At 44.3% G+C, this 71578-nt stretch overlaps 1 protein-coding gene, 1 long non-coding RNA gene and 11 other non-coding genes across 13 annotated transcripts; 6 read left to right on the plus strand and 7 right to left on the minus strand.

Moving 5' to 3' along the window:
• The first annotated feature begins 3701 nt into the window (after positions 1-3701).
• trnap-agg (transfer RNA proline (anticodon AGG)) lies at positions 3702-3773 on the plus strand. Its single transcript has one exon. It is a non-coding gene; the product is annotated as a tRNA-Pro (tRNA).
• Positions 3774-5154: 1381 nt separating this feature from the next.
• Positions 5155-5227, minus strand: trnaa-agc (transfer RNA alanine (anticodon AGC)). The gene has a single exon. It is a non-coding gene; the product is annotated as a tRNA-Ala (tRNA).
• A 1758-nt stretch (positions 5228-6985) lies between these two features.
• Positions 6986-7077, minus strand: trnar-ucu (transfer RNA arginine (anticodon UCU)). The gene is given in 2 exon segments: positions 6986-7021; positions 7041-7077. It is a non-coding gene; the product is annotated as a tRNA-Arg (tRNA).
• Positions 7078-10091: 3014 nt separating this feature from the next.
• Positions 10092-10163, plus strand: trnap-cgg (transfer RNA proline (anticodon CGG)). The gene has a single exon. It is a non-coding gene; the product is annotated as a tRNA-Pro (tRNA).
• A 5297-nt stretch (positions 10164-15460) lies between these two features.
• trnar-ccu (transfer RNA arginine (anticodon CCU)) lies at positions 15461-15533 on the minus strand. Its single transcript has one exon. It is a non-coding gene; the product is annotated as a tRNA-Arg (tRNA).
• An 8530-nt stretch (positions 15534-24063) lies between these two features.
• On the plus strand, positions 24064-24135 carry trnap-agg (transfer RNA proline (anticodon AGG)). Its single transcript has one exon. It is a non-coding gene; the product is annotated as a tRNA-Pro (tRNA).
• A 2149-nt stretch (positions 24136-26284) lies between these two features.
• On the minus strand, positions 26285-26357 carry trnaa-agc (transfer RNA alanine (anticodon AGC)). The gene has a single exon. It is a non-coding gene; the product is annotated as a tRNA-Ala (tRNA).
• Positions 26358-27129: 772 nt separating this feature from the next.
• LOC114430721 (uncharacterized) lies at positions 27130-28011 on the plus strand. Its single transcript, XM_028398686.1, has 2 exons — positions 27130-27462; positions 27556-28011. The coding sequence occupies exons 1-2, from the start codon at positions 27130-27132 to the stop codon at positions 28009-28011; spliced, it is 789 nt and encodes a 262-aa protein (XP_028254487.1).
• A 6264-nt stretch (positions 28012-34275) lies between these two features.
• Positions 34276-34655, minus strand: LOC114430744 (uncharacterized). The gene is made up of 3 exons (XR_003670018.1): positions 34596-34655; positions 34414-34517; positions 34276-34320 (listed from the first exon to the last, which is right to left on the minus strand). It is a non-coding gene; the product is annotated as an uncharacterized LOC114430744 (long non-coding RNA).
• A 9679-nt stretch (positions 34656-44334) lies between these two features.
• Positions 44335-44406, plus strand: trnaq-uug (transfer RNA glutamine (anticodon UUG)). Its single transcript has one exon. It is a non-coding gene; the product is annotated as a tRNA-Gln (tRNA).
• A 6741-nt stretch (positions 44407-51147) lies between these two features.
• Positions 51148-51219, minus strand: trnap-agg (transfer RNA proline (anticodon AGG)). Its single transcript has one exon. It is a non-coding gene; the product is annotated as a tRNA-Pro (tRNA).
• Positions 51220-52588: 1369 nt separating this feature from the next.
• trnat-ugu (transfer RNA threonine (anticodon UGU)) lies at positions 52589-52660 on the minus strand. The gene has a single exon. It is a non-coding gene; the product is annotated as a tRNA-Thr (tRNA).
• A 3315-nt stretch (positions 52661-55975) lies between these two features.
• trnaq-uug (transfer RNA glutamine (anticodon UUG)) lies at positions 55976-56047 on the plus strand. The gene has a single exon. It is a non-coding gene; the product is annotated as a tRNA-Gln (tRNA).
• The last annotated feature ends 15531 nt before the right edge of the window (positions 56048-71578 follow it).

Genomic DNA, 71578 nt, shown 5'->3' on the forward strand with positions numbered 1-71578 from the left:
ATCATATCAGAAATCTCTGTCTGCTTCTGGTACATGCAGCTGATCACCAGCAGGGGGCTCACTGCTTTGCTGTCACTCAGGGGGCCTGTTCTGTCTGCCACTGGGATATGATGAGGTGAACTTCAGAGTTTGAATAGATTTCATTTGTCATGTGTTTATGATCATTTTATGAATCAGTTCAAATAAAGGAGACTCACTGAAGTCACAGTTTAGTGTTTTAATACTTATACACACTTATTTTGAAGCTGCTATCAACTTGATGAGTCTTCCTGTTGAAGCACGAGGCAGGACGTGTGTCAGAACATCCATGAACTGAGTAGATTAAGAGGAAAAGCTGATGTGTCACAGCTGCTGGTTGTGTTCTTTCAGTGTCTCCATCTTGATGAAATGAGGCTGTTTTACTTCCTCCAAGTAGAGTGGACCTGGCTCACAGAGTGCTGCTGCTGTTTCTGTCTCTCTGTAAGCACCATGTTAAACAGCAGGCTCTGAATAGTGACGTCATGATGTCACAGTCACATCAGTCTAATCTCCCAATCTGAGAGAGAGCTGTCATCAACAGCAGGAAGTGCAGGAAGCTCATGGTGTGCAGGCCTCTGATGTGTGGAGGCTGTCGGCTTGTAGCAGCCAACAAGAAGGGAGTTTGTAAAAGTTCTCTGTAACTTTAGATGTGAGGATTCAGAAAGAACTTAGATCAGATATGTGCAGCACTTGTGCAACAGATACTCCAACAGTGACAGCTCTTCTGAAGAAAGCCTGAGGAGCTGAGACCTGGATGAGACACTGATACAGCTTTGCTCTGCTGACAGGAAGGATGAAGGCTGACCACACACACACACACACACACACATAGACATGTGCACACATATAGACGCAACACACACACCAACACACACAATCATACACACTCTTAAGCTGGATCCATACTCCGCGAGACAAAGAGCGGAGAACGCGCTCCACGGGTGGTAAGAGATACAAAAAAAAGGTCTTTTCCGCACTGAGGTACCATACTCCGCGAGACGCGTGTGTGCAGAACTCCTCATACGGCCCGCCCACTAAACTATAAGGAAAGACTTTACTGAGTTTTTTAACACACCACAAGGACGTGTGCCATGGCAAGAGGGCATTATACAGAGAGGGGGCCTGCAACAGCGTGAGATGTCCGGCGATGAGTTGTGAAAATGCGACATTAAAAGTAACAATAGCAAAGATTCAGTGTTTGTGCCTTTATGACCACATTTGCACATCTACTGTGTTCCAATGTGCCTGCGATACTTCAAACTGTCCGGTGACGAGCTGTGAAGATGCGACATTAAAAGTAACAATAGCAAAGATATACAGACATTGTTAACGAGCCTATTATGCCCGGGTATGTAGGAGTATATAGAATGGTAATAACAGTCACCATCTGGTATGTGTGAATGGCTGTCTGGAGTTATTGGTGACAAATCACCCTGACTTGCCTTTCTTTCTTTCTTTTATTGCTCATCATGCAAAACCGGTATGGTCTTATCTAAATCTGTTGAATCAGCGCTGTTTATACACCTACCTATATACCTGGAGAGGCTCTTGCGCTTCTCCACTTTCATCACGCCCACAATAAATTCCGACCAATCACAGCATGGTTGCTGCACAGCCTTGAAAGACAAAGTTCGGCCCGGACCCTGTGCACAGGAGTGCGGATCAGCGGGCGGTCAGAGACAAAAAATGACGTCATTTTGTGGGCGTAACGTCTGCAGGGGGGGAAAATGTCTTTGTCTCACGGAGTATGGATCCAGCTTTACAGACATGCACACACATTTATTGTCACACCGGCTCAGAAAGTGTGACACATTGGGGAGGACAAACACAACTTTAACCGTTTGACCATTTTATTGAAGAAAGAACAGTAGTTGTATACCAACAATTGACAAACAAGGAAATGTGCAAACAAAATACACCGCCATGCCTGCAGCAGGCTGGAGAGAGAGCAGCCCTCCTAGTAGGCCAGATGGGGAGAGAGAGAGTGAAGCAAACAGACTGGGAACTCTTAAACCGTCTCCAGCTCGTCAGCACAGGAGAGCTGCATAAGCTCAGGATCAGCTCCACCCAGCAACCTCCTGCACACACAGGGGAGAGACAGCAGCAACAACACAACACTCCCTGAGAGGCCAACACAGGGCCACAATATAGACACTGACACACACTAACACACAGACACACACACACAATACACTGCTTCAGACACACACACTGCCTGCTTCAACTGTGGAAAGGCTTCCTGTGCATCAGTGCAACAGGCTGTTGGGCCTTTGCAGGATCCTGCAGGGTCGACCCCAAAGTTCAGACCCACAGTTCATAGCAGGACTGAGCTGGATGCAGTCACAGCTCCTCACTGTGTGCAGCAGCTGGACTGAGCTGAACACTGGACTCAGACAGATTCAACATCCACACGTCAGTCACTGGAAGCCTTCAGAATGCTTCTCTCCTCACTCAGCTTCCAGTCCAGATCCAATACCTTACTGCAGGTGAGTGACGGACCTGTCAGCTGTGTGTTAGAAATGCATGAATAAACAGCAGCTTCATGTTGATGCAGGACGTATGAGGGCGGAACACTGATGAGATGAAAAGATTCAGAGGAAAAGGCAGAAAGAGCAGAGCTGATAAGTCACATGACTGATGCACTGACACTCTCTCTAGTCAGCTCCTCCACCAATCAGGCGCTGCCTCGCTGCTCATGCAGCCAATCAGCTTGTAGCAGTACATTTAAAGCTTTCCTCTCTCTGCTGTCAGCTTCCAGATCACCTTTGAGAGCAGAACCCCCCAGAGGGCTGGACCTGACTGCTGTCCTGATAAAGACCTGAGGAAGACTGTTTGGAGGACACACAGAGTGGACATGGGTCACAGAGCGCTGCTGCTGTTTGTGTCTCTCTGGAGCTCCGGTAGGACTCTGCTGCCATGACGATGTCTTTATAAGAGCTGGGAGAAGAGTGTGTGTGTTTATATTTGTTTTCTTCACTGACAATCTTATTACGGATAATGCTACTAAGGATCACAGTGGAATTAGTCTGATTGTTTTTAAAGTTGTTATTATAGCAGTTTATGTTCACTGTGTATGTCCACACTGGATGTTCCTTTTTAGGATTAACATTTATGGAGCCCCAAAAGGGACATTTGCAATTTATTTATTTATTTATTTATATTTCATGCTGTATTTGGGGGCAACAGTGGCGCAGTGGGATAGCAGGGTTAGCATAGCATAGCATAGCAGGGTTGTCCAATAACCGGAAGGTTGGTGGTTCAATCCCAACTCCTCCCTAGTTGTGTTGTGTGTTCTTGGGCAAGACACTTCACCCTAGCCTGTGGCGCGCCTTGCTAGTCATTGTATGACACTGCCAAGTGCAGCAACGAATTTCCCTCTGGGATTAATACAGTATCTAAAAAAAAAAAAAAAAAAAAAAAATAAAATATTTATTTCATCCCTAATATGCAAATCTCCTCTTAAGATACAAATCATAAAGTACACAGTCCTTCTCTGGATAACTACAAACTTCACTACATCCAGTAGTAAAATTGATGTGGCCACACTTGTGTGAAACCAGCCTGTCCAGTTAGGATCAACACTGACTGTGGATCAGTTTCAGCTGCTGTTGTGCAAATGGAGCAGACAACAGGTGGAAATGAGAGGCAGTGATCAAGACAGCCCTATAAAGGAGGTCACACATGGCTCGTTGGTCTAGGGGTATGATTCTCGCTTAGGGTGCGAGAGGTCCCGGGTTCAAATCCCGGACGAGCCCTGATGTTTAACTTTGTTCCATTGTAGACCAACTCCTTGTTGTTGACACTTTTCAGTTCCTCTCTAACTACCACACAGCTTTACAAAGCTAACAAAGTTCTATTCAGACTCATCCCAATCCAGAGCAGTTGTTCCACAGTAACACCTGCAGGAGGACGTCATCACCCAGTATGTGACCTGCACTGTGAGCTGTAAGGTCTTATACAGACAGGTTGTGTCTGTCCTCATCAAGTCCAATCAGTATCATCAAAGACAGCTGGACTCAGATGAAGGTGTAGAACCATCTGAAGGATGATCAGAAGAAATGGACGCACCTGAGTTCAATATATGAGAGTCACAGCAAAGGCTCTGATACTTAGGACCATGTCATATTTCACTTTGTCTTTTTAATACATCTGCAAACATGTCAACAACTCTGTGTGTTTCTGTCAGTATGGGGAGCTGTGTGGACATTAATGAGGAAAAATGAACTTCAATGATTTTAGCAAATGGCTGCAATATAACAAAGTGAAACATTTAAGGGGGTCTGAATACTTCCTGCACCCACTGTACACATAACAAATGAATGTGACTGAAACAACAGCTCTGTGTGTAATATAAATATACAAACTAATGTGATTTGATCAGAACATTTTAAAAGACAGTGATGATCTGTTCTTATTGTCTAAACAGGAACAGTTGAAGCTCAGCTTGCAGCCCCTGTATCTCAGGCTTCTCAGCTTCTCTTCAGATGTTTGGACGTTTCTGCTGGAACCTCTCATTTAATGACTCACATTTAGAACTTCTGACTTTATGTGGAGGAGGGATTGATTTTGGAATGAGGAGGCTGCAGCCTGCGATTCCACCACTAGATGTCAGCATTGCACAGCATTGGTGGTTCAGTTCAGATTGAGAGAATGCAAAGAGTGCGTGAAGCTGTCATCAAAGCAAAAGCTGGCTGCTTGGAAGAATGTCAAACATCAAACATATTCTGCTTGGTTTAACACTGTTTGTTCACTACGTCATTCCACATGTGTTCCTTCATAGCTCTGATGTCTTCAGGATGAATCTACAATGTAGAAAGTCATAAAAACAAAGACAAACCACTGAGTGACTTTTGACTGGTACATTTAAAATGTCATCATATGTCCTAACCAGCAGGGGGAGCACTGATCATAAACTCTCTGTCTCACATGTTATTGTCATGTGTTTTTATGGAAGATGATGCTGACTGTTGTTTTCTTGCTTCTCTCTGTAAACAGCTTGTAAACAGCAGCTTCCCTGAGGGAAACTCAGCTAATAAATGATGCTGTAACCTCTGGGACTTGATCTGCTGGGTGGGAGTCCACTACATTATCCATCCATCCTCATCCATCCAGCTACACCCTCCCTAAAATGCAGGCTGGAGGATGCGGGCATCGATCCCGCTACCTCTCGCATGCTAAGCGAGCGCTCTACCATTTGAGCTAATCCCCCTTGTATAAAGGGTTAATCGCAAGTCAATCAGGATTCACTACTCTACAAGTGTACTAGTGAAGTATTGCAAGCATCAGACTTTTAATCTGAGGGTCCAGGGTTCAAGTCCCTGTTTGGGCAGAACACTTTGTACTCCCTCTTGCTTGTACTCCCCTTCCCTCTCTGTTAATGTGCTTGGACAGAGCTCTGTGAACAGCCAGCCTCTTTGTGTCTTGCCCTCCTTGTGCAAGGTGTCAATGGTCGTCTTTTGGGCAACTGTCAAGTCAGCAGTCTTCCTGTGGTTGTGCAGCCTACAGAACTAGACTGAGACCATTTAAAGGCCTTTGCAGGTGTTTTGAGTTCATTATTTGGTTAGAGTGGCTCCAGGTGTCTTCAATATTGAACCTTTTCACATATTCTCATTTCCTGACCTACTGAATGTGGGTTTTCCATTAATGACTACAGCTGGACCAATGCACAGACTGTGGACTTCTCCATAGACTGATCTGTGTAGATAGGACACCAGTATTACTGTCTTAAGTTGGAATGTTTATGACACCATCAAGTGATGATCCTGTGTCAGGACCACAATGGATTAAACATAAGCACACACTTAAACATAAGCATCTTGACAAACATTGAAGGCCAGTTTTTGGAGTAGTTGTTTGGTTTCTCCATTGTACAGAACAGAGCATGCCTCACTGCACTGGACTGCATATATCCAGGGGTGGACTGCAAATATCCAAGGGTGGCAGTAACTGATTACAAATACTCAAGTTACTGTAATTAAGTAGTTTTTCTGGGTACTTGTACTTTATTTTTAAGCCAGTACTTTTACTTGTACTTAAGTACAAATGTAACAAAATAATGTACTTTTACTATTTACTTACTGTCAGCCATTTTGTCTCCGTTAAAACAGTGGGTGTTGTGGCTAACAAAATCTAAACCTGTAGATAATTAGCTGCCCCTTTGTAATAATATTGACACTTTTTCTGCTAATTGTATTATGTAATTGTTGATCACAATGAGAGGTTAACAGGAGTACAGGATTACTAATGAATTTTGAGTTCATTCGGATTTACAGCTGTATCATTCTGCACCAGATGAAGCACATGATCTGAATCAGGTTGTGTCAGAGAAAGGCTGAAACCCTGCAGCACCTGTTTCTGACTGCTCTGAGCACGCTGCCTTCTTCTCCAGTCTGCTCTCCAGTGATGTTGCTCCTTCTTCTTTCCCTCTGATTGAGCTCTGTGCTGCAGCCATTGTGACAGCCATCGCACCTCAGAGTGATCCAGCAGTGCCTCATGTTCAGCAGCATACAGTGAGCAGCTTTAATCTCTGGATTGACAGACTTTATCTGCGCAATAACTTGCAGAACAGAAAGTCTTCCAAAATATCTCCTTTCCAGGGATAGCACACCAAAACTATCAACTGAGCAGCACTGGAGATGCTCTGCTCTGTCGATTCATCCAACTGAAAGGAAAATTTCTTACATGATCACAGTCTATCCAGCAGCTGTGCCTGAATGTCAGCTGAGAGATCTTCTGTTCTCCTCCTCACCATGTCATTTGAAAAAGGTACAACTTTCAGTTTATTAGCTGCCTCTGTGCCAAGCAAAAGCTCACACCAGTCAGATCTCTGTCCACCTGTACAGTCACAAAGCTGGGGGCAGTGACGCTGTTTTCCGGGATGTCTGAGTGCAGTCCTTTTTTTCTAGCTCTCAGGACAGGAGCTGTATCCACCCTGAAGGACGGCGCCACAGGAAGTTAAAAGGCACTTTGACTCTGGTGGGACTCAAACCCACAACCTTTGAATCACTTCTCCTGTGTTTAACTAGAAGTCCAATGCGCTATCCATTGTGCCACAGAGCCACAGAGCAGTCCATTTGTTTGTCCTAGAATGAAAGGCAGAAATCCGGAATAAGCAGCAGCATTCCAGAATAGTCAACAGAATTCCGGAATTATACGTAGAATTCAGGAGTAACAGTCAGTATTCTGGCAAGTCAGCAGTCCAGAAGGGAAGGCAACATCAGCAGTGGCTCAGTGGTAGAGCAGGGTTGTGTGTCCTTGACCCACATTGCCTCCAGTGCTGGTCATTGTATGACACTGCTTGGCAGCAGCCTTAAGCAATTTCCCTTCTGGGATTATTAAAGTATTTTTTTTTAAAAAGTCAGCATAACAGAGGTTACAGCATCACTGAGTGCATTGTGCCTTCATTTTGTGCCTTGAATTTTGTGTGTGCCTCATTGTAGGTACATTTTTTTACACTTACACAAGTTTTTAATTATATGTTATATATGGAGTGAAGAGTAACGCAATTTCGATTCTCTGTATGTCCAGCACATATAGCAGATTTGACAATAAAGCTGACTTTGAATTAAAACGAGTGAGTTGTAAAACAAAATTCACCCCCCCTATTGACACTAGAAGAGAACCTATCATTTGAGACCAGAATGTTTTTTTGTACCAGGCTGTAAACATGTTCATTTCTGCTGTGAAGTTGGACATTTTAACATGGGAGTCTGTGGGTAATAACACGCGTGAATTACAATTTTTCACACGTCGTAAACATTCCAACTTAAGACTAGTGGTTAAGACCTTCAAAACTCAGTGTGTAACATTGTTGGTAAAAACTGTTTGCTTTGGCATGTTTGTAGAGAAGATTGAAGCAAGGCGTCTGGACTTGTAGAGTTTTCCTGAAGAGGTTTCACTGCTCATCCAAGCAGCTTCATCAGTTGTTGATCTGTTGGTGGGGAAACATGGTTTATATGTGGTTGCAGACCTCAGTGGGTGGTCTGGATAAAACTCACAAACAATAGCACTAAATGTTTCCATAGTTACCTGTGATGATCTGGCTGCCTGTGCCAGGTGTGTCTAATGACTGGCTAACGACTAGGAGACTTGTGAAGTATACAAGGTTATTTACGCAATGACATGATACAGACCATGTATGTATTTGATTATATAAGCTTACACTTAGAGAAAAACACATCTATAACTCTTACAGAGTGTTAGGGAGGAACTCTTTGATGAGGTGAAGGCCGAAGCACTAGGAGCCACGGACCTAAGATAAATCAACCAACATAGAAGGGACAGAGTGTTTTCACAGTCATAAATATGTTAGACCAATTATGATAATTAGTAGGTGGAGATAAAAGGGCAACATGTCCCAATATGGAAATACCTACGATGGTCTTGAAGAACTGTTTATCTGTTATGCAAATGTACCTCAACTTTCAATAAAACTAGCCTGTGTACAGGGAGGGGCAGAACACGTATGGACGGGAGTGAAGCAGACTGAAAGGCCTGTGTTCACTGTGTTATCCCTTTTGCAAAAGGCGAAACTACAAAACCCAGGGTATTTTCTTTCACTCAATGTTCTGAATACAGGAGACGGAATCTGACAATCCGGGGTGACCAGGGAAGGTCACGACAGACTGCTGGTAGACAGCCCATTGTTCTTGCTGTTAGCATGTGACTTGGAGTGAAACTTCCTGGGAATGGATGAAATAACTGCTTTGTATGTGGTAAAAAGATGAGGCCACCACCTCGAGAAGGTTTTTCCAGCTTAACATAGATGGCTTCCTTGACTTCCTCTCTGTCTAAAATGTGAACATTGTTGTCCTCAAAGGAGTGTCCTTTGTCTTTGAGGTGGAGGTGAACAGCTGAGTTTTGTCCTGAGGAGGTGGCTCTCCTGTGCTGAGCCATTCTCCTGTGGAGTGGTTGTTTAGTTTCTCCAATGTACAGATCAGAGCATTCCTCACTGCACTGGACTGCATATATGATATTGCTGTGTTTCTCCCTGGGAGTTTTATCCTTTGGGTGTACCAGTTTCTGTCTCAGGATTGTCCTCCAGCGGAGACTGCAACCTTAACACAGCGCCTTGGACGAAAAGCAGACTTGCAGAATCAAAGGCAGCATTTCGGAATGAAAAGCATTCCAGAATGAAATTCAAATTTCCGGAATGAAAGGCAGTAATCCAGAATAAGTGGCCTCATTCCAGAATAGACATCAGTATTCCAGAATGATAGGCAGAATTCCCGAATAACACTCTGTATAGTGGAACAGAAGTCAGCATGACATCATACTGGAATGAAAAGCATCCCAGAATGGAAGAAAGCATTCCCAAATGAAAGGCAGAAATCTAGAATGAGAGCATCCTGGAATAGACATCCATCCACCCACTCCAGAATGATAGGCAGGATTCCGGAATGGTAGACAAAATTCTGGAATTAAACCCCTAACCTGACAGTGGCCTGTGATGTCATGGAAGCGTGTGTTCCAAAATGGAAGGCAACATTCCAGGACAAAAGTCAGCATAACAGAATGAAAAGCAGATTTGTGGAATGAAAGATACCATTCCAGAATGAAAAGCAGTCCATAATGAAAGTCAAAATTTTAGAATGAAATGCAGAAATCCAGAATAAACAGTAGCATTCCAGTATAGACATCAGTATTCCGGAATGATAGGCAGAATTCCAGAATAACAGTCAAGTTAGTCAATAGGGCCGGTTAGCTCAATCCCCGTACGGCCAATCTGTGTTTTCATTGTTGAAGCATGGACATGCCTGTTTCACTTACTGTGTGCTGGTTGGTACATTGGACTCAAGGATTGGTTTTTGAAGACACTCCTCCAAGTGGTGTCTTCAGTTCTGCTACTATTCTGGTTGGGAATCTGAGTTATATGTTTTCAGGATCTCTGTGGGTGGATCTTGAAGGAACTCAGACTTTTAATCTGAGGGCCCAGGATTCAAGTCCCTGTTCAACACTATATATTCCTAACCAGAAATCTTTGTACATATCTTTACCAATGTCAAACTAAGAAGAACATGTGCTTTGTGTTGTTCTTGCACTGACTGAAACATGAAAAGCAAGAGGTCACATGTGGCTCGTTGGTCTAGGGGTATGATTCTCGCTTCGGGTGCGAGAGGTCCCGGGTTCAAATCCTGGACGAGCCCTCTTCTTTCAGCTTCAGTAGATTGAAGGTCTGTCTTATGTTTACATTTATAGCAATTATCTTTAACCCAAACAAGTTCATATTCCAACTTAGACCCTGTAAACAGCAGTCTGCTCAAACTCCTAGAAGCAATCTACAACTGATATTGTTTATTCAAGAGAAGAAGTCTTTGCACTGAGGACTAAAGTCAGAATGCAGCACAAGGTCCAGGGAGAGCTGAGGAAGAAGAACAGGGGCTGTAAGGCAGGAGTGAAAGTAGAGGCTGCACGTAGACATTTTAAGCCAGCGATCCCCTCGGCAATAATAAGGAATGTCAACTCACTACTGAATAAGGAGATCAGGAGATCAGCCTCTGTCCTACCCGTCATCTGCCTCTGCTACTACTACGAAACTACTGTTGGTAAGTTTTCTGTCTTCTATTCAATAAGTTTATTATCTTTATGTGAAACAATGTGCATGCCTTAAGATAAATGGACCTTGGGTTTAAGAAGAAATGTCAGTCATTGTTCATGTTGGGGTAGACAGGCTACAAGCAGCTAAGATTAGTTAGCATTCGTTGTAGCTAACGTCTATGGTCCCGTCATATAGCTGTCAGAGGTAAGTGGTGAACACGGTTAGTACTTGGAGTTTTCTACACAGGCACGTTGAATTCATCCTTAACACACTGAGAGCACAGCTCGCCGCCAGCTAACGCAATCCAAAAGTGCTTTGCTTTACTTTTGTAGTGTAGCAGGCTAACACAGGCTAACGTTAGCCCAGAGCTAACGCTCTGTGTTAGCCTAAGCAGCACTGAAAAAATCATGTTGGTCCAATTCAAATACATTATATTGCATTAACGTACTTGTTTTGAGTCAGGGCTACCAGTATTTATTGGATGGAAAAACTCAATTTAATTGAGTTCATCCAATGAGTATAGGTTAATCACAATAAATATACAGCAACAGTGATTAATGTGATTAAAATTGTAATCATGTGACGGCACTAGTTCAAACGTTTGAGTTCAAAGAACCGATGACCTACCAGTGGATGTCATGTCATGTCATAAGATATGCAGATATACAGATGAGAAATGCACAGAGATGTATTATGTCCTGTTATGATATCATGAAAAACTCTGAGTATTACACTGTAGGTGAGGATGTTATTGCACTAAGAGAAAAAACACTGTACTGTTTCCCCATCAGTGTCACTGGGTGTAAACATGGTGATAAAGTACAGAGGTTAGAGTACAGATGGACTGATGTTATACAGTCTGACCCCTGTCTGGACAAAGGTCTGTGGCTGAAGGAGACACCCAAGGTCCCCACTGTCTCATGTTTTTATATTTAACTTATTTTCACAGCACTTCATTAGTTTGTCATAATCAGCCACCATGTACAGGTGCATCTCCAAAAATGAGAATATTGTGGAAAAGGTCAATATTATAAACTAATGATGTCACACTGTGATCAGATGATGAACTCAAAACACCTGCAAAGCAGACACAATCATGGGGAAGACTGCTGACTGGACAGATGTTGAATAAATAAAAAATAGTCAGCATGGTTATCCTCAGGAGCAATAATGGGAATATGACTCCCATCCATCACCCCTGCACACTGAGGGAACCTTGGGCACCAGTACAGCACCTCCCTGTGGATTAATCTGTACATTACAGGCAAGTGTCCCTGATCAGATGGCGGGTTACTGTCCCTAGCTGTCCTGAGGGTAAGCCAGTTCATCATCAGATTAGGGTCACTTCTACAATGGTGGTCCGTCAAATTGGCATGCTAACTGACATGCTAACATTTATTGGCTTGCAGCATGTTCCACCAACTGCACACAAGTGAGTTACCTTGGCTGGGCGCTCTTCTGCCTCAAGAGATGATTCCCTGGCCCTCTTCAGTCCAGAGGTGGATGGGGAGTCATCTCTGTCTTTTAGTTCGCACAAATACCTCCCTGAGGGACTTTGCCCGGCCGAGGTTTTTGTGTAAGGCGTAAAAACGCTCCTGTGTATCAATGTTATGACACATGAAGGAGGACACTGCCTCCTTCATGGTCGGATTGTTGTCCTCAAAGTTCTGTGGAAAAAAGACAAGCAAAAGGCGACATCTATATGGATCATAGGGCATTCAGGGAAACTGGGAGAGTATCTGAAACTTACGTAGGTAGCCACAGCACTGCGGATATCCAGAAGGGTGGGCCGTCCCTCCAGGCCCATTTCGGCCTGGAGGGACAATATTTTGTCATGTTTTTTGCTTCCCCCCTCCCGAGGGAGTTCAAAAACAACGAGTTTGTGGCAACCGCCCGGCCACGGAGCCTCAGCCAGCGCCTGAACCACTGAATTTCGTCAGGCTCCAGAAAAACCTGGGCCTGGCCGAATTTACGGCATGTTTTGTGGTCCAGGACCTGCAAGAAGAGCAGACACACAAAGACAGACCATTAGTTCTTTCTGAGGCTTTAAACTCATGGTAAATTCTTTTGCGGGCATCTTGAACTTACACTGACGAGGTAGCCCGTACTATCATCCCCCACTGCCCTTTCCACCTCCCTGACCCGCATACGGGTGAGGACCCCGGTCCTGTGCCCTTAGATGCAGGTCAGGAACCATGTACCCAAAGAACTGGTATCTTGTCACCGGATCTTTGGGTGCGGCCTTCTCCACGTTGTCTGTGAAAAGAAGAGAGAGAGAGATGCATTAGTAAGGTTAACTTTCAGTTCATACCATTAGACTGATGAAGTATGTGTAGTATGTGAAGCTGGGATTGTGTGTGTGGAGTCTAGCATTACCCAGCAGTGAGGGAATCCTGTCTCTGGCCAGGTGGATGCAGGTCCCGAGCGCCTCCCGGCTCACCAGCTGCTGTTGTTTCCGAGCCTTCACGGCAATCTGGTGCCCCAGGATCGTCCTGTTCAGGTCCCTGTACATTTTTTTGAGGTACCTGAACAGGACGACCACATCCTGTGCCTTGAGCCGGCTGTGCTGCGGAGGGGTGTCTCGCAAGTACTCCACAAAGCCAGTGGCCTGGCCGATGTAGAGTGCCACGGTCACTGGCGACATGCCCATCCTGGCCTGCTCCTTCTCCTTGAATTCCCCATCATGAATCTCAGGCACCACCACCTCGACCTCTGCCGGCACCGCCACACCCTCATTAGATGAGATGATTTTGGCCGCCAGCTCCCGGCAGTTGGTGCAGGCCGTCCCTGCCTCATCCTCCCTGGCCTGCAAGTCCAGCTCTGATACTATGGGCGGCCACGGTGCCGAGAGCTTCAAATCAAATCAAATTAAATTAATCAACTTTATTTATCCCGGGGGAAGTGGGGGGGTATTATACATGGCAGAATAGGCATGAAAAAAAACAACTAAAAATAGAATCAAGCATCTCAGTACCTTCTCCAACACCTTTGCCCTCACCAGCCTGTATATCAGGGCTTCATGCAGCGAAATCTTGTCCGTGTGCTGCCTGGAAAGGTGTGTTTTCACATCTTTCACCAGCGGTGTGCAGCCCGCCACGGGACACTGCACACAGCCTATTGCTATGTGGCCTGTGGCCAGGCCATTGAGCAAGGTGCGCTCCTGTGGGTTTTGTATGTGGTGGGCCTTCATCAGGTGCCTGGACACGTACCAGAAGATCCCACCACATACAGGACACGTCAGCATCTGCTTTGGCTTTGTCATCTGAAAGAAAAAGGGGTTCAAGATTGATTCAGCATTAATATATCTATCATCATATATTATCATCTTTAACATAGCTCATATGTCTGCTTCTACTTGATGCCTGTTGACATCAGACAAAAACTGGGAGAAAGGCTGCAATCTGAAATTAATGCAGCAATGCAGGTGGCCTAGATTGAATCCTTTGACTTTTTCTGTGGTTTCCTTTGTTTACAGTCGTGCAAGTCATGTGACTTTACTTATGCAACATGTATGATAATGTTCTGTCTCCTCTCATTTCCAGACGTGCAGCCAAAAACATGTGCAGTGATGATATGTGACGTATCATCATGGTCTTAGAGAGAAGAGCTGAGTGTCTGTTCTGATCTGTGGATGCTTGTGTCTCTTCTCCCCTGTAGTTTCCTGCTTGTTGCTCCGTCACACGCCCTCTGCTGGTGAGCCGCGTCATTACACACAACCGCTCATGTAATGAGGTGAATTTATAACTTTTGACTTTATGTGGAGGAGGGATTGATTTTGGAATGAGGAGGCTGCAACCTGCGATGGCACCACTAGATGTCAGCTTTTCACAGCATTGTTGGTTCAGTGGTAGAATTCTCGCCTGCCACGCGGGAGGCCCGGGTTCGATTCCTGGCCAATGCAATGACCCTTTTAACCGAGGAACATGTGAGGGGACATATATTCACCTTCACATCTATACTGTTGTTCAGTAAGCTGTTTTTATATGTGTTAACAGACCTACCTGACTTCTGTTAACATCACTGTGACATACACACAGAGGCACTACACTTCACAGACGAGCTTCAATGGTACAGTGCACATTTGAAACAAGAGCACTTACCATCACTGGTAGTGAAGGTGTCACAGGAAGAATTACTGTGATGTTTTACCTTTAGAGCCTTTTTATAGAACACATTCATTTGATTTAAATTAAGAATGTTTGTTGGTGCAGTAGCCAGCATGAGCACTGTAGATGTCTTTATTTTAAAAAGAAAAAGAAAAAAGACCATGTTTCACCTCTTTCTGAGCCTCGTTAGTGCAGTAGGCAGCGAGTCAGTCTCATAATCTGAAGATTGTGACTTCAACCCTCACAAGGGGCACTTGTTACCTGTGATGATCTGGCTGACTGGGCCAGGTGTGTCTAACGACTGGCTAATGACAATGAAACTGCCGGAGGGGGACTGGTTGACTGTTGTTTTCTTGCTTCTCTCTTTAAACAGCTTGTAAACAGCAGCTTCCCTGTGGGGAAACTCAGGTAATAAGTGATGCTGCATCAGCTCTCACCTGTTTACAGCTCTGTCCCTTCATCCCTTCCTAGCAGACTTCACTCACATTCAATCTCTAACGATGGGCCGTCAACTAGTCCTGCACATGGCCCAGACACACTTTCTGGTTGTTAACTGTATAGTATATTTAAATAATTAGTTTCATGTTTACTTAATATTTTGAAGTGTAAAAATGTTTCACCAAAGACGTTGAGTAGAGCCTGCTTATTGTTTTTAGAGTGTATATCAGTTCACTGTGCAGCATAGTGCTCATGAAAAGTGAGCTGCTGACACATGGAGTTTAGGGAAAACATTGAAATGCATTTTCACACAGGTTGGTTTGGTCCACTGACCAGTGGACACAGAACACTCTGCTGTAAACACCCCAGATGGGACTCGAACCCACAGTCCCTGGCTTAGGAGGCCAGTGCCTTATCCATTAGGCCACTGGGGCTAATATGATCTGTATCCACTGCACATTTTTCCATCCATGAGATCGCACGTTTCTCCCTCGTCAACGATCCTGAACTGCTCGACTTCTTCTACATAATAGCTGTCAAGGAAACAATAGCTTAGCATTATACAGTGAGATGGTGTGGATGTGTTGTGTTATGTTTTTTTATCATTGTTAAAAATGACTCTAATTTGTATCACATATTTTGTGTGAAACCATATACCTGCCATTGCCAAGAGTCAAGGATGCAGATATGAAGGAGAGCATCAAGTTCTCTCACTATCAGATCACCAATGGGAACCTTGTCCTCCCATAAACTTTAAAAAAAAAATCACAAGTACAATAACAATGTCATATATAAATATTTTTTAATTTCACTGCATCAAATTGTTTTTAAAATAACTTCAGACGTAATTAGACATTGAACATTTTTTTTTCTTCTTTTGAAATATTTTTTAACATTTTAAGGGAATCACTGCAGATGACATCATGACGCATTTTGCAGACATGGGCCCCACATTTGGCACAGTGTGCCCCACATTTGGCACAGTGGCTCCACACACGTCTGCGCTGGAAGCACAAAGTGCACTGCTTGCAGCTTTTAGATGGCCCTGGCCCTTCTTTTTCTTCCTCTTCTTCTTCTTCTTTTCCTTCTTCCTTCTTCCTGAAGGACCAGGTTTTCTGGCTGTTCCATGCAGGATCGACAGCCACAAAGAGTACAAAAGCATTGAAGCCATTAAGACATGTCCAGCATGTGATATAAAATGCACATTGGCCCTCTCGGTGTCTTGCGCCGGCACGAGTATGTACCACACATCTGAAAAAGAAATGCTCAGATGGTTTGAATACATTTACACACAACCTTCTTATTATGAAAAAGAGTCTGAAATCTTCCAATAATATGTAAAATATGGAATACAATTGAATAAATAGTATGGCTATATCAGACAATCACAATAATACTACATACAAATGTATTTACTTAACATGTACATAAGTAAATAACTTGGGTAATAATTGATATGTTGCTTACCTGGTCCAGGTGGTCCACAGCTCCTTTGGCTTTGCTGTAGTCCAGGATGATCTGGGGCTTTAACTTACCAGACTCCTGGAATACTGGCTCCCCGTTTTTTGTACTGCGGAGGACCACATTCTTCGGTACATACGACACTGCTGTCCAGTCCTGGGTGAATGCAAAGCAAGAGGACAGCACCCGTCTCTGCTTCACGGTGAGCAGCTGCTGGGGGAGCTCTGGCTTATTTTTTCGCACTGTCCCGACCAGAGCCATCTTGCCCTTTTGGAGCTCTGCAGCCAGGGGGAAAGATGTAAAAAATTGCCCGCAGTCACTGTGTAGCCCTTTTCAGTTAAGATAAGATAAGATAAGATAAAACTTTATTAATCCCGAAGGAAATTCTTAGCTGAAGGACCACCCGCATCCCCTGGTTCCGTTCTCTGGGTGCTGATGCGGCAGACCTCTGTGTACAACTCCAATCTCCATGCATAGGAGGTCTGCACATCACTCAGCACCCAGATTTTTAACCCGTACTTGGCGGGTTTGGAGCGAATGTATTGTTTGAACGAACAGCGGCCCCTGAAAGGGACCAGCTGTTCATTAACACATACATCCCTCGCTGGGTTATACATTTTTGGGATGCAGGTGGTCCATTGGGTCCACAGATCTCGCACAGGAGCCAGCTTGTCTCACCTGTGGCGCTCTGGCCAGGACAGTCGATCATCAAATCACATAGCGAGGTTGATGGAGGAAAACCTTTTTTGGGACATCTTGGCTGCAAAAATGACCCTCCCTGTTGTTTCATCCCAGAGGCTCTTCATGGACTCGTGTCTGGACCGGTACATGCCGCCCAGGATCAGCAGCCCCAGGAATTCACGCAGCTCCTCAAGATCCACATCTCTCCATTGTGGCACTGAATGCCTTCAATGCTTTTGCTTTTGAAAGGTCCACAGCTGCGTGGTAGCGCTGCAGTGTCTCTCCGAGTCTTTCTTCGTGTCTTTGCTTCTTTTTAACGTCCCGGGCAGGAGCAGGTGAGTGATCGCAGTTCCGCCGACGTCACAGGTTGAGGGAAAAAAGGGCAATCGGGCAGTTCAACACAAATTTTAGAATTCAAACTTAAATGTTTCTAATCCATCACCAGAACACTGGGAAACACATTTACTACCCTTTGTGTCATCAGGGACAAAAATGTCCGCTTCTAAAAACTGCTCTAAAAACTGAACAGATTCATATTTTTCTGCATAAATATGTGAAACAACTTCAGGACTGCTCAGAACTACCAAACATGAAATCATTGGAGGAGTTTAACGCTTTAAATGCCAGGTAGATTGCATGATGCAAATATTTCATGTAAACATGCACAAAACAAGTTATTGTACAAGTTGGGAGGCTCAGGCATTATTTTATATCTGTCATGTCAAAGTCTATCCAAAATATTGAGTTGGAGTTATTAGTGTTTGTATTGCAGCAGTTTTAAATGGTGTTTTCCACTTAGGTCCATTAACTCCTATTATAATACTACATTTTAATATCAGAGCCATAACAACATGGAATCATGCATTTCTTAATGTAAGGGTTTCATTTGTGAGGACATGTCAAAGTTCATGATCATAAATTCAGCTTCACATTCTTCATTTCACTGCTTCTAAGACAAAAACATGTTCTGACCTGAAATCACAGTCAGTGATTCAAATGAAAGTGAAACATCATCAACATTTAAAGCACAAAGTTGAAGCTGCTGTCACTTCCACACACTCTGCTTCTACACACAGCACAGACTCACTGAGGAACCAGAACCCAACCTGAACCCAGCATGTAGAGGCTGAGTGAATGTGGTGCTGAAGGTGTGGAGGTGGATCAGTGTGTCAGAGGAGACTCTGTAGAAGGACAGAGTGCCAGCAGGACAGTCCACATACACTGCTGCTCTGTCAGAGCCAGAGGAGGAGGAGATGAGTGTTTTTTCTGTTATTGTGACAGACAGAGTAACCACGATCAGAGCAGCTCAGACTCCAGGACTGATTGTTTGCTCCAAACCTGCAGTCATCACTGTTTCCTTTCCTTCTGATTCTTCTGTAACTCACTGATATATGAACCCCTCCTGTCCTCTGAAACTGTTGTGTGGTCCCACCACCACCTCTCCTTCAATGGACAGCATCCAAGCACTGGGCTTCATCATCTCAACTGAAATGAAGAGTTTTTTTCAATTTCACATAGATGGCGGAAAGAGTCATCTATGTGAAAAAACCATCAGCTCTCACCTGTTTACAACTCTGTCCTTTCATCCCTTCCTAGCAGGTTTCACCCCCATTTAAACTCTAATGATGGGCTATCAACTAGTCCTGCACAAGTCCCTGGCATAGTTTCTGGCTATACATGTTACACTCTATACAGTGTGTTATACAGCTATAACACACTTACCGTACATTGCAGCAGCTATCCACTGATGTTAGCATTAATGTGCTAGTTAGTGTGTGTGTGTTGACAGTCTGCTATAGTCATCTGGGTGGAAAGACAGCATTTCTCATCATCTATGGAGGCTTGGGATACAGTTACAAAATAAATCTAGTCAATGCATATTCTAATCTAATCTCTAATCCAATTATTTTACACCAACTACTGACTGTTGACTACTATGACTACTGTTAGATTAGAACACCAGTATTACCATCCAAACAAAAGGTTCCACTGAGATTTGAAGTCAGATCGCTGGAGTCAATGTCCAGAGTGCTAACCATTACACCATGGACCCTGCTTCACATGGATCTTCTTCTCCTCCTCTATCCGGCGAGACTGTCCTCCATGAGGAGACTGTCCTCCATGTCTAGATAAGGCTTGTCCTGTCCTGTGATTTTTGTGACTTTTTATTCCCTGAACACCCAGCTTTGCTATCCTTGGGATAATTTTATGACATGGAGCAAATAAATTGGTCGCTCAGTGCATTGGACAACATTTTCTCACAAAGAAAGACATCACCGGGAGAACCCCTCTGCCCTGAAGGGACCCTAGAAGATGTGGAGGATCTATTCATCTATTGGACATTGGTAGTAGGCATACTTCTGAATTGCGTGGGAGCTGTCCTGCTGTACCGAAAAGTTGGAAAAGCCGCTGCTGGCAAATTGGCACTACCACTAAGCATGGACACAAAACAAGACCCTGGGCTCATGGGACCTCGGATCTCAGAATTACATCAGAAGATGGACCGGATGGAAAAGCTGATCTGCAACATTTCAGCCCGCTCCGGAGAGGGCTGGAAGCGGGTGGATAACATCGGAAGACAGTCCGACCATTTGAGGATCTCAATGGAAGGAATATCTGTCAAGCTGGAAGAGATGTCGAAGGTTCTCCATGCACCTGCAAGGGACGAATGCGCACTGAGGCCGGACTGACCTATCGATCACTGATCTGGGCAAATTAATTACAGATCGAAAATTGTTGTTATGATTTTGGTTGATTTTCTGTCTGCCCCCCCCCCCCCTCCTGAGGCCCTGAAGAATAGCCCAGCAGCTGTGCTCCTATCTGACTCCTGTGCAACTCCTATCTCCCGTCAAGGACAACTGGTGAACTGCCTGTAAACATCTTGGCAGTCTCAGTCATACTATCGCACACACTTCTCATGGAACTGACGCACATACATTCCCCTCCCTACCCCTCCCTTCCTTCTCGTCTGCCTCCGTATCTGTTGTTTTCTCCCCCCATCCTCTGTGTCCATGAAAAAATTCCATCACGTTACCACGTGTACTGTAATCAAGGGTCAATGTCATTATGTGATTATATTGTTTGTATGTACCGCAATCTGCAAATGTATTTTTGAGAGCCAAAAGGGCGCCTTGAACGGTCGCCCTGGTGCTTTTAGTGCACTCTTGCACTAGACACCACAATAGTTTTAATTTGCACATACAAATACTACCGTTTACTGCTTACTTTTGCACTTCAGCCACTTTACAGTCTGTTTACATTGTTCATGGACATTTGGATAGTTAGATAGAACATTTATGACTTGATAACCTGTACATACTTAATATTTTATATTTTATTTGTATCTATTCTCTATTCTATTTTACTGTGTCTTATATTTCAAGCTGCTCACTTAGAGACAAATAAAATTTTCTGAATCTGAATCTGAACAATATGTGAGAGCCCAGAACTGTGGGTCTTCAGAAACAACACTGACGGCTGTGTGCTGCAGAAGTTCTCTAACAACACTGCAATTGTTGGTTTCATCACTGACAACGTCGACGTAGAGTACAGAGGACTGATGCAGAACTCTGTGGACTGGTATCAGCGAAACCACCTCCTGATCAATGCAGGACTTCCTGTGCGTTTTAGAGGATACCTCCAAGAGACTTTTTTTCTCGTCTAGAGGTGATACGTATGTGTACCAATTTTCATGTCTGTAGGTCAAACGGGGACTCAGATCTCATTCCAGGGGGCGCTGCTGAGCCATGTGGCCACGCCCACATATGACGATTTGGGGGTTTTAAAAGGTGCACAGGGGCTGATGTCATGATAGAGTAAGAGGCAGGTAGGATGAACAAATCAAGAAACACAGCAGCTTTCTCTATGGTGGCGAAGGGTCAACTTCATGACGTTGCCCCGCCCACACGGTGTAACATGCATTTATGCTTGCATTTCAGAATCAGAATCAGAAATACTTTATTGATCCCAGGGGGAGATTGCTTTCATTCCAGGTGCTCCATGTATACTCAAAAAACAGGTTACAAATATAAAAAAAGGTAAAGTAGTAAGCGTAAACTAAAAATAAAACCTAATAAATTCTAAACATTAATAAACATTCAGTTTAAATCCAGGCTCTCGCACGTTTCGTGCTTGGGCCCTAATAAAGTAAAATAAAATCTTAATCACAGCTTCCTTAATACGAGCTGAACTTCATAGCTATAGCTTCATAGCTGTAGTTTCAGAAGCCAGTTTAATACCGTTCATGTCTATATTTGATATAACAGACACGATGACCATCCTTTAATGCTTTTGTTGCTTTATTACTTGAACTTTTGTCGCTGAGCTCCGATGCTTTTTGATGAAGCATTTTAGCAACAGACTGTTGCACTGTGTCCGTCTTTATTGTGATGACAGCTCCTATTTCTTCACACTTTAGATGTTCCTAAAAGTAGAGTGTGCATCACACACTGTACAGTATTTATCAAGTATTATTGTTCCTCCAGTGCACCATTTCTTCTGTATAATTATTATTAGCAGTTATTACTGAAGATCGATGCCCCTACAAATATTCAAACTTACTGTAAATTCAGTTGTAGGCTGATTCATCACTGTCATTTCTCCATTGTTGTTGATGGATAACCAACTTTAGATATTTTTAATGAACAATAAATGCCCTGAAGCTCTGAAGTGTATTGTTTTTACACTGCACACCTGGTTTGGATCTTACAATGGTAACCTAAACATCACAGGAACTATACAAGAACAACCTCATGGAGGCTTCAGTGGTGTTTGTAATAAAACACTATCCTTCTTTTTTCACAAACAGTACAATACAGCACATGTGACTCCACAATGAGCAAAGCAGAGACCGCAGACCACGTAACACGGCGTTACTATGCTGGAAAAAACGTGTCTGCCTGTGAGCTTCTGTTATGTACTGTAGCATCCTAACTTCCATCCTTACAAACCACCTGTCCTCTGTTTAAAATGTGGACATTATTGTCCTCAAAAGACTGACTGTCCTTTCTCTTTGAGGTGAAGATGGACTGCTGAGTGTTGTCCTGTGGATGTGTCTCTTCTGTCCTGTGCTCTTTACCTGTGGGGTGGCTGTGGGTTTTTATTGACTAATAACATATCAGTTCTAGAATGATGTGTGTGTGTTTGATGTGATTTGATGTGTGTGTTTATCTGGTTTTAGGGGTCAGTGTGTTCATCCATACGCGGCCGCCTGTGTGTGTTGATGTAAATGTGTGTGTCCTGTCAGCCATGATCATGCTGAGACAGAATAATGCTGGAAAAAGCTCCCAGCTGTTAGACCTGAAGGTAAAGCTGCATGCTGTTGTGGTTTCTCTGAATGTAGGATCACAAGACTTCTGCTGTTTTATGTTGTGTGTGTTGATCACGATCAATGATCAATTAAGAAGTCTTGAAAACCAAAGATCATGGGTTCAATTCCCATTCATGCCTTCAAAGATCTGTAGGAGGTTCCTTTTAAAGAAAGACAAAACCCATTGAGAGTAAAAACTATAGACAGAGCTTCCGTGATGTCACCCATTTGTTTCTGAAGAGCCGTTCTGAGGCTCGTGGGAGCCGCCATGTTGGAAGCATCACGTCCGCCAAAAACTCCAAATACGTACAAAGAGGGGGAGCACGAGTGGAGTTTGGGGGCGGGCCATCGTGAAAGCAGGAAACTCGCGCTGTTATACGTCAGCCTTCTGCTGCTCAAGTGGCAATGCCTATAATTATGCAGAATTTTAAGTCCGAATATAATTAAAACGAGTAAGTTATATAAAAAAAAATCCCCCCCATACAATTGACACTAGAAGAGAACCTATCATCTGAGACCAGAATTTTTTTGTACCAGGCTGTAAACATGTTCATTCCTGCTGTGAAGTCGGACATTTTAACATGGGAGTCTATGGGAAATGACTCGCTTTTGGAGCCAGCCCCCAGTGGTTGCGGCATGAATTACAAGTTTTGACACTTCCGCATGGGCTTCAAGTTTGAACCCCGAAGGTTGCCGTCTGACAACACCACACAAAACAAAGATGTGTTAAACTGTGTGATCGTTGGCTGGAAGCACTGCTTCATGAACCTGTGTTTACTGTTCATTAAGCTTAGAGAAGTTTCAGGAGTATGTTTGAGGAGTAAACTGATGCAAGTCCTCACAACAAGTGTATTTCACTGCACAAACACACACTCAGCTGATGTGTCCCAGGAAATGTCTTTTTGTCTGACGTATTAGAAGATTCTAGATTCTAGATTCAACAACTAGACAATTAACCCCTGCTGAGACCCCCACAGGGTTTCTGTGGCTGTATCTCCCTCATTCTTCATCCTATGTGGATGAAACCTTACAGTCATGCTGAACATTTGACTCTGCACAGCTGATATGCTGAAATGCTACAGACACTGCGCCACCTACTGGCCAGAGGACCTGTCTTTTGTTTAGGGGCCTTAAACAATTTCCCTCTGGGATTACTAAAGTACCTAAAATAAAAAAAAATGTAAAAAAATTTCCCAGAATGCATAATTTAATCCAAGTCTTCAAAATGGTGGAACAAACATTTCACACATTTCATTTCAGATCCTTTATTGTTCTGGAAAGAAAACCAAAACAAAGTCCTGACGTCCCATTACAAATATCATGGCAGCTGTTCATCCCTCTCCTGACGGTTCTCTTCCACCTCCAGCTTGTCCACACTTTCCGAGCTTTCCGAGCACATGTGACACGCGTGGTAGATAGGTCGCTAATTCCAGACAGCTATAGCGCACAGTAGTCTTTTATTCATTTACATTTCAGTTTCAGCTGCTGACACATGAAGATCAGAGGGCACACATGGCTCGTTGGTCTAGGGGTATGATTCTCGCTTAGGGTGCGAGAGGTCCCGGGTTCAAGTCCCGGACGAGCCCTGATGTTTAACTGTATTCCTTGTAGTTGACTCTTTTCAGTTCCTCTCTAACTACCACACAGCTTTACAAAGCTAACAAAGTTCTATTCAGACTCATCCCAATCCAGAGCAGTTGTTCCACAGTAACACCTGCAGGAGGACGTCATCACCCAGTATGTGACCTGCACTGTGAGCTGTAAGGTCTTATACAGACAGGTGTGTGTCTGTCCTCATCAAGTCCAATCAGTATCATCAAAGACAGCTGGACTCAGATGAAGGTGTAGAACCATCTGAAGGACGATCAGAAGAAATGGACGCACCTGAGTTCAATATATGAGAGTCACAGCAAAGGCTCTGATACTTAGGACCATGTCATATTTCACTTTGTCTTTTTAATACATCTGCAAACATGTCAACAACTCTGTGTGTTTCTGTCAGTATGGGGAGCTGTGTGGACATTAATGAGGAAAAATGAACTTCAATGATTTTAGCAAATGGCTGCAATATAACAAAGTGAAACATTTAAGGGGGTCTGAATACTTCCTGCACCCACTGTACACATAACAAATGAATGTGACTGAAACAACAGCTCTGTGTGTAATATAAATATACAAACTAATGTGATTTGATCAGAACATTTTAAAAGACAGTGATGATCTGTTCTTATTGTCTAAACAGGAACAGTTGAAGCTCAGCTTGCAGCCCCTGTATCTCAGGCTTCTCAGCTTCTCTTCAGATGTTTGGACGTTTCTGCTGGAACCTCTCATTTAATGACTCACATTTAGAACTTCTGACTTTATGTGGAGGAGGGATTGATTTTGGAATGAGGAGGCTGCAGCCTGCGATTCCACCACTAGATGTAAGCATTGCACAGCATTGGTGGTTCAGTTCAGATTGAGAGAATGCAAAGAGTGTGCAAAGCTGTCATCAAAGCAAAAGCTGGCTGCTTGGAAGAATGTCAAACATCAAACATATTCTGCTTGGTTTAACACTGTTTGTTCACTGCGTCATTCCACATGTGTTCCTTCATAGCTCTGATGTCTTCCGGATGAATCTACAATGTAGAAAGTCATAAAAACAAAGACAAACCACTGAGTGACTTTTGACTGGTACATTTAAAATGTCATCATATGTCCAAACCAGCAGGGGGAGCACTGATCATAAACTCTCTGTCTCACATGTTATTGTCATGTGTTTTTTTGGACGATGATGCTGACTGTTGTTTTCTTGCTTCTTTCTGTAAACAGCTTGTAAACAGCAGCTTCCCTGAGGGGAAACTCAGCTAATAAATGATGCTGTAACCTCTGGGACCTGATCTGCTGGGTGGGAGTCCACTACATCAGTGGTCCCCAACCACCGGGCCGGGGACCGGTACCGGTCCGTGGGTCATTTGGAACCAGGCCGCACAGAAAGACTGAGCAAAACATATATTATTCATTATCTGAGTCTGAAAGCTGTTTCATTTATAAATCGATCAGATTCATCCGCCTGTGCCTTTAAGCACCTGTCCAGACGCTTGTCTCGGTCACGGGATACGGCACCCCAAAATTAAGCCCACAAGCTAGCACAAATGAATAAAAAACAAACGTCTTTGGAGAGCTTCTTCGGAAAGGGGAAAAGGCCTAACGAGGAGACAGGAGAAGAGGAGCCTACCCCTTCAAAGAAAAAGAAACCCGCATTTAAAAGACTATATCAGGAGTCCTATTTAAAATACGGATTTATTGCAACAGGTGATTCTCACACACCAAGTCCGCTCTGAGTGATGTGGCGACAGACTCGCAAATGAGGCAACGAAGCCTTCAAAACTGCGAGACCGAGCACCCTGCATTAAAAGACAAGCCATGGAAGAAAACATGAACAAGAACGACTGAAGCAATTAATGACGGCCAAAACTAAATTACGGAGTGGACTGGACATAAGAAACACACGGGTGTCATGTCTCCCATTATCCCTAGATGGGACCGCCTCATTGCTGAGAAAGCTCAAAGGCTCCCACTAATTAAGCATAAGAGTAAGTTGTCTCTTTATGCACTTTTTTTTCTGTGCCGGTCCGTGAAAGTATTGTTTTACATGATACCGGTCCGTGGTGCAAAAAAGGTTGGGGACCGCTGCACTACATCATCCATCCATCCTCATCCATCCAGCTACACCCTCCCTCATAAAACGCAGGCTGGAGGATGCGGGCATCGATCCCGCTACCTCTCGCATGCTAAGCGAGCGCTCTACCATTTGAGCTAATCCCCCTTGTATAAAGGGTCAATTGCAAGTCAATCAGGACTCACTGCACTACATGAAGTGTACTAGTGAAGTATTGGAAGCATCAGACTTTTGATCTGAGGGTCCAGATCAAGTCCCTGTTTGGGCGGAACACTTTGTACTCCCTCTTGCTTGTACTCCCCTTCCCTCTCTGTTAATGTGCTTGGACAGAGCTCTGTGAACAGCCAGCCTCTTTGTGTCTTGCCCTCCTTGTGCAAGGTGTCAATGGTCGTCTTTTGGGCAACTGTCAAGTCAGCAGTCTTCCCCGTGGTTGTGCAGCCTACAGAACTAGACTGAGACCATTTAAAGGCCTTTGCAGGTGTTTTGAGTTAATTATCTGGTTAGAGTGGCTCCAGGTGTCTTCAATGTTGAACTGAATGTGGGTTTTCCATTAATGCCTACAGCTGGACCAATGCACAGACTGTGGACTCCTCCATAGACTGATCTGTGTAGATAGGACACCAGTATTAAGCTGGATCCATACTCCGCGAGACAAAGACATTTTCCCCCCCTGCAGACGTTACGCCCACAAAATGACGTCATTTTTTGTCTCTGACCGCCCGCTGATCCGCACTCCTGTGCACAGGGTCCGGGCCGAACTTTGTCTTTCAAGGCTGTGCGGCGACCATGCTGTGATTGGTCGGAATTTATTGTGGGCGTGATGTGGGCGTGATGAATGTGGAGAAGCGCATGAGGCTCTCCAGGTATATAGGTTGGTGTATAAACAGCAGTGATTCAACAGATAAAAAAAAATACAACGATGGATGTTTTTGAGGAGCAGCTTGCTGAGGCAGTGAGGAGATACGAGCATCTCTACAACACATCGCTGAGGACCTATAAAGACACGCAGATGGCCAACAACTCCTGGAAGGAGATAGCAGCGGTACTTTGCAAGGAAGAGAGTGTGTGTCGCAAAAAGTGGCGCCACCTGCGCGACAGATTTGCAAAGGCAAAACGCCGTGTGCACAATTGCAAAAGTGGTGATCCCGGTGGGCAGAAATTCCCTGTAGTATACACGGCGCTACAGTGGCTCGAACCTCACGTGAAACACCGGGAAACATCAACCAACTTGGACCTGGATACACTAGACGAGGTAAGCATTACTTTTAAACATGTGTGTGATGTAAAATTAATATCAGTTGTGTGTCTTGGGTTGTAACACCGGTGTTATTAATTTGCTTCTCAGCAATCTGTAGCGGACCCGGAAGAGGGGGGATCATGCACCACAGATGTATGCAGCATAGCAGAGCTGGAGTACACAGTACTGGATGCTGCGCCGCCTGTGGCATCCACTCCGCTGCATGGGCGCACAGTTCCTCTGCCCGCAACTCCACCATCTCCACGGCGAACAGGGAGGAAGCGAATGCGAGGCAATCAGACATGTCTGGATTTCGAAGGTGCTCTTGCAATCCTTGACAAACGAAGGGCAGAACGGGAAGAATTGATGCAGGCAGGACGGAGGGACGCCGTACAGCAGCTGATGGACCCCTGTGCAAGATATATGCTTCATGTTACCGATTTCATGAGGGCACTACCACCACAGGCGCTCAGAAACTTCAAGTGGCAGTTGCAGAACCTCATGCACAAGACTGAGCAAGAGGTCGAACAAGGCAATCTTGAAGGTTATTCAAGGTTATCTTGAATGTGTCCCTGTATACCCCCCCCCCTTTTTTTAATCAATAAAGCGTGTGTTTTCAGTACCAAAGTGCATCTTTGCATTTTATAAGACCATACTGGTTTCGCATGATGAGCAATACAAAAGAAAGGCAAGTAAAGGGTGATTTGTCACCAATAACTCCAGACAGCCATTCACACATATCAGATGGTGACTGTTATTACCATTCTATATACTCCTACATACCCGGGCACAAGCACTGAATCTTTGCTATTGTTACTTTTAATGTCGCATCTTCACAGCTCATCACCGGACAGTTTGAAATATTGCAGGCACATTGGAACGCAGTAGATGTGCAAATGCGGTCATAAAGGCAAGCACAAACACTGAATCTTTGCTATTGTTACTTTTAATGTCGCATCTTCACAGCTCATCACCGGACAGTTTGAAATATTGCAGGCACATTGGAACGCAGTAGATGTGCAAATGCGGTCATAAAGGCAAGCACAAACACTGAATCTTTGCTATTGTTACTTTTAATCGCGCATCTCATGCTGTTGCAGGCACCCTCTCTGTATAATGCCCTCTTGCCACGGCACAAGTCCTTGTGGGGTGTTAAAAAACTCAGTAAAGTCTTTCCTTATAGTTTGGGCAGCCCGGGATGCTCTGGCTCCTGACAGTCTCCCTGTGTCCTGGAGATTGCAGTCTGCTTCCACCTGTCTCCTCCACTCTCCCCGCAGCATCCCCCCATTAGCAGAAGTCGAGTCGGCAAAGTTTTCCGGGAGGTATCTCACTGCTGGATCATTTGCTGCGTCTGTGCAGGAAAGGTAGTTGTGGAGGGCAATACTGGCCTTGACAATATCCACGGCCTTATCAGGCCTGCATTCCATCGGCCGACCAAGAATTCGCCATCTTGCTGTAAGGATGCCAAATGCGTTTTCAATAACTCGCCGGGCACGGCAGTGGCGGTAATTGTAGATCCGCTCCTTCATCGTGAGGTTGCGATCTAAGCAGATACACAAAAATTATTACTATTATTATTGTTTACCGTCACTATCAAGTTTCATTTACTGCATACAGAGACACTTACCTGGAAATGGACGCGAGAGGTTCACAAGCAGGGGGAATGCAGCATCTCCCACAAACACATGTGGAGTCTTGATGGTCGTGCCGGGAAGACAAGCAGGTGGTGGTAAAGGAAGCTGGCCATTCTTGAGAGCGGACCCAAAGTTGCTCTTATCAAAAACTCCTCCATCGCTCTCTTTGCCATAGGCACCCACGTCGACCATGGTAAATCTATGTCGCGCGTCACACACAGCCAACAAAACAATGGAGTGCTGACCTTTGTAATTAAAGTAGTCACTTCCTGCTCTTGGAGGTGCTTTGATTTTCACATGTTTTCCATCTATAGCCCCAACACAATTTGGAAAATTCCACAGCCTCCAAAAGTCCACAGCTATGTCGGCCATCTGTGTCGGTGATGGAAAGGCCACAAACTCGTTGTGCAGGGCAAGCCAGATGGCCTTGGACACTTCGGAAACAATATTACAAACTGTTGTCAGTCCCAATTTGTAGCTGGCGGCGACACTGGCCTGTGAGCTCCCAGAAGCTAATATGCGCAGTGTGACTGCCAATCTCTCCTGGATAGAGATGGGAATGCTGTGTGTGGGTGCATGCTGGATGAACGGCGTGATCCGACGGACAAGGTCGTCAAAACGTCCGGCCGACATCCTGAAATAGCTAAAGTGCCTCTTGTCATCCATCTGCCGCATCTGTTGCACCAGGACTCTGTACTCTCCCTGCTCGACTCTTGTTGCATTGAGTGGCCGGACGTGCCACCTACGTTGCCTTTTTCTCGCAAACTCCGTGCATAGCAGCAACAACTCCTCTTCTTCTTCATCCTCTTTATGCATGTTCGTCTCCTCGTCCATCTGCATTAACAAAGCTGCAAAATCCATAATGTCAACTGCTGTATCTTCCTCTGTTCCTCTGTTTGCAAACACTGGAGGTGGGCTGTGTGTGATGTTGTTCCTGTTTGGTGTCTGGTGACGTGCGCTGCAGTGGGCGGGCCGTATGAGGAGTTCTGCAGACACACGTCTCGCGGAGTATGGTACCTCAGTGCGGAAAAGACTTTTTTTTTGTGTCTCTTACCACCCGTGGAGTGCGCTCTCCGCCCTTTGTCTCGCGGAGTATGGATCCAGCTTTACTGTCCAAACTGTCTTAAGTTGGAATGTTTATGACACCATCAACTGATGATGCTGTGTCAGGACGTTGACCTTAAAAACTGAAACGACGAGGACGGGATTCGAACCCACGCGTGCAGAGAACAATGGATTAGCAGTCCATCGCCTTAACCACTCGGCCACCTCGTCTGTCTGATTAACACGTGTTCACGGCTTCGAGCGAAAATACGCTGCAAAACTTGAACAAGGTCACAGCTTTTGCCTTAAACATAAGCATCTTGACAAACTTTGACAAACATTGAAGGCCAGTTTTTGGAGTAGTTGTTTGGTTTCTCCATTGTACAGATCAGAGCATGCCTCACTGCACTGGACTGCATATATCCAGGGGTGGACTGCATGTGTCCAGGGGTGGACTGCATGTGTCCAGGGGTGGACTGCATGTGTCCAGGGGTGGACTGCATATATCCAAGGGTGGCAGTAACTGATTACAAATACTCAAGTTACTGTAATTAAGTAGTTTTTCTGGGTACTTGTACTTTATTTGTAAGCCAGTACTTTTACTTGTACTTAAGCACAAATGTAACAAAATAATGTACTTCGCTATTTTTAACATCACAATTTGTTACTGAGTACACTTATTATTTTGAATAATGACCGGCCTTTTCTTAACCAATAAAGATACCAGTTACAAACTGACCAACATGGCCGACATTTGACTGACTGACAGACAGTCCGTCCTATGACAGCCAGGTGCACAGTCACTGAAGGGGACATCTGATTGGACCCTTGGACCTGATATAAAAACCGTGTGGCGCGAACGACGGTCAGACCCTCCTTCATCAGCTTATGAGAGGTAAGACGCGGTTTGCTCCTCCTGCTCGTTGTTAGCTTCCTAGCTTAACATGTTCATGCTGATAATGTTGCTACATGTTTAAAAACGTTTCATACATTGGTGTTATTGTGCAGTGTGGAGATAATGTGGATGTGCTGTGTGTATTTGTCCAATAACCTGCTCTGCTGTGAGTCTAATGGTTTAACATGTGCTGCTGTTTCAAATGTGCTGAGCTCTGTTGATGGAATGTTCTGGAAGAAATGTGTCTTAAAGCTCTTCTCATGGTGCTGGCTGCTTTTTGGAGGTTATGGTGTGTTTTACAAACGGTCTGTGCCGTGCTGGTTTGGTACAGACAGGCGTGGCTGCTAGCTTGAGGCTGTTAGCCTGCGGCTGCTAGTACTGTGGCTTATGTTAATCAGGTGCTAAATGGAGCAGGGCTCATTCATTTTAACAGTGAACTGAGAATATAAGCATTGCTTAATATTGCTGAAGCTCTGTAATGATGTGGCAGTTTCATGCTGTCTTCTCTCTGCATATTGCTAATATTAAATTAAATTAATTAAACTTAACTACTTCAATAATTAATGATTTAAATTAATTAGTGTATTTTGCTGCATGTGAAAGGCTAACAGGGTCAGTGAGTCCTAATCATGTGTGGTTTCATATTAATGTGCTGCTTTGGTGCTATAATGCTCTCAATGAATGAAGTTGTGTGGGACAGTGTAAAAGCATCAGTGCAGCTGTGACTGGGTAAATGACTGTGGTCTGCCATGTTTGGTTACTGTGGTTAGTGCAGTGTGTTGTGACTGAAAGTGTAATAAGGAGAGGCCATAGATGATGAGTGCTGTGTTAAAGCACACTGTCATCACCTTGGTAGCATTAATATGTGGGACAGCCTTTTTACTAATTGACAGATGTAGTTCTTGTGTGTGTTGTGTGTTGTTCTGCTGCTTCTGATGCAAATGTGTGCTTCACTCTTTCATCACTGGCAGTTTATACGATTTAAATCAGGTTGACAGACTGGTGTTTATAGTAAGTGTGTAATGTGGCTGAGGGACAGACTAAAGCTGTGAGAATGCACCTGCTGCTGGTTCTTGGTTTGTGCTGACTTTGCCTCTATGCTGCTTCAGACTTGTTTTTGTGTTATGCTGTTCATTACATTAAGCAGTGAGGCTGTCTACAGAAGACGTGATCTGAACTTTGTCAGTCATGGCCTCTGGCAGCCATTTTGTCTTGTGCTCCCATGTCAGCCATTTTGTTTCTGTTAGGTGTTTATCAGGCTTACAAAGTGGCTGACAGATGACTGTGGATAATCAGCTGCCTCTTTGTAGTAGTAACATGGATGCTAATGTGTGGGTTAGCCTTTTTTAGCTCATTGACATGTGGTTGTAGATCGCAGGGACCTTTCTGTGTTTGTGGGTAATTACCAGAAGTCCTGGATTAGTAATGAACTTTAAATAACAAGTACAGCTCCCAGTCTGCTAACAGGGTCACTCACACACCATCAGTGTGACCTATATGCATCATGGTGATGGTTGTTTCTTGGCCTGTGTTTATTTTGCAGCCATGCTGATTCATATTTGTTACTTTTTGTATGCTATGCTGTTGTAAATTGAGCTGCCTGACACCTATGCACAGCACCGATGATCCTGAACTTGTATTAATCACATACTCAGCTGCTTGTGCTTCCATGTCAGCCATCTTGTTTCTGATAGAAGGTTTTCAGGCTTACAAAATGGCTGACAGATGTCTGTGGATAATCAGTCCCTCTTTACTTAGTAATATTGATGCTAGTGTGTGGGTTAGCCTATTTTTATTTATATTGATTGGCAAACTAGGAGCTGTACTATGTCAAAGATCTGTGCTATGCACATACACAGAGATTCATACGAGATCAATGTCAGGCAGATAGTTTAATAGATAGTTAAAAGTTTATTTTTGGTCTAAAGCTTTCACAGGGGCGCTACATAATACACCCTCTGTATTCCCTGTAGTATTGTGCAGTGATGGCTGCACAAAAGAGATGCAGCTTTAGGCCACATGGTCTGTGGGCGACTTCTGCAAAGGAGGGATCTGTGTGCTCCATGAGTGCTGGACTAAGTGTGTAAATGATTGATTCTCTAACTTGGCCCAAAGCATATCCATCACTGTGTTGCAGTGATAATACACTGACTTCCAACAAAAAAACAGTAATTTAACTATTACTGCCTGCTGAATGTTGACCATTATGCTAATAATATATGAGCTAACAAAGTATTTGCATGGTTAAGATCCAGTTAATCCAGAATCAGTCTGAATGTAACCTGAGCCGTCGAAGACTAATTGCTTCGTTCTCAGTGATCTGCTCCTGGATCGTTTGTTATCCTTCAGCTTCACTTCAGCAGCTCTCAGCTGCTCCTCCAGCTTCAACTTCTCCTGATAGTCCGGACCTAAAACGAAAACAAATTACATTGTGGCCAATTAAAGCTGCCACCATCATTTAACAATCAATCAATCAACAAGTATACAGTTGAAGAGGGCTGTGGCTGGTTTACATACTGGATTCTTCAGCTTTGTTGAAAGATTTGCGGTATACAGAGTTAGAGTTGCTGAACAGCTGGTTGGTGTTCTCCAGAGCTCTCTTTTCCTGCTCCAGCTTGTGGATTTTAGCATCCAGCTCATCACCCTTCTGCTTAAGTTCCCCTTTCTCTTGTGCAACCTGGTGAAAAGCACACACAGATGATGCAAAAGTCTGGAACCATGGTGTGTGCTTCAGTAGACTATGTGTGAAGAGCTCCGACCTTAGTGATGTAGTAAGCCTGTGACTGCTCCCCCTCCGCCTCAGGACCTGCCTTGGTCAGGGTCACAACCTCAAAATGTTTCTTAATGGTTTCAGTCTTGGACAGTTTCTCATTGAGTTCAGCACTGAGACACAATGATTGACATTGAGTGATGTGACAAACCTTTGAGAACTGAGTGATTTGTTTTTTTTTTACCTGAGTCTCTGCCTCTCCTGTTCACCGAGCTTCAGCTGCTGGCTGAGCATTTCTTTGTACACCTTGATCTCATCCTCCCTCTCTGTCATAGCTTTCTGCAGGTTCAGCTTCCTCTTCTCCAAAGACAGCACGCCGTCTGCCTTGTTGTACAGCAGATCCCTCATACGCTCCACCTCTAGCTTCATAAACTTGTGCTCCACCATGCTGTCCTGATAGGGAACCCATGAGTTTAAAATCACAGTGCATACAGCCTTTCTGTCAGGTCCATTCTTAGCTTTGAGGAAAATCTACTTCAACCTTCAGTTTCTCCTCCAGCGCAGCATTGTGGATCTTGGCTTCCTTCAGTCTAAAATACACAGAAACATAAAACAGACATTGTGTAGTACATTACCACAGCTCCAGTCAATACACACACAGAGCCCTGCTGTGATACACTGACTTGTCATTGTAGTCCTGGATGTCCTTCTTCATCGTGGATATGTGGGACGTCAGCATCTTCACATCAGAGGTTGTTCTCTCTAGGTTGCCTTTGCAGCTTTTCAGCTGCGGGACACACGAGAGTCAGTTCACTTATAATAATATCAATATGAAGGCAGTTTATTATTAGTCCACATTCAGCACCTCATCCTGCAGCCTGCCACAGTCACTCTCCTGCTCCTTCAGCTCCTGCTGCAGTTTTACTGCCTGTTTGTTGGCCACCGCTGACTTCCTCTCGGTTTCTTTCCTGTTGTTCCTCTGGATCTCCATCAGGTGCTTCTTCTCTGCAATGGCGGCCCTGTTTTCCCTCAGCTTCTGGTTGACTTTTGCAAGTTGCTGCAATAATAATTTAAAAGAAAAGACTGTGTGAATTCACTCTAGAATGAATGACCAGTAGATGTTTAATGTCCCATGCTTTACCAGTGCACACTGCTGCATCTCAGCATCTTGTTGCTTCATGTACTTGATAGTGTTTTCCCACAGGTGGGTAAGCTGCTGTGTCTCCAGGTGAGCCTGCTGCAGATTCTCTGTCACCTTATCCAATGCAAGCTGGTACGACAGCAGAGGGATTTTAATGGGAAACCACAACTGCCTACACATACTGTTAGTAATAACACCATGGATGTGCTGTGTTTTTACACATTACCTGGGCTAATTTTGTCTCAGTCTTCTCTTTATCGAGTGCTTTGAGCTTTTCATTGGCCTCCACAGACTTCTTCTCTATCGCCAGAATGAGCGACTGCACCAGGGGAGGTTAGACAGCTGTTAGCTGATGATAACTCAAAGCTGTAAGTGCTGCAGAAGAGAGATGTTTTCATCTCTTTACCTTGATCCTCTGCTCATCTTGCTGAGCGTATTTGTTGATGGCCATCGTGTCCTCATATTTGCCTGCTGACTCCTCCAAAATGCAATCCATTGTCTGCTGGTCCCAGTTCATCTGCTGCCTGAACTCCTCCAGCTTCAGTTTGGCCTTGAAAATGTTGTTCTGGGGATACAGATACATGTTATTGTGGCATCACAATCTATAGCTACTTCTCTTTTCTATTTTTTATTTATGAAAGGCTCGGACCTCCAGCGTGTTTTTCCTCTCTCCTAAGGAGCTTCTTAGCCGTGTCCTGAGTCAGACGGCTAGTTTCTCTCTCCGCGAGGGCTGTCAGGTGTTTCTCTAACTCTATCTCTCTCTCCTTTGCCTCACACAGAGCCTAGACAACACAAATAACACACACTGCATAACCCACCACAAAACAAACATATCACAACTCATAGATACTGACCTCAGTGTTTTCCAGCTCTTCTTTAATATTCTTTAGGTAATTGGCGATGTTCTTCTTTTGTTCCTTGTTTTTCTCCAGTTTGTCTTCCAGTTGTGTCCGCTCTATCTCTTTTCTACAAATCTGTTGACATCATCATGACACAGCACACAGTGAATCAAAATTCAGATACCGAAAACCGATGTGCAATAACATTAAGAAAACACAATCTAAAGTGTAAAGTGAGGACCTTTTGTCCATACATACATATCTGACACTTAACAAGAAAAAAAGATTCAAATGTTACATTTTATTTGGAAATTTCAGCTGCTCTTAAATATTTAAAATAATGAATTGAACAGTGACCCTGGTGTCACTGCAGGAGGACCGTGTGCACAACCTGCACTCAGTCAAAACAAACCTCATCAACGGTTTGTGTTACAACATTATTCTTCAGTGAGTAATTTTAAACGACCCACATGATGACACCCAAAAACAAACAGAGAAAAGGAAGCTAAACACGTCTGTGCCATTAAACATGTTAATAATAAGTTTCCTCACCTCCTCCAGTAAGGCTTTGTTTTCAGCGTTGAGCTCGGGGACAGCATAACGGCTACCCCACCCCACTTCAGCCAAAACTGGGTCGAGAACTTCAGACATAGATTCCATTTTAACACTGCGCCTGACAAATGCTATGGAAAGCAACAACGCAGTAATTCTCAGCAATATCTCTTGACTCCGGCTTTATACAGCGTCTCTCTGCCGGTTGCTAGGCTCAGGTCTGTTGTCAGTCGCCCCTAGCAAACCCCCCGTTCGGCATGTCGCCACAAGGAGGCAGCGCGAGACCAGAAGTAATGCTTCCGGTCAGCTTGTAAAATACATTTAAGAAGTAATTTCATAGTGTGTCATATAACTTTGTTTTCTGCAGTTCAGGCTGTGGCAGATGAGATCAGTTGTTTTTCTGCTCTCTGGAGCTCTGGTTGGTACGAGATGGTCATAAATTCAGACTAAGGACAGCAGCACCTCTGACCTGATAAAAGCCAGATTCTAAAGGAATGTGTTTTTCTCCTGAGTGCCCCATGTTATGGTCATCCCTAGATCGGACTCACAACCTATGAGTATTGAATTATTGAATGAGTACTATCAGTACTTTATCAGTATTTAAAATACTTTTTCATGTAACTGTGTTCATTATACAAGGTCCAAACTCATTTTAAGATGATATGTATGTACAAAATGTACTGATGCGTACAAAAATATATGGAAGTGTGATGCGGTGCACCTAAATTTTGTGCCGGTGCACCTAAGAAAAAAAGTTAGGCGCACCAGTGCAACCAGTGCAAAAAGTTAGTCTAGAGCCCTGTCCTCCCCGCCGTCAAAGTCAGGCACCTCCACCTCCACCTCTGCCGGCACCGCCACACCCCCATTGGATGACGGCTGAGGCTGTAAAAGAAACATTAGATCAGAGCCTGGCATTTTCCTGCCGGTGACAGTGAAATTCTTGCTGGGGAACAATTTGTCTCAGTGGCTGAAGCAGAGGGTTGGCTCTTCAGGAGGCATGGCTCCACCTCCACCGGTGCCTGCACAGCCTCCAGATGTGCTAACTCTGCCTCCTGCTGCACCTGATCCCACCACCCCTCCTCTACCATATAATCTTCACCAGAGCTGGATGATGACTGAGGCTGTAAAAGAAACATTAGATCAGAGCCTGGCATTTTCCTGCTGGTGAAATTCTTGCTGGGGAACAACTTGCCTCAGTGGCTGGAGCAGAGGGTTTCTTCTTTTCCAGCCCCCTGCAGCTTTCTCTGTAGAGAGAGAAGATGAAGTGCATTGTATGTGAATACAATTTACGTAGAAGTGAAGCCATACTGTTACCCTTCACTCACCTCCAGCTGTGCCAGCTTCTCCCGAAGAGCCCGGTTTTTGGCCACCAGCTCCCTGCAATTGGTGCAGGCCGTCCCCACTGGCACTGCACACAGCCAAGGGCTATATGGCCTGTGGCCAGACCATTGACCAGGGTGCACTCCTGTGTGTTCTGTATGTGGTGGGCCTTCATTAGGTGCCTGGAGGCGTACCAGAAGGTCCCACCACATACAGGACATGTAAGCATCTGCTTAGGCTTTGTCATCTGAAAGAAAAAGGGGTTCAAGATTGATTCAGCATTAATATATCATATATCTCTGGTTCTACTTGATGCCTGTTGACATCAAAGAAAAACTGGGAGAAAGGTTGCAATCTGAAATTAATGCAGCAATGCAGGTGGCCTAGATTGGATCATTTGACTTTTTCTGCTACAGAAAAGTTTTTCAGCTGTAATTTTACAGCTACAGATCCTGCAGAATCAAATCACTGAAGCTGTATAAAAATACATGCATCAACACTGGTAATATGAGCTGTTTTGACCTGCACAGGGATCTATGCTAAGCTATTAGCATGAAGAAGAACCTAGCTTAACTTACAGTTGCTGGAGCTCTCTCAGAGTGGTCTGCTCTCTCCCTCTGTCTGCAGCAGAATGAGCTGCTGCACTGTCTTTCCCTCCACCTGGCCCCTCCCTCTCCCCCGGCCAGATGTCCTGCCTGTCCCCTTTGAGAGGGGGGCCTGTCTGCACTGTGGGACTCTCTGTCCTCTGGGTCCTACAGAGACCCTGTAGGGATCCAAACATGATTTCCAGCACTAACTCAGCAATTCTGTGACACACCTCAGGCCTCCTTCCAATGAAGAAACATTCTCTTCTTCTAGGAATGTCAGGCTGATATTTGACTATGTTGTTCAACTCCCACCACTGAGTGACAAAATGTTTGTTCCAGCTCATTAGCCACTTGCTAAAGCTAAGTAGCTAACTGAGTGGCCTAGAGACATGAAACTTTGCAAACATGTCCAGGGCTCAGAACATTAAGTTCTGAGCCAATTTTGGAGGTTTGGCCATTCTGTGTCTGAATGGCACAGGCTTGAATGTGGAAAAGCCAAACCTGATTTACCGTATTTCCAGCAATTTCTCAGCAATACTTTGACACACAGGCACCAAATTCACAGGACTCAATCGCAGGAATATACATGTACATACAGTACAATATACATACAGCCTTATACATGTGTGCCAAGTTTGAAGGAACAGACTCAATAAACTGATCAGAAGGACATGATGGTCTGCTGTGGGTCATGTCTTTGTTCTGCACATGTACAGCTAACATCTCCAGTGTTACACAAACACATCATGTGCTGCTTGACTTGTTCCATTCATGGTAGGAAAGCATGTGGAAGTCACACATGTCAAATCTGTGCTAGCCTCCCTTCATTCAGCCCATATGAAGACAAAGAGTCTGCAGGTCCAGGAAGTTATAATTAACTATCATTAAATAACAAGAACTTATGATGCAGCCAGCACATGAAGACCCCTTTAAAATAATAAAACTCAAAAACTGGTGTTTTCATCTGCCAAAAAGTGACTGTGGCCCCACAGTGAGTCCAGGGGCTTATTTCTGCCTCAAAAGGACTTGATTTCACTCTGGTCTGTGATATTTAACAGATTATTGTTGAATCCAGGAACACTTCAAACAGACCGGTGCTGTAGGTGGACTGACTTGCAGCCACCCTTTGAAATATCTTAGAAATAAAGGTGAGGTTGGAGATCACAGCAGTTTAAAAGCCTGTGGTACTTAATCTGTTGCCAGAGACAGGTTGATCTGGCCACACTTGTGTGAAATCAGCCTTTCTAGTGTAGGGTGAAAGAATTGATTCTGCAGTGTGTGTTCAGATATATAGGAGTGTGCCCCTAACATGAAGTATTCATGTTTAAATGTGTTTATCACTTAATAATGTGATTTTCATAAGTGTTTATGTGTTAGGAAGTTTTATAGAAAATCAAAGTAATTCGAGAATACTGAATGTATTAAGAAGTAATTTCATAGTGTGTCATATAACTTTGTTTTCTGCAGTTCAGGCTGTGGCAGATGAGATCAGTTGTTTTTCTGCTCTCTGGAGCTCCGGTTGGTACGAGATGGCCATAAATTCAGACTAAGGACAGCAGCACCTCTGACCTGATAAAAGCCAGATTCTAAAGGAATGTGTTTTTCTCCTGAGTGCCCCATGTTATGGTCATCCCTAGATCGGACTCACAACCTATGAGATTTGAGGAATTGGAGTTTTACCTTATTTGGCAATAAACACTAATGGTCTATTCGCTGTATGACCCAGGGTCTGCAGGGGGGATAGTAGATGCCCCTGTGGGCCGGCAGAATATACCATGTGGTATATCAATGTGTGAATTCCATGTCCAGTTGTTGTTGCGTTGCTCATTGTTGCTGTGTGGTTGTTTGTTTTTGTTGGTTGTCCTGTTCTTGTGTTGTTCTTCTTTGGTTCTTTGTGGTCAACAACCCAGAGCTCTGTGACTCAGAATCTGCCTCATTGTTCAATAAATTGTAATCTTGAGACCAGAATTTATCCGCTCCTTCCTCATAAACCAACTCGGGAGGGGATCAGAAGAAACAAGGGGAATTGACCGTTTTTGACCTCCCCATTTTTTCCAGAGTTTCTCACTAATATTGCTTTATTTTTTACAGACCAGACTGGAGCTCTGCCAAGCAATTACTGGGAGATTTCAATTTCCTTAGGCGTCTGACAGACTATGACAAGGATAATAGCAAACCTCAGATCCTGCTGAAGCTGCAAAAATACATCAACAACTCTGAGTTCCTACCTGAGAAGGTCTGTTTGAATTTCATGTCCAACATTCGGACATGATCTATCGGATCTATCAACAGAACTTCTCTTATCTTTTCTTTTACTTAAAGTAAAAAAAGATTAGAGTTCAGACACTTGGGCAGTTTTGTAGTAAATGTCATAATGTCAGTATTGGAATGGCAATGTAATTTATATCCTTTATCCACTGTACTGTAGGCTATGTAGATTTAATGATATATATTCTGAAAAAATAGATGGAATTTGACACAGTTTGTTTCAGTGTGCTGGGTGTAATACTTTATCATGTGCTGCTTTTAGGTGGAGAAGGCGTCCAAAGCTTGCGGGTCGTTGTGCATGTGGGTCATAGCTATGGATCTTTACTCCAAAGAAAGAGAAAACGTGGTTAAAGCACAGGTCAGTCATAAAGAGTGCAGTTTATTATTACTGATACACATGCACATTTGCAATATTTCTTCACAGTCTGCTGTCTGTTCCTTTGTCACTTTTGCTATTCATCTGCCATGCACCGCTCTGTGTGACTGGTCTGCATACTCTTCTCCCGCTACCCTTACCTACGCAGGCAGAGCTGGATACAACCAAGAAAACACTAAGGGAAAAGCAACAACAACTTAAGGAGGTGGAGGATCAGATGAAGGACCTACAAAATGGCTCTGACACAGGCTCGACAGGACAGAGCAGGGAAACTGACTTCTGCTCTGGGGGACAGCAGATACGCTGGGAAAAAAATTTTGCAAATCCTGAGCAGGTCATCAACAGTGTTGTGGGAAATGTATGCATTGCAGCTGCCTGCATTGCCTACTATGGAGCCTTCACTTCCCACCATAGACAGCTGGTAGGTACAGTGTGATGGGATGGTTTAAAACCTTTAGGGCCTCTGTGATAAAGTGTGCAGCTGGTATGGCCAATGTGAGCCTGGTCTAGAGTTTTTTTTTTTTAGAAACATATTGTGAAAAAGCAGTAACAGCTAATACCATATACCCTGTGTACTCTTGTTCCCCAGTGGATTAAGCAGTGTCAGAAGCTAAACATACCCATCAGTTCCCCCTTGAGCCTGATCGACTTTCTGAGTGATCCATATGACATCCTCCAGTGGAACACTGAAGGGTTGCCCTGTGACACTGTATCTACAGAGAATGGAATCCTGGTAACCAAAGACCGTCGCTGGCCTCTTATGATCGACCCACAGGATCAGGTGGCGTAAATTAATTCAGAGGACATATGTATTCTATGAAAATAGAACCTCCTTTCAGACACAGTCAGAGACAAAGTCACAGACTGGCCTCCGCCCCAGCATACCTAACGCAACAATACCAAGCTTCCCTTCATACAGTAGAAAGGACACCAACCAGCTCGTTCAGCATTGCAAATTTGCACTAAATTAAGATATTTTCACTGCTTCTTTATTGTGTTTCCATGTCTGATCATGTTTCCTTGAATGCTGTAGGTAATACACTTGGCATCAGCAAGTGTGCACCAGAGACAGTTAGGTCACTATGGAGTCTTGGAATTCACATTCAACAAACCTTTGCTCACAAAATCCCAAACGGCTATCAACTATAATAGGTATTTATGTGCTTTCCAAGAAGCACACGTTTGGAATAAAAACAGTATCGCACACAAGAACCTTTGTGAATCCTCCTGCCATTGAAGCTACATATTGGGCAGTATAATGAACGCCTGCCATCAAACCATGTTTCTGCAGACATTAAATCACCTGCCAGCTACACCTGTGTGCAATGCCCTTTTGTTCAACACCAGCCAGGAGAGCAGAAGGACCCTGTGAATGCAAGGGTTTACTCCAGTGTTTATTCAAACCAGGGGTTGCATGGTGACTGTAACGGCCGAATAAGTCTGAGGAGCGTTTTTGTTAGACAGAAAAAACAAAGGCACTGATGATGCAGAGTGACATGACAGTTAAATCTTCATAAATTAATGAGTGTTTCATTAGAATTGTAGTGTGTGTGATCCTGGCTTCGATTAATGTAAAATGTGTCTTTTGGCATGTACATTTTTTTCTGTTTTCCAGAAATGTATTAAAGTTACAATCATCAATTTCACTGTGACTGAGTCTGGCCTGGAGGACCAACTGCTCAGGTAGACACAAGACAGATATTGAATTCTAACCAAACTTTAAGACTCACATTCACAACTTTACCCTTTTCCTTCTCTTTCCCCCCTTTCTTCTCCTTTCTCTACCTCCAAAACCCTTGAAAATTACAATTACCCTGCAACTTGTTTCTCTCTTTAAAGTGATGTGGTGCGTCTTGAGAGTCCACATCTTGAGGAACAGAGCAATAAGCTGATTGTTCGCATCAACGCTGACCGCAATCAGCTGAAAGATATCGAGGACCGCATTGTTGAGCTTCTCTCTAACTCTAAGGGGAATATACTTGACAATGAGGAGCTCGTTCAGACTCTCCAGGAGTCAAAGGTGGGGATCTGGCAGAGATCATACCTGTCATCATATTCAACTTTCTGATCGTTTTCCTAATTGTAATTGAAACTTTTTGTTGTTCTTGTTCTAGTTGTCATGCTCCTCTTTCACTTCTTTTGTCTGTTTTTTCTCCACTATCTCCAGGTGACATCAGAGGCCATAAAGCATCACCTGAAGGAGGCAGAGGGGGACTCCTTCCTTGTGTATCTTGGGGAGTCCATACAGGCATGGAGTGGCTTCCCCAGGATACAGTCGGAAGTAGAGCTTGCGGTTGATGATTTGGTCTCAGTTCTAGAATGATTGCTGCTGGGAGTTTGAGCAGAGAGCTGTTTACAGGGTCTAAGTTGGAATAAAGATTAATCCTGTAAATGCAAACATCCAATCTACTGAAGTTCAAAGATGTGGGCTCATCCGGGATTTGAACACAGGACCTGTGAGGAACTGGAACCACTTCTTCATCTGAACCATGGGGATGCCAATTTATAACACCTGAAACCACCTCCACTGTCTGCACCAAGCGGCAACCTTCGGGGCTCAAAGTGGAAGCCCATGCGGAAGTGTCAAAACTTGTAATTCACGCTGCAACAGCTGGGGGCTGGCTCCAAAAGCGAGTAATTTCCCATAGACTCCCATGTTAAAATGGCCGATTTCACAGCAGAAAAGAACATGTTTACGGCCTGGTACAAAAAATCGCTGTGGTCTCAGATGATAGGTTCTCTTCTAGTGTCAATTGTAGGGGGGGTGAATTTTTTTACAACTCACTCGTTTCAATTGTATTCGGACTTAAAATTACGCCTAATTATGGGCGTTGCCGCTTGAGTGACAGACAGTTGACGTATCACAGCGTGAGTTTCCTGCTTCCACGATCGCCCGCCCCCCTAAACCCCGCTCGTGCTCCCCCTCTTTGTCCATATTCGGAGTTTTAGTTGACGTGACGCTGCCAACATGGCGGCGATCATCACGTCCCGGAACCTCCCACTGAGACTCAAAACGGCTCTTCAGAAACAAACGGGTGACGTCACGGAGGCTCTGTCCATAGTTTTTACTGTCAATGGTCTGCACACACAGGAAGTTCACCCTGAATCAATGCTCTCCGTTTCAGTTAACCTGTTTGCACAGAATTATTCTCTGTAACAACATGTAGAGCCCGGATAGCTCAGGCTAATTTTCATATCTGTCCAATGAGAGACAATTATCAGAGGAGAGGTTCTGCTTCTCAGGAGGGTCACACCCTAATACAAGACCACTTCCTGTTATGCAACAAATAAACTTTATGATTCAATGTTGGGCTAATGCCACAGCCACAAAAAGACATTTCTCCCAGCTGCTAGACAGCAAGCCTTATCTAGACATGGAAGACAGTCTCCTCATGGAGGACAGTGATATGCAAAGTGTTCAATCTTTGTTGACACAAAGAAATCTTTGCACGTATCTTTACCAATGTCAAACTGCTGACAGTCGGCCGGGTAGAGGAGGAGAAGAAGACCCATGAGAAGCAGGTTCCATGGTGTAATGGTTAGCACTCTGGACTTTGACTCCAGCGATCTGAGTTCAAATCTCAGTGGAACCTTTTGTTTGGACAGTAATACTGGTGTCCTTTCTACTTTCTCTAAAAATTCAGGGCTCATTTTGCAGATTTCCAGTCAGCATGTTGTAACTGAATAACTATCAGAGTGTATCAGAAGGAGAAGTTACATAAAGATATAATTTAAATCTCTCTCCTAAATGACACCTTAATCTGGGATTAATAATGAGTATAAAAGTAGCTGAAGACATAATTTATTAAAGTATTATAACACATACCTCCTTTATAGGGGCTGTCTTGATAACTGCCTCTCATTTCCACCTGTTGTCTGTTCCATTTGCACAACAGCAGCTGAAACTGATCCACAATCAGTGTTGATCCTAACTGGACAGGCTGGTTTCACACAAGTGTGGCTGACTTTTTGGGGCAATATTATAACAAATACTTATGAGACATTATATAAAAAGAAAGATCAGTGCATCATGACTTCAGCTCCATTCAAAGCTTTAGGAGGCTTCATGGCCTCCATCACTCCATAAGACTGTTCCATCTGTTCTGCATCTCTGACATGTGCTGGGACGTGGTGGCTTGGATGTTTCAGTGCAGCTCATCTAGTAATAATGTGTAACACATATATGAACATCAAGCTAATCATGTCATGCTAAACTGAGTCCTTGGAAGAGCAGAAGCTGTGAACAGACCTCATGGAGCAATGGTAGCACGTCTGAGTCCAGATCAGAAGGTTGCATGTTCAAATCATGTCAGGGTCACTGGTTTTATGTAATTTAGTCCTCTTTCTGTTCACACCAGGTCCACTAGAGCTCTCAGACTCCTCCACTGCACTGAAGTCTGGGTAGTTTTCACTTGAAGCAGAATGTCGGCTTTCTCCTGTGTTTTCTGGTTAAATTACTGCACATTCAGGGAAAATAGAGTTAGGGTTAAATAGAGCAAAAAATCCTGAGTCATCGATCTGCATTCGTTTAGAGGGCCGAAAGGGAGCAAGTGTGAAAACACCCTAAATTTTAATCTTAAGTGGGACCAACACTCCCCCGTAGCTTCTTCAGTTCTACAGTGACAATGTTCTTCCTCAGCCAGTTGTTGTCTTTGTCTTGTTGTCTGTGGGTCTTGTTTTTGTGGCTTTGATGACAGCCCAGCTGGGATAGCCACAGGTTTGCAGGGCCTTCCTGATGTGATGTTGCTCCTTCTTCTTCTCCTCTGAGCTGGTCGGTACAGTTTGAGCTCTGTGCTGCAGCCATTGCGACAGCCATCGCACCTCAGAGTGATCCAGCAGTGCCTCATGTTCAGCAGCATACAGTGAGCAGCTTTAATCTCTGGATTGACAGACTTTATCTGCGCAATAACTTACAGAACAGAACGTCTTCCAAAATATCTCCTTTCCAGGGATAGCACACCAAAACTATCAACTGAGCAGCACTGGAGATGCTCTGCTCTGTCGATTCATCCAACTGAAAGGAAAATTGCTTACATGATTGCAGTCTATCCAGCAGCTGTGCCTGAATGTCAGCTGAGAGATCTTCTGTTCTCCTCCTCACCATGTCATTTGAAAAAGGTACAACTTTCAGTTTATTAGCTGCCTCTGTGCCAAGCAAAAGCTCACACCAGTCAGATCTCTGTCCACCTGTACGGTCACAAAGCCGGGGGCAGCAACGCTGTTTTCCGGGATGTCTGAGTGCAGTCCTTTTTTTCTAGCTCTCAGGACAGGAGCTGTATCCACCCTGAAGGACAGCGCCACAGGTTAAAAGTTAAAAGGCACTTTGACTCTGGTGGGACTCGAACCCACAACCTTTGAATCCCTTCTCCTGTGTTTAACTAGAAGTCCAATGCGCTATCCATTGCTGGAAGGCTAGCGCCCATGTGTCGACGTTGATGCCACAAATCGCGCCGAGAGCGCCGGTTCGAATCCCGCTAGGTGCGTTAATATTTTGCACTGAAATTACGCGAAACATATCGGTCGTTGTATGACATTTTACCGAGGTGACGTTATAATTAAAAACAAAGCGAAAGGAGAGTGATGCACACCGTTTGTATATGACAAATTTCACGTGTCATTTGCTGTAATAGTCCAATTGCACATGCATGCATTGAATGGGATAAATGCAATCTGCTCGCTGTTTAGCTAATATGGAAAGAGCTTGAGAGGAACAGGATTGCATACAATAATTGTATCCTTAGTAACAAGCTGTAATGTGTTAATCTGCATTTTTCTTAACATCCTTTTTTGTATACCGACCTTGTCTGCAATATAAGGCTCATCAATGGCTCCAGACTCTTGATTAACCCCCACAAACCCAAATATATAAGAACAATGGAAAAAAACCTTTTAGGTGTTATTACCATTTCAGTAACTTTTTGGGGGGAATATTGCTCACATTGAGCACATGTAAAGGACCAGTAGGAGTTTATTTGCAGTCTTTACTGCTCATAAAGCCTCTTAATATTAGTCTAAATTCATATTTGGATAAACATCATTTTTTATCAAAGTATTTTGTGAAATTAAATGGTATTTACAAACACTGAAATCAGACTGTATTTACAAATCCTGTAAAAACCGAACAAAAGCTTTTGTAATGTTTATAGCCTCATTTAATTGTGATAAAGGCAGATTCACAGTTTTAAGAATCCACACATTCCAGAGGTCAAACAATACTGTCTGGCAGACCTGTTGTTCAATCTACTATCATTCTATGAAGCTGTACATGCCCAACTACCTGAACATTATCATTAACTGAATTACACAGAGGGGGAAACTGATACCAAAAGAATGTGTTTGTTTACACTATATACACACTGATATACACTGCAGCAAAGATGCTGCGCTGGTGGCAGGATGCTGCAGTGAAGCAGATGCCGGGCTGGCCTCAAGATTCAGAGAAGAGATGGGGGTCTGTCTCCCCCAAACACCAGCTGCCTTTTAAACCTGGCCATTCTGCTGTATTGGCTGGCACGGTAAAGCTGTGCAGGTTGTCCCCTGCAGCCATGGTCAAGAGAGCTTCTCTCTGAGGTGTGGATGGCTTTGGAGACTCAATGGCTTGCTGAAGCACCTCGGTCTCCCAAGCCCGACTCTGCTTGTTGTACCTGAAAAAAAACAACAACAACAAAACAGTAGTTTTACAGAAGCAATATATTCCACAAATACAGCTGACATGGTTCACATACTTCATGATTTACTCACCGTCATGCCAGCATTGCTGTGTTCACCTCAGGCAGCTAGATGGTGGTCTCAGCCATCACACAGGCTTTGTTGACAACACACTGGTGTATGCTGATGAAGAGTCTCAGTCATCCAGGTCATAATCATAGAGATGATTGAAGCAAGGCAAGGACTTAGAGTTTTCTTGAATGGAGTCGAACAGGTCTGGCTGCCCTTGGGACCCGATGAAACACCTGGAAAATTAAGGCAGTGTGAAATATAGCAGTAAAAGATAAGTGTACATGCTAGTTTGAAAAATAATGACCAGATATTACAGTAGCTGTCTTATAATTCACAATTATAAAGCCTGCAGTGAGTGGAGGTGCTGTGGCAGATGTACCAGTGAGTGGAGGAGCATCCAGCAAGGGGACAGTGCCGTCCTCAAACTCCTCTGGCTCCAGCAAAGCGTAGCCTGTCTGGTCATATAGATACTCCACCCCATAAGCTCTCCTGAAAATCATACACACAAACACATCAAATCATATGTCATGTACTAATATATGCACTAAACCTAAATACAAATGAGTTTTTCCAGACATTAGGAAACTGTACCAGTGTATTTCCTTGGTGGTGTGTAGTCCACCAGCTTCAGGATCCATGTCTGTCAGTAACTAGTCCTAAAAGAACAACAATAGAAGAACAAGGAGGAGAAGCATAATGTTTATCAGAACACTAAGAGAGAGTTCCTCACTTTAACACAAAACAATAATTTAATTATAACAACTACATGATCATAGGATATTGAAAACCAATACAGTGATGCTATGACACAGTAATACTACACTGCAGTAATAAAAGTCCATTGAAAGTTACGCTAACTGAAGACAAAGAGAGAGCTAACTAAAGCTAACAATAACAAGAGGCTTGTCTGTAGCTGATTAGCCGAAGCTAACGCTGTAAATGGAAATGTTTGCTAAAACACACTAAATGTAGCGTTCTCCCAGTCAAATGCTTTATAGGTGTAAACAACACAGAGGCCAGTCTATGATCAATTATTCCATCTGAGCCGTCGGTAACTGTGAATTTATCCTAGCCAGTAGAGCACCGGCTAGGTACGTTCATACATACATTGCTACACAAACGTAGCGCTTTACAATCACATACCAGCATGTACACAACGACACTCACTCACCGACACGTCGGAATCTCCGGTAGAAATTAATCTTGCAGACGGTTACTGGGGTAAATTATCCTGATAGCCGTCCACGGCGACGTACTGTAGCTCGGTAAAAGGCAATGACGAAGCCATAGCAACAGCGTCGTGACCGGGCCACATCCGCCTCAAGCAGTGGTCCGAGCTGTGATTGGCCGGCTCGTTGCCAGGGGCGGGGGCTGGCGAATCGTGGTAGAGGGCAGCTCTGTCATTGGTCAATTCGTGGTCAATTCGTGGTAGCACTCGGCCTCGTGGTTGGCTGTAGGAGGAGGCGGCTTGCTCGACACACGGGCGGCCGGAGGCTGGATGGATGAGGATGGATGGATGATGTAGTGCAGCGGTCCCCAACCTTTTTTGCACCACGGACCGGTATCATGTAAAACAATACTTTCACGGACCGGCACAGAAAAAAAAGTGCATAAAGAGACAACTTACTCTTATGCTTAATTAGTGGGAGCCTTTGAGCTTTCTCAGCAATGAGGTGGTCCCATCTAGGGATAATGGGAGACATGACACCCGTGTGTTTCTTATGTCCAGTCCACTCCGTAATTTAGTTTTGGCCGTCATTAATTGCTTCAGTCGTTCTTGTTCATGTTTTCTTCCATGGCTTGTCTTTTAATGCAGGGTGCTCGGTCTCGCAGTTTTGAAGGCTTCGTTGCCTCATTTGCGAGTCTGTCGCCACATATCACTCAGAGCGGACTTGGTGTGTGAGAATCACCTGTTGCAATAAATCCGTATTTTAAATAGGACTCCTGATATAGTCTTTTAAATGCGGGTTTCTTTTTCTTTGAAGGGGTAGGCTCCTCTTCTCCTGTCTCCTCGTTAGGCCTTTTCCCCTTTCCGAAGAAGCTCTCCAAAGACGTTTGTTTTTTATTCATTTTTGCTGCTTGTGGGCTTAATTTTGGGGCCGTATCCCGTGACCGAGACAAGCGTCTGGACAGGTGCTTAAAGGCACAGGCGGATGGATCTGATCGATTTATAAATGAAACAGCTTTCAGACTCAGATAATGAATAATATATGTTTTGCTCAGTCTTTCTGTGCGGCCTGGTTCCAAATGACCCACGGACCGGTACCGGTCCCCGGCCCGGTGGTTGGGGACCACTGATGTAGTGGACTCCCACCCAGCAGATCAAGTCCCAGAGGTTACAGCATCATTTATTAGCTGAGTTTCCCCTCAGGGAAGCTGCTGTTTACAAGCTGTTTACAGAAAGAAGCAAGAAAACAACAGTCAGCATCATCTTCCAAAAAAACACATGACAATAACATGTGAGACAGAGAGTTTATGATCAGTGCTCCCCCTGCTGGTTTGGACATATGATGACATTTTAAATGTACCAGTCAAAAGTCACTGGTGGTTTGTCTTTGTTTTTATGACTTTCTACATTGTAGATTCATCCGGAAGACATCAGAGCTATGAAGGAACACATGTGGAATGACGCAGTGAACAAACAGTGTTAAACCAAGCAGAATATGTTTGATGTTTGACATTCTTCCAAGCAGCCAGCTTTTGCTTTGATGACAGCTTTGCACACTCTTTGCATTCTCTCAATCTGAACTGAGCCACCAATGCTGTGCAATGCTGACATCTAGTGGTGGAATCCCAGGCTGCAGCTTCCTCATTCCAAAATCAATCCCTCCTCCACATAAAGTCAGAAGTTCTAAATGTGAGTCATTAAATGAGAGGTTCCAGCAGAAACGTCCAAACATCTGAAGAGAAGCTGAGAAGCCTGAGATACAGGGGCTGCAAGCTGAGCTTCAACTGTTCCTGTTTAGACAATAAGAACAGATCATCACTGTCTTTTAAAATGTTCTGATCAAATCACATTAGTTTGTATATTTATATTACACACAGAGCTGTTGTTTCAGTCACATTCATTTGTTATGTGTACAGTGGGTGCAGGAAGTATTCAGACCCCCTTAAATGTTTCACTTTGTTATATTGCAGCCATTTGCTAAAATCATTGAAGTTCATTTTTCCTCATTAATGTCCACACAGCTCCCCATACTGACAGAAACACACAGAGTTGTTGACATGTTTGCAGATGTATTAAAAAGACAAAGTGAAATATGACATGGTCCTAAGTATCAGAGCCTTTGCTGTGACTCTCATATATTGAACTCAGGTGCGTCCATTTCTTCTGATCGTCCTTCAGATGGTTCTACACCTTCATCTGAGTCCAGCTGTCTTTGATGATACTGATTGGACTTGATGAGGACAGACACACACCTGTCTGTATAAGACCTTACAGCTCACAGTGCAGGTCACATACTGGGTGATGACGTCCTCCTGCAGGTGTTACTGTGGAACAACTGCTCTGGATTGGGATGAGTCTGAATAGAACTTTGTTAGCTTTGTAAAGCTGTGTGGTAGTTAGAGAGGAACTGAAAAGAATCAACTACAAGGAATACAGTTACACATCAGGGCTCGTCCGGGACTTGAACCCGGGACCTCTCGCACCCTAAGCGAGAATCATACCCCTAGACCAACGAGCCATGTGTGCCCTCTGATCTTCATGTGTCAGCAGCTGAAACTGAAATGTAAATGAGTAAAAGACTACTGTGCGCTATAGCTGTCTGGAATTAGCGACCTATCTACCACGCGTGTCACATGTGCTCGGAAAGCTCGGAAAGTGTGGACAAGCTGGAGGTGGAAGAGAACCGTCAGGAGAGGGATGAACAGCTGCCATGATATTTGTAATGGGACGTCAGGACTTTGTTTTGGTTTTCTTTCCAGAACAATAAAGGATCTGAAATGAAATGTGTGAAATGTTTGTTCCACCATTTTGAAGACTTGGATTAAATTACGCATTCTGGGAAATTTTTTACATTTTTTTTATTTTAGGTACTTTAGTAATCCCAGAGGGAAATTGTTTAAGGCCCCTAAACAAAAGACAGGTCCTCTGGCCAGTAGGTGGCGCAGTGTCTGTAGCATTTCAGCATATCAGCTGTGAGTCAAATGTTCAGCATGACTGTAAGGTTTCATCCACATAGGATGAAGAATGAGGGAGATACAGCCACAGAAACCCTGTGGGGGTCTCAGCAGGGGTTAATTGTCTAGTTGTTGAATCTAGAATCTAGAATCTTCTAATACGTCAGACAAAAAGACATTTCCTGGGACACATCAGCTGAGTGTGTGTTTGTGCAGTGAAATACACTTGTTGTGAGGACTTGAATCAGTTTACTCCTCAAACATACTCCTGAAACTTCTCTAAGCTTAATGAACAGTAAACACAGGTTCATGAAGCAGTGCTTCCAGCCAACGATCACACAGTTTAACACATCTTTGTTTTGTGTGGTGTTGTCAGACGGCAACCTTCGGGGTTCAAACTTGAAGCCCATGCGGAAGTGTCAAAACTTGTAATTCATGCCGCAACCACTGGGGGCTGGCTCCAAAAGCGAGTCATTTCCCATAGACTCCCATGTTAAAATGTCCGACTTCACAGCAGGAATGAACATGTTTACAGCCTGGTACAAAAAAATTCTGGTCTCAGATGATAGGTTCTCTTCTAGTGTCAATTGTATGGGGGTGATTTTTTTTTATATAACTTACTCGTTTTAATTATATTCGGACTTAAAATTCTGCATAATTATAGGCGTTGCCACTTGAGCAGCAGAAGGCTGACGTATAACAGCGCGAGTTTCCTGCTTTCACGATGGCCCGCCCCCAAACTCCACTCGTGCTCCCCCTCTTTGTACGTATTTGGAGTTTTTGGCGGACGTGATGCTTCCAACATGGCGGCTCCCACGAGCCTCAGAACGGCTCTTCAGAAACAAATGGGTGACATCACGGAAGCTCTGTCTATAGTTTTTACTCTCAATGGGTTTTGTCTTTCTTTAAAAGGATCCTCCTACAGATCTTTGAAGGCATGGATGGGAATTGAACCCATGATCTTTGGTTTACAAGACCAACGCCTTACCACTTGGCCACCACGCCTTTTTCTTTTAACTTCTGAATTGATCACTGATCGTGATCAACACACACAACATAAAACAGCAGAAGTCTTGTGATCCTACACTCAGAGAAACCACAACAGCATGCAGCTTTACCTTCAGGTCTAACAGCTGGGAGCTTTTTCCAGCATTATTCTGTCTCAGCATGATCATGGCTGACAGGACACACACATTTACATCAACACAGGCGGCCGCGTATGGATGAACACACACTGACCCCTAAAACCAGATAAACACACACATCAAATCACATCAAACACACACACATCATTCTAGAACTGATATGTTATTAGTCAATAAAAACCCACAGCCACCCCACAGGTAAAGAGCACAGGACAGAAGAGACACATCCACAGGACAACACTCAGCAGTCCATCTTCACCTCAAAGAGAAAGGACAGTCAGTCTTTTGAGGACAATAATGTCCACATTTTAAACAGAGGACAGGTGGTTTGTAAGGATGGAAGTTAGGATGCTACAGTACATAACAGAAGCTCACAGGCAGACACGTTTTTTCCAGCATAGTAACGCCGTGTTACGTGGTCTGCGGTCTCTGCTTTGCTCATTGTGGCGTCACATGTGCTGTATTGTACTGTTTGTGAAAAAAGAAGGATAGTGTTTTATTACAAACACCACTGAAGCCTCCATGAGGTTGTTCTTGTATAGTTCCTGTGATATTTAGGTTACCATTGTAAGATCCAAACCAGGTGTGCAGTGTAAAAACAATACACTTCAGAGCTTCAGGGCATTTATTGTTCATTAAAAATATCTAAAGTTGGTTATCCATCAACAACAATGGAGAAATGACAGTGATGAATCAGCCTACAACTGAATTTACAGTAAGTTTGAATATTTGTAGGGGCATCGATCTTCAGTAATAACTGCTAATAATAATTATACAGAAGAAATGGTGCACTGGAGGAACAATAATACTTGATAAATACTGTACAGTGTGTGATGCACACTCTACTTTTAGGAACATCTAAAGTGTGAAGAAATAGGAGCTGTCATCACAATAAAGACGGACACAGTGCAACAGTCTGTTGCTAAAATGCTTCATCAAAAAGCATCGGAGCTCAGCGACAAAAGTTCAAGTAATAAAGCAACAAAAGCATTAAAGGATGGTCATCGTGTCTGTTATATCAAATATAGATATGAACGGTATTAAACTGGCTGCTGAAACTACAGCTATGAAGCTATAGCTATGAAGTTCAGCTCGTATTAAGGAAGCTGTGATTAAGATTTTATTTTACTTTATTAGGGCCCAAGCACGAAACGTGCAAGAGCCTGGATTTAAACTGAATGTTTATTAATGTTTAGAATTTATTAGGTTTTATTTTTAGTTTACACTTACTACTTTACCTTTTTTTATATTTGTAACCTGTTTTTTGAGTATACATGGAGCACCTGGAATGAAAGCAATTTCCCCCTGGGATCAATAAAGTATTTCTGATTCTGATTCTGAAATGCAAGCATAAATGCATGTTACACCGTGTGGGCGGGGCAACGTCATGAAGTTGACCCTTCGCCACCATAGAGAAAGCTGCTGTGTTTCTTGATTTGTTCATCCTACCTGCCTCTTACTCTATCATGACATCAGCCCCTGTGCACCTTTTAAAACCCCCAAATCGTCATATGTGGGCGTGGCCACATGGCTCAGCAGCGCCCCCTGGAATGAGATCTGAGTCCCCGTTTGACCTACAGACATGAAAATTGGTACACATACGTATCACCTCTAGACGAGAAAAAAAGTCTCTTGGAGGTATCCTCTAAAACGCACAGGAAGTCCTGCATTGATCAGGAGGTGGTTTCGCTGATACCAGTCCACAGAGTTCTGCATCAGTCCTCTGTACTCTACGTCGACGTTGTCAGTGATGAAACCAACAATTGCAGTGTTGTTAGAGAACTTCTGCAGCACACAGCCGTCAGTGTTGTTTCTGAAGACCCACAGTTCTGGGCTCTCACATATTGTTCAGATTCAGATTCAGAAAATTTTATTTGTCTCTAAGTGAGCAGCTTGAAATATAAGACACAGTAAAATAGAATAGAGAATAGATACAAATAAAATATAAAATATTAAGTATGTACAGGTTATCAAGTCATAAATGTTATAACTATCCAAATGTCCATGAACAATGTAAACAGACTGTAAAGTGGCTGAAGTGCAAAAGTAAGCAGTAAACGGTAGTATTTGTATGTGCAAATTAAAACTATTGTGGTGTCTAGTGCAAGGGTGCACTAAAAGCACCAGGGCGACCGTTCAAGGCGCCCTTTTGGCTCTCAAAAATACATTTGCAGATTGCGGTACATACAAACAATATAATCACATAATGACATTGACCCTTGATTACAGTACACGTGGTAACGTGATGGAATTTTTTCATGGACACAGAGGATGGGGGGAGAAAACAACAGATACGGAGGCAGACGAGAAGGAAGGGAGGGGTAGGGAGGGGAATGTATGTGCGTCAGTTCCATGAGAAGTGTGTGCGATAGTATGACTGAGACCGCCAAGATGTTTACAGGCAGTTCACCAGTTGTCCTTGACGGGAGATAGGAGTTGCACAGGAGTCAGATAGGAGCACAGCTGCTGAAAATCAACCAAAATCATAACAACAATTTTCGATCTGTAATTAATTTGCCCAGATCAGTGATCGATAGGTCAGTCCGGCCTCAGTGAGCATTCGTCCCTTGCAGGTGCATGGAGAACCTTCGACATCTCTTCCAGCTTGACAGATATTCCTTCCATTGAGATCCTCAAATGGTCAGACTGTCTTCCGATGTTATCCACCCGCTTCCAGCCCTCTCCGGAGCGGGCTGAAATGTTGCAGATCAGCTCTTCCATCCGGTCCATCTTCTGATGTAATTCTGAGATCCGAGGTCCCATGAGCCCAGGGTCTTGTTTTGTGTCCACGCTTAGTGGTAGTGCCAATTTGCCAGCAGCGGCTTTTCCAACTTTTCGGTACAGCAGGACAGCTCCCACGCAATTCAGAAGTATGCCTACTACCAATGTCCAATAGATGAATAGATCCTCCACATCTTCTAGGGTCCCTTCAGGGCAGAGGGGTTCTCCCGGTGATGTCTTTCTTTGTGAGAAAATGTTGTCCAATGCACTGAGCGACCAATTTATTTGCTCCATGTCATAAAATTATCCCAAGGATAGCAAAGCTGGGTGTTCAGGGAATAAAAAGTCACAAAAATCACAGGACAGGACAAGCCTTATCTAGACATGGAGGACAGTCTCCTCATGGAGGACAGTCTCGCCGGATAGAGGAGGAGAAGAAGATCCATGTGAAGCAGGGTCCATGGTGTAATGGTTAGCACTCTGGACTTTGACTCCAGCGATCTGAGTTCAAATCTCAGTGGAACCTTTTGTTTGGATGGTAATACTGGTGTTCTAATCTAACAGTAGTCATAGTAGTCAACAGTCAGTAGTTGGTGTAAAGTAATTGGATTAGAGATTAGATTAGAATATGCATTGACTAGATTTATTTTGTAACTGTATCCCAAGCCTCCATAGATGATGAGAAATGCTGTCTTTCCACCCAGATGACTATAGCAGACTGTCAACACACACACACTAACTAGCACATTAATGCTAACATCAGTGGATAGCTGCTGCAATGTACGGTAAGTGTGTTATAGCTGTATAACACACTGTATAGAGTGTAACATGTATAGCCAGAAACTATGCCAGGGACTTGTGCAGGACTAGTTGATAGCCCATCATTAGAGTTTAAATGGGGGTGAAACCTGCTAGGAAGGGATGAAAGGACAGAGTTGTAAACAGGTGAGAGCTGATGGTTTTTTCACATAGATGACTCTTTCCGCCATCTATGTGAAATTGAAAAAAACTCTTCATTTCAGTTGAGATGATGAAGCCCAGTGCTTGGATGCTGTCCATTGAAGGAGAGGTGGTGGTGGGACCACACAACAGTTTCAGAGGACAGGAGGGGTTCATATATCAGTGAGTTACAGAAGAATCAGAAGGAAAGGAAACAGTGATGACTGCAGGTTTGGAGCAAACAATCAGTCCTGGAGTCTGAGCTGCTCTGATCGTGGTTACTCTGTCTGGCACAATAACAGAAAAAACACTCATCTCCTCCTCCTCTGGCTCTGACAGAGCAGCAGTGTATGTGGACTGTCCTGCTGGCACTCTGTCCTTCTACAGAGTCTCCTCTGACACACTGATCCACCTCCACACCTTCAGCACCACATTCACTCAGCCTCTACATGCTGGGTTCAGGTTGGGTTCTGGTTCCTCAGTGAGTCTGTGCTGTGTGTAGAAGCAGAGTGTGTGGAAGTGACAGCAGCTTCAACTTTGTGCTTTAAATGTTGATGATGTTTCACTTTCATTTGAATCACTGACTGTGATTTCAGGTCAGAACATGTTTTTGTCTTAGAAGCAGTGAAATGAAGAATGTGAAGCTGAATTTATGATCATGAACTTTGACATGTCCTCACAAATGAAACCCTTACATTAAGAAATGCATGATTCCATGTTGTTATGGCTCTGATATTAAAATGTAGTATTATAATAGGAGTTAATGGACCTAAGTGGAAAACACCATTTAAAACTGCTGCAATACAAACACTAATAACTCCAACTCAATATTTTGGATAAACTTTGACATGACAGATATAAAATAATGCCTGAGCCTCCCAACTTGTAACATAACTTGTTTTGTGCATTTTTACATGAAATATTTGCATCATGCAAGCTACCTGGCATTTAAAGCGTTAAACTCCTCCAATGATGTCATGTTTGGTAGTTCTGAGCAGTCCTGAAGTTGTTTCACATATTTATGCAGAAAAATATGAATCTGTTCAGTTTTTAGAGCAGTTTTTAGAAGCGGACATTTTTGTCCCTGATGACACAAAGGGTAGTAAATGTGTTTCCCAGTGTTCTGGTGATGGATTAGAAACATTTAAGTTTGAATTCTAAAATTTGTGTTGAACTGCCCGATTGCCCTTTTTTCCCTCAACCTGTGACGTCGGCGGAACTGCGATCACTCACCTGCTCCTGCCCGGGACGTTAAAAAGAAGCAAAGACACGAAGAAAGACTCGGAGAGACACTGCAGCGCTACCACGCAGCTGTGGACCTTTCAAAAGCAAAAGCATTGAAGGCATTCAGTGCCACAATGGAGAGATGTGGATCTTGAGGAGCTGCGTGAATTCCTGGGGCTGCTGATCCTGGGCGGCATGTACCGGTCCAGACACGAGTCCATGAAGAGCCTCTGGGATGAAACAACAGGGAGGGTCATTTTTGCAGCCAAGATGTCCCAAAAAAGGTTTTCCTCCATCAACCTCGCTATGTGATTTGATGATCGACTGTCCTGGCCAGAGCGCCACAGGAGAGACAAGCTGGCTCCTGTGCGAGATCTGTGGACCCAATGGACCACCTGCATCCCAAAAATGTATAACCCAGCGAGGGATGTATGTGTTAATGAACAGCTGGTCCCTTTCAGGGGCCGCTGTTCGTTCAAACAATACATTCCCTCCAAACCCGCCAAGTACGGGTTAAAAATCTGGGTGCTGAGTGATGTGCAGACCTCCTATGCATGGAGATTGGAGTTGTACACAGAGGTCTGCCGCATCAGCACCCAGAGAACGGAACCAGGGGATGCGGGTGGTCCTTCAGCTAAGAATTTCCTTCGGGATTAATAAAGTTTTATCTTATCTTATCTTATCTTAACTGAAAAGGGCTACACAGTGACTGCGGGCAATTTTTTACATCTTTCCCCCTGGCTGCAGAGCTCCAAAAGGGCAAGATGGCTCTGGTTGGGACAGTGCGAAAAAATAAGCCAGAGCTCCCCCAGCAGCTGCTCACCGTGAAGCAGAGACAGGTGCTGTCCTCTTGCTTTGCATTCACCCAGGACTGGACAGCAGTGTCGTATGTACCGAAGAATGTGGTCCTCCGCAGTACAAAAAACGGGGAGCCAGTATTCCAGGAGTCTGGTAAGTTAAAGCCCCAGATCATCCTGGACTACAGCAAAGCCAAAGGAGCTGTGGACCACCTGGACCAGGTAAGCAACATATCAATTATTACCCAAGTTATTTACTTATGTACATGTTAAGTAAATACATTTGTATGTAGTATTATTATGTATTATTGTGATTGTCTGATATAGCCATACTATTTATTCAATTGTATTCCATATTTTACATATTATTGGAAGATTTCAGACTCTTTTTCATAATAAGAAGGTTGTGTGTAAATGTATTCAAACCATCTGAGCATTTCTTTTTCAGATGTGTGGTACATACTCGTGCCGGCGCAAGACACCGAGAGGGCCAACGTGCATTTTATATCACATGCTGGACATGTCTTGCTTCAATGCTTTTGTACTCTTTGTGGCTGTCGATCCTGCATGGAACAGCCAGAAAACCTGGTCCTTCAGGAAGAAGGAAGAAGGAAAAGAAGAAGAAGAAGAGGAAGAAAAAGAAGGGCCAGGGCCATCTAAAAGCCGCAAGCAGTGCACTTTGTGCTTCCAGCGCAGACGTGTGTGGAGCCACTGTGCCAAATGTGGGGCACACTGTGCCAAATGTGGGGCACACTGTGCCAAATGTGGGGCCCATGTCTGCAAAATGCGTCGTGATGTCATCTGCAGTGATTGCCTTAAAATGTTAAAAAATATTTCAAGATTTCTTCTAATTGTGTCAACAAAGACTGGACACTTTGCATATCACTGTCCTCCATGAGGAGACTGTCCTCCATGAGGAGACTGTCCTCCATGTCTAGGTAAGGCTTGCTGTCTAGCAGCTGGAGAAATGTCTTTTTGTGGCTGTGGCATTAGCTCAACATTGAATCATAAAGTTTATTTGTTGCATAACAGGAAGTGGTCTTGTATTAGGGTGTGACCCTCCTGAGAAGCAGAACCTCTCCTTTATAGGGGCTGTCTTGATAACACCTGAATGCTGCAGAGCATCTTCTTCTTTCCTGCTAAATAAATAATGGCCCTGTGGTCTGGTGGTGTCGGTTCACCTTGGACAGCGATGGACAGGAGGACAGGAAGGTCCGGCTGCTCTCAGCTGGGACCTGTGTGTGTCTGGGTGCACACACACCTGCAGTCTGCCCACAGTTACTGACGTAGCCACTCCGTCACACCCCAGCTGACACATGACCGCACCAGGTGGCTGCTGCTATGACAGATGGTGGTTGTCAGCATTCCTTGTTAGTATAGTGGATAGTATCTCCGCCTGTCACGCGGAAGACCGGGGTTCGATTCCCCGACGGCAAGAAAGACTTTTACCAGCAGATAGGATGATACTGACCCTGTACATTGCTGCTGCAATAGAAAACATTTCCCAGTTTGGGATAAATAAAATATTTGTTCTGTTCTGTTCTCTTCGTCTTGTGTCTTGTGAGCTTTAGATTATATTATTTCTTGGGCTCTATGCTCTAAGTGTCTTAAAAATATGTGATTTCCTTTATTTACAGTGGTGCATGTCATGTGACTTTACTTATGCAACATGTATGATAATGTTCTGTCTCCTCTCATTTCCAGACGTGCAGCCAAAAACATGTGCAGTGATGATATGTGACGGTATCATCATGGTCTCAGAGAGAAGAGCTGAGTGTGTCTGTTCTGATCTGTGGATGCTTGTGTCTCTTCTCCCCTGTAGTTTCCTGCTTGTTGCTCCGTCACACGCCCTCTGCTGGTGAGCCGCGTCATTACACACAACCGCTCATGTAATGAGGCGAATTTATAACTTTTGACTTTATGTGGAGGAGGGATTGATTTTGGAATGAGGAGGCTGCAACCTGCGATGGCACCACTAGATGTCAGCTTCTCATAGTATTGGTGGTTCAGTGGTAGAATTCTCGCCTGCCACGCGGGAGGCCCGGGTTCGAAAGGGCCAATGCAATGACCCTTTTAACTGAGGAACATGTGAGGGGACATATATTCACCTTCACATCTATGCTGTTGTTCAGCATGTTGTTTTTATATGTGTTAACAGACCTATCTGACTTCTGTTAACATCACTGTGACATACACACAGAGGCTCTACACTTCACAGACGAGCTTCAGTGGTACAGTGCACATCACATTTGAAACAAGAGCACTTACCATCACTGGTAGTGAAGGTGTCACAGGAAGAATTACTGTGATGTTTTACCTTTAGAGCCTTTTTATAGAACACACTCATTTGATTTAAATTAAGAATGTTTGTTGGTGCAGTAGCCAGCATGAGCACTGTAGATGTCTTTATTTAAAGAAGAAAAAGAGAAAAGACCATGTTTCACCTCTTTCTGAGCCTCGTTAGTGCAGTAGGCAGCGAGTCAGCCTCATAATCTGAAGATTGTGACTTCAACTCTCACAAGGGGCACTTGTTTTAGAGCCAGAATACAGATTACAAAGAGCACACTGTATATTTACATGTCATCCAGGTCATGTTCATAGAGACCACTGAAGCAAGGCTGAAGCTGGGCATTGTTGGGAGCCAGTGTGCAGGGCAATAGTTGCTGCTGACAGCAAGCCTTATCTAGACATGGAGGACAGTCTCCTCATGGAGGACAGTGATATGCAAAGTGCTCAATGACACAATATTATAACAAATACTTATGAGACATTATATAAGAAAGACCAGTGCATCATGACTTCAGCTCCATTCAAAGCTTTAGGAGGCTTCATGGCCTCCATCACTCCATAAGACTGTTCCATCTGTTCTGCATCTCTGATATGTGCTGGGACGTGGTCGCTTGGATGTTTCACTGCAGCTCATCTAGTAATAATGTGTAACACATATATGAACATCAAGCTGATCATGTCATGCTAAACTGAGTCCTTGGAAGAGAAAACTGACATGTAACAAATAACAATTTCACTTTGTAGATTAAAGCAACATGTGTTTACACCAGAATTGGTCCTGTCAGCTGATATGAACAGGACTTCCTCCTCCACCCCCTCCACTGTCTGCACACACAGGAAGTTCACCCTTAATCAATGCTCTCTGTTTCAGTTAACCTGTCCGCACAGAATTAGTCTCTGACACAACATGTAGAGCCTGGATAGCTCAGTCGGTAGAGCATCAGACTTTTAATCTGAGGGTCCAGGGTTTGTGGAAATATATGGTCAAACTTGGTCAAAATATATGTTTGTCTGCACATATGGTAAAAGTGTATGGTTGCTCATAGATCGTGACCTCTGACTGAGGTCATAAAGCATTCTGATGTTTAATGGTTAGTTTAGAAATTCGAACTGCAAACCCCTAAGTTGACCCACACAAGCTTGCCAAAGAGACAAGATATACTCAAGGCCGTAACAGGAGGATCTGTGAGAATACACACACACCCTCACATCAGAGATGTGAGTGGGAGAACTTCAATGTCTTTTAGTTTCGTATACGCCCTCCACCTTGTGATTATTGAATATGCATGTTTCACTGAAAAACATTACCTTTTATGCCTTTCTATGTAAATGTAACCACACCTTGTTGTAAGATTAATAAAACGAGCCTAATGCATGGGACGGACAGAATGCAAATGGTCAGCTGCAGGAGCAGATCGAGGGGTCTGTATTGAGCTGTGCATTCTCCCTTTATAAAGGCGAAACTGAAACTGATCAGTACTGGTTTTCATTCAATGTTCTGTGCTTCGGGGACGGAGTCTGGGAATCCGGGGTGACCAGATTAGGTCACAACAATTGGGGGCTCGTCCTGGGGATCAAAGGGCAAAAATCATCCTCAGATCCGTCAATTGAACACAAGGGCCGATTACGAACAGACAGAGGACACGTGCCGGCAACAATAAGGTAAGCAGACCATCTGCATTGACTACTCTAAAATGTAACGTGTCCCGAGTCTTAGTAGTAATCTGTCTGTAAAAGCAAAAAGAACATTGACTGAATGAATTTAACTGTAAGTGAATGAATATGACTACAGTGAAATAACCGTAAGTGAATGTATATGACTACGGTAAATGAGTAATGATTACAGCTGTTTAAGAGATAAGTAAATAATGCCTGCAGAGGAATAATGCCTGCAGAGGAATAATGCCTGCAGAGGGATAATGCCTGCAGAGGAATAAGAGAAAAAGGGGTAGCAAATCCTGAGTGTGGCGACTCCACCGGTGCTCTGACGAGGGGCCGGAAAAGCTGGGTTTGAGGCCCGGGGCTTGAGGAACCCTAAATCACTACAGAAAAGAGAGAGAGAACAAGACCAGGCAGAAAACACATGGTATGCATGTTGGACAGACTGGAAACTGAAACAATGACCGCACTAGTTAGGCGGGAGTTGAAGTAAGTCAACAGGCTTCCAAATTACAGATATATAAGATTCTGGTGTCACGGACAGAGGCTAGTCTCGAATCCATTGGACTGAGTACCAGGGACACAGCGTGCCATATTTCTCAGTCGGCCAGAATCTAGAAAAGAAAGGCACTCTTGAGACTCATAACTGTGAGTCGTCTGAGATAAAGACGACAAGATCAGAGAGTAGAGTAATTAATGAAATAACTGTGAGCTGTTCTTACACTGAACGGCAAGACCAGAGAATAAGTCCTGTGAGTTCATGAAGCACCCCTAAAGAGAAACAAAGAGAAGTGAAGATACAGTACTGACACACACACACCGAGCTCGCAGTATAAATGGGTAAAGCATGAGTGTGGAATGTGTATGAATGCCAGAGACGAGGTGAACTGAAGCAGCAGCACTGCTGGAAACCTTAATCGGTGTAAACGTAAAGCAGTGGCCTGTTGAAGTAGGTTCACTCACGAACTGGATTAGTGTTTTTTGTTGTGCACATACTTTTGTATATATTTCTGATGTGAACATAGTTTCTGAACTTTTCTAACATCATAGTTTTGTTAACTCTTCTGAGCACAGTTTTGCAAATAACACATTATTATTAAGCTTTAGTTTTAATTTTCACGTAATCACATGACTGAGACTTTGATGACTGACGACATGGACGGAGATTTTAATAGAGACACTGTTGATGATGGGTGGGGTCCGAACAGCCCACTAAAAACAGTAGAAGCTCAACTGATTATTTTGGAGAAAGCGCTGCATCAGGCTTTTGACTCTAAAACCGCATCTGAAGAGATGACTCAGATGAGGGAGGCAGTCATTATTTTGCTGGGAGAAATAGGCCGTGGCATGAAAGATAGAGGTTGTTTACAGAAGGAGTTTTGGAGAAAGGAGGGTGAAGCGGAGGCAGAGAGGGAGAAGGCCAGGAAGAGTGCAGAGCAGTGTGGCTGGTCTAAGAAAGGGAGATTTAAGAGGGAGCAGGAAAAAGCAGAGGAGAAGAGAGTTCAGTGGGCGCGATGGGCTTTGATAGGTCAGGGTGTAACTCACCTCATGACTGAGAAGCCCAAAACACAGGATGCCAAAGCAGAAAAACTTAAGGATCCCCCACCGTATACACCACCCCCTCCTACTGCACCACCATCCTCTCATTCATCTGCTGGATTATATCCAGTTTTACAAATAACTCAAGGCACACTGGCCATAACAGACATGCCTGATTCCTCTGAGACGTGGTCTGATGACAGCTCTCACACGTCCCAAGTGAGTAGTGTGTCTGCTTTACCCTCGTTAGCACCCGTGAAGGGCCTCCAGAGGCCCCTGCCCTTTCACCTTTCCAGCTGCGAAAGGACAGAGAACTGAGCTGCGACGGAGCACTATGTGTTGCAGCTGAAGCCCCGCTGTCACACAGAACACAGACACCACACATTGTGAACACAAAGCAGGGAGAAATAGACAAGGTGCAACAGTTGCAGGAGGAATTAAAGGAGTTGCGGGCTGCTATAACTCAGGATTTAACACCACACACAGATGTACTCCCTAACCCCCAATTTGGAGACGCTACACTTCACGTGGGAGGCGTGTGGAAAGATGGATCACAGGAAGGGAGGACAGCTGGAATTCAGATGCAGGTCGAGGGTGTTTGGTCCGCGGAGCAGGGAGAGATGTTTGATCTATTGCAGAGACAGGCCAAGGCTACTGAGGAGTGGTTGAAAACACACGAAGCTGAACACTTAGCACACAGACACAAAACACACCACATGACAACTAGATCTCAAGGACATGATAATACACAGACACTCAACCATCAGTTACCACTGATTCAAACTGAACACCAGATCAAATATCGTCCATTCCCACTAGGTGATGTACAGGCACTAGTGGATAAATTACCTCCAGTGGCCGAAGGTGGAGCAATGTGGCTGAGTCAACTTGACAGTCTGACAGCAGGTCACAGACTCGCTCTAGGTGATTTTCGGGCCGTTATTTCTAGGTGTCTTACAGCTTCAGAAGTGAGGGACATAGAGGAGGACGCCGCCACTACTAGACAGAGAGATGACACACCTTTCACTCAGGTCAGCACTGAAATAGGCAGGGCACTAAGACAAAAATATCCTCTGCCTGCTGGAGCCGCCGTTCCCACTTTGAAATGGGACCCCAAACAGAGTCCAAGAGAATATCTTAATCAAAGCAAAGACACATGGATCAAACACACCGGGTGCCACCCTGGTAACCCAGGCATTCAGAGGGTGTGGTACAGGACCGCCGTCTTAAACGGGGTTCCTGAGACTGTAAAAACTGCCATGGATAATAACCCAGACATGGCAGGGTGTGATTCCAGTGTGTGGGAGAGACATCTAGTACATCACTTGGCACGTGCCCAAGACGCAGCACAAGCTGACAGTAAGGATGTCCAGGATTTGCAAGCACAATTATTGAAACTGCAATTGACTGAGGCCAGACAGAAGGCCAATGACAAAAAGAAAGATAAAAATAATAAAGTCATGGTTGTCACTGAAAGCTCTGACGCACCTCCGGTCACACCTTGGGTGCCTCCATCACCTTATTCTCCTGATTATCAGCAGCCTACGGGGTCCTACAGGGGGTACGGATCAGGGAGGGGCAGATGGAGAGACAGGCGCGGAAGGGGTGGAACACTTAGGGGACAGCCGAGGGGAGACCCAAGTCGTGACCGCTGCTATTACTGTGAGGAGTTGGGACACTGGGCCAAGGACTGTCCACACAGACAGGGACAGTATGCCCGAGGACGTGCAGCGTCTGGTCCACGGAGGGCTTCCTCCCGCCCCCCAGGACCTCCATTCACTGGACAGTTTCCTGTTTCCGGCTGGGAACAGTGGGATTGTGACTTCTCACAACAATGACACACCCCACAGAGCAGCTCAGATTGCATCGGCACGGCAGACCCGATGTTATCTATGCAAGTAGAGGATGAGACACTGCCTTTTCTGGTGGATACTGGCGCCACCTGTTCTACACTGTTTCAATCATCTTCTATGGAATTGTCCAACAACTCTATCACTGTGATGGGCTTCTCTGGGGATAAACAGACTCTGCCTATAACCACTCCCATGACTGCTCAGTTGGGACATCAGACTGTTTCACACTGTTTTGTACACTCACCTCTTCTGCCTCTGAATATACTGGGGAGAGACTTGCTGATTAAGTTTGGAGCATCTATTTTGTGTGGCCCAGACGGGCTGACAGTGACACTGCCGGACGGCACCATGTTCCACTGTAATGTTGCAGACACAGGCGGACAATATCTGATGAGACCTGTGACTGACCCATGTGCTGACATGTACTGGGGCATGTTACATCCTGAAACTCCCCAGAACCCAGGAATCCTTTCTGCCTACCTGCGGTGGAAGCCCTGGATAGCGCAGGTCGAACCATATGTTTCTCCCCCTGACCCCCCTCATGTGACTCTATTTTATGACAGGCAGCAAACTGATTGGTACCATGAGAAGTTTGCGCACTCCCTAGAGGGACAGGACTGGTCTATTACAGTCCGAGACATTTTTGTGGCACCTGAGGGCGTGGCAGCCGGTGTGGACCTCACTCCAGAACAAATGTCTTGGTACATGATGAGTGACGAAGGGCATCCCCACGTCTCATTAGCTGTACATCCAAACCACCAGGCCAAAGAACTAGGTGGCATGGTTAAACGTGCCATGGGGCAATCAGACTGGCAACCCACACCTTTACCTCAAATCATGTATTCTCCATCTGCTAAAGCATACAAAATAACTGTTTCAACTATGAACACTGTCACTCTGGCACATGAACTGCTTGCTAGACATCATGGTAGAGAGAAAACTGATCATCCTCTGGCACAGGCTGTGATTGACAGCTTGCCACCACATTTATGGGCAGACGGCCCCACTGATGTGGGTCTGGTGGACTGTGAACCTGTGACGTTTCAGATTAACACACCAGGCCCTTTGTGGATACCACAGTATCCCCACAAGCCAGCAGCCGGAGCTGGCATTGCAGATACTATTCATGGACTTTTTCAAAATGGCGTGCTGGAACTCTCTCACTCAGACTGGAATACTCCCATCCTACCTGTAGAAAAGAAAGGGACAGGTAAATATCGCATGGCACATGATCTGAGGGACATTAACGCTGTACTGTCAACCCCCACGGTACCAGTTCCGAATCCATACGTGGCATTGGCCCAACTGGATCCTTCACAGAGCTGGTTCACCTGCATAGATTTAGCTAATGCTTTCTTTTGTCTCCCTCTGGCACCTGAATGCAGAGACATTTTCTCATTCACATATCAGGGAACACAGTATCGCTACACCAGGCTACCTCAAGGTTTTGCGCTCTCCCCCGGTATTTTTAATCAGGTTTTGAAACAGATACTCAGTCACTGCACCCTCCCAGAAAACACTACACTCATTCAGTACGTTGATGACCTTCTTATCGCAGCTCCAACGGCAGCAATCTGCCTGGATGCCACGCAGGCTGTTTTGCAACATCTGGCCAAAGCTGGTTTTAAGGTCAGCAAATCTAAACTCCAATTAGTCAGGAAACAAGTTGCTTTCTTAGGACGCATCGTTTCACAAAAGGGGGTCAGCATATCGCCTTCACACAAATCTACCATTTTGCATCATCCGCGTCCTGATAAAGTGAAGGACATGCTCTCATTTCTCGGTCTGACTGGCTACAGTAGAAACTTTGTTGCTAACTACACGGGCCTCACACAACCTCTCAGAGACCTTGTCAAAGAACATGGCATGCGTAATGTGTCAGCTCGCCTGAATTGGACGCAGGCCGCGGAACAAGCATTCATTGCTCTTAAACAATCTTTGGCCACTGCAGCAGAACTAGCCACACCTGACTACACTTTACCTTTCTATTTGGATGTCTCTGGAACGGATGCCTGCATCAATGGCATCCTGTTCCAGAGAAAAGGGGGAGAAAGACTAATACTGATGTACATCAGTGTCCCCCTGGACAACATGGAGAAAAGACACCCTCAGTGCACACAACACGCAGCAGGAATAGCTAAGCTAATTCAAAAAACCGCACACATAGTCATGGGACACCAGCTGTATGTACTGACAACACATAGTGTAGTGGCATACGTGAACTCAGAGACATTCACACTCACCTCATTGAGACAGAGGAGGTTGAGCAAGATTTTAGAAGCACCAAACATCACCTTCACACATGAGGGCATCAACATGGCAGACCAGATAGGAGCTGGAGAGCCACACACATGTGTAGAGAGGGTAACCAGAGAAGAAAAAGTCAGAATGGATTTACAGGCCACACCACTAACAGAGGCCAGAAATCTGTTCACAGATGGGTGCTGTTTTAGACATGACACGGAAGGACTCAGAGCAGCATACGCGGTTGTTGAAGACACAGGGGAAGAAATGAGAACACTGAAAGCAGAAAGACTGGAGGGACAGCAGTCAGCGCAGAGAGCCGAGGTGAGGGCAGTGATTGAGGCACTAAAGATAGGTCGAGGACAGGACATCAATGTTTTTACTGACTCAGCATATGCGGCAGGAGCAGTGCATGTGGAATTAGGGCAATGGCTGAGAGCAGGTTTTCTCACTGCAACTAACAAACCAATACGGCATGAGGCTGAAATGAGAGAGCTTGCTGAAGCTCTGTTGTTGCCTAGCAAAGTGGCTGTGATTAAGTGCAAAGGTCATGGAGCAGGAACTGACAGGGTCACAAGAGGAAACAATGCAGCAGATCAGGCAGCAAAACAGGCAGCAGGCTATGTTGAGCGAATGATTTTTATGTGTTCAGAAACAGACTTGCCTCCCCCTGTTGATTGGACTGATTTGATGGAATTGCAAAACAAAGCCTCTCCACAGGAAAAAACACTGTGGAAAGCTAGAGGGGCGACTGACACAGGAGGAGTATGGAGAGGGCCTGACGGACGCCCCATACTGCCACCTGGACTGAGACAAACTGCCATGGAAGAAGCACATGGGGTAGGCCATGTGGGGTGTCGTGACAAACTGTTATTAAATTTCTGATTAACACCTACATCCCTAGACATGGTTTTCCTGAAAAAAAAAAATCAGATCTGACAATGGAACACATTTCAAAAATAAATACCTCCAGCAGGTGGAGGCTATGTTGGGACTGAAGCATGCTTTTGGTACTGTTTATCATCCACAGTCTCAAGGAAAGGTGGAAAGAATGAATCAAACCTAAAACAAAAATTGGCTAAAATCTGTGCACAGACCAAATTTATATGGGTTCAAGTATTATCTATTGTATTGATGTTCTGGTAATAACGCCATATAATCTACACCCTATGAGCTTCTTACAGGTCGACAGTTTCCTGGACCAGCTGGCCGGCTGAGACTGAAGAAGCATGCAGTATGGTATTAATATAAACCATAATATAATGAATTTGAAGCTTTGGTGTTAGAATTTGTATTACAGGACAAAGGAGAGATGGTGAGTCCAGAAGGAGCAACACACAGCCGAGTGGGTCCTCCTGAAGGTGATAAAAGGAAGTGGTCGGAACCAAGGTGGACCGGTCCCTACCAAGTGACGGAACGCACCTCTCACGCGGTTCGGCTGAGAGGAAAGGGGGACACCTGGTATCACTGGAGCCAGTGCGCAGGCGCAGAGGAGCCTCGACGCTCTCTACAGGACGTCCAAACTGATCTGAGGGCACAGAAGTCTGAATCGGCTGATTCAGACACAGATCCTTTCACAAAAGGGGCAGAATAATCCCCTGACAGAGATCAAGGATCCCGGGTAGTCTAACCCCAGGGATCCGAAGAAAGAAGACGCATCCTGAGGACCAGAGGACCTGACGGGGGCTGGATGGACGAGGCAGACGGACCGAGACCCACCCGTGGACGGCTGAATGACACACTTTTGAACATTCTTACTGTAGGATAATTTTCATTATATTTGAGCTGTTAGGAGTATCTGGGGGCGGGAACGGTGAAAGACCGACCGATTAAAATACCCCCACATACTATGATGTATAACATGTATTTGTTTTCTTGTTAGGATAACCATATTAGGGTTGTTCATAATTTTTTTTTTTTTGATCTATTGGTTACACTGCGAGTTCCCTGGACAGAGGTGTAAAACTACATATTCATTTTTATATTAATCTTTATACTGTTCTACTTGTTACTTATATTATTCTTATATTATCCCATTGTGGGCAGAGGACTTGGAGGACGATCTGATTTTCGATGCAGGGATTTAAACTTTGCCATCACGTTTCGTTTTATGTACTCACATGATATGTTTTTTAATACACTACATTTCTCACAGAGTTTTCTTTTTTGCACCTTCATTTATGGTTTTGACACGCATACACACACACACCAGGTGTTTGGACATTTACTCACAGTGTTGTTATATATAGATGTCACTTTTACCCATAGTTTGTTTGATTACACACAGTGTTTTCTATTTGCTGATGTGACCGTTTGTTATTTCTTTTGCTTATTTTGTGTTGGACTCTTAGTAGAGTCCAAAAGGGGGAATTGTGGAAATATATGGTCAAACTTGGTCAAAATATATGTTTGTCTGCACATATGGTAAAAGTGTATGGTTGCTCATAGATCGTGACCTCTGACTGAGGTCATAAAGCATTCTGATGTTTAATGGTTAGTTTAGAAATTCGAACTGCAAACCCCTAAGTTGACCCACACAAGCTTGCCAAAGAGACAAGATATACTCAAGGCCGTAACAGGAGGATCTGTGAGAATACACACACACCCTCACATCAGAGATGTGAGTGGGAGAACTTCAATGTCTTTTAGTTTCGTATACGCCCTCCACCTTGTGATTATTGAATATGCATGTTTCACTGAAAAACATTACCTTTTATGCCTTTCTATGTAAATGTAACCACACCTTGTTGTAAGATTAATAAAACGAGCCTAATGCATGGGACAGACAGAATGCAAATGGTCAGCTGCAGGAGCAGATCGAGGGGTCTGTATTGAGCTGTGCATTCTCCCTTTATAAAGGCGAAACTGAAACTGATCAGTACTGGTTTTCATTCAATGTTCTGTGCTTCGGGGACGGAGTCTGGGAATCCGGGGTGACCAGATTAGGTCACAACAGGTTCAAGTCCCTGTTCAGGTGGAAAGCTTTGTACTCCTGTGACACAGTTCTAGGATGGCCATGTAGCAGCTCAACTTCACAAGAAGGAGACAGAGTTGGATGTACCATCTATGTAGATGTTTTTTAGCAAGCACATAACAAACATCAATAAATGTACCCACATGCTGGGAACCACAGGCAGCATGTGGTCCTGACAGCACACAACAGAAAAACCACCATACGTACAAAATGGCCGCTTTAAATAGCTGCTGCCACACCTGGAGTCCTCTCCCATCCCCAGATAGGTGATCTCCTTCTCCCTCCATTACACTTACCCCGCCATACACCTCACACCAAATACAATACATATGTACAATAAATACATGGAATTCCTTTTTATTAAAAGCTAAAAGCTGGTTTAAAACTCATAACTAAAATTGTCCTGCACCTATTTCCTGAGTGGACTGGTCCGGAACCATAAATGCCTGCTTGTTCCAAGAGGGACTCTTTTGACTGTCACCCCTGGCCACAACAAAAGGTAAGAGCTCACACACCATCACACATTAACAATAAACAAT

The sequence above is a fragment of the Parambassis ranga genome, unplaced genomic scaffold (genome assembly GCF_900634625.1).
Source record: "Parambassis ranga unplaced genomic scaffold, fParRan2.1 scaffold_27_arrow_ctg1, whole genome shotgun sequence".
Taxonomy (NCBI): domain Eukaryota; kingdom Metazoa; phylum Chordata; class Actinopteri; family Ambassidae; genus Parambassis; species Parambassis ranga.

Coding starts and splice junctions, on each gene's coding strand:
- LOC114430721 (XM_028398686.1), top strand. CDS start 27,130: ATGGATGTTTTTGAGGAGCAGCTTGCTGAGGCAGTGAGGAGATACGAG. Junction 27,463..27,555: donor ACCTGGATACACTAGACGAG/GTAAGCATTACT, acceptor TTTGCTTCTCAG/CAATCTGTAGCGGACCCGGA.